General features: G+C 43.1%; 2 protein-coding genes across 2 annotated transcripts; both read left to right on the top strand.

Annotated features, from left to right (window-relative positions):
- The first annotated feature begins 2,439 nt into the window (after positions 1–2,439).
- On the top strand, positions 2,440–8,945 carry rdh8a (retinol dehydrogenase 8a). Its single transcript, XM_069715599.1, has 6 exons — positions 2,440–2,775; positions 4,953–5,114; positions 6,032–6,211; positions 7,075–7,168; positions 7,267–7,450; positions 8,155–8,945. The coding sequence occupies exons 1-6, from the start codon at positions 2,670–2,672 to the stop codon at positions 8,380–8,382; spliced, it is 954 nt and encodes a 317-aa protein (XP_069571700.1). The 5' UTR covers positions 2,440–2,669; the 3' UTR covers positions 8,383–8,945.
- A 32,311-nt stretch (positions 8,946–41,256) lies between these two features.
- Positions 41,257–70,776, top strand: notch3 (notch receptor 3). The gene is made up of 33 exons (XM_069715607.1): positions 41,257–41,513; positions 42,458–42,530; positions 53,499–53,641; positions 53,736–54,071; positions 54,986–55,108; positions 55,196–55,429; positions 55,535–55,690; positions 55,783–55,968; positions 57,384–57,497; positions 58,624–58,737; positions 59,781–60,014; positions 60,231–60,341; positions 60,446–60,638; positions 60,831–60,976; positions 61,300–61,533; positions 61,645–61,797; positions 61,923–62,151; positions 62,287–62,488; positions 62,605–62,761; positions 62,853–63,037; positions 63,139–63,271; positions 63,383–63,640; positions 63,735–63,847; positions 63,948–64,477; positions 64,569–64,895; positions 64,989–65,137; positions 65,225–65,447; positions 65,569–65,659; positions 65,793–65,961; positions 66,119–66,423; positions 66,540–66,687; positions 66,797–66,894; positions 67,025–70,776. The coding sequence occupies exons 1-33, from the start codon at positions 41,453–41,455 to the stop codon at positions 68,510–68,512; spliced, it is 7,416 nt and encodes a 2,471-aa protein (XP_069571708.1). The 5' UTR covers positions 41,257–41,452; the 3' UTR covers positions 68,513–70,776.
- Positions 70,777–72,089: the final 1,313 nt, after the last annotated feature.

Genomic DNA, 72,089 nt, shown 5'->3' with positions numbered 1-72,089 from the left:
AAGACAAAAAAAAACATATTTTCATCCATTAAAAAGCAAAAACTGAAGTTTTCATTTCATTTTCTGTCAGGGCTAAAAACAAATTATGACTTCCAAAGAACTCTCTGTGATAAAACTATTGCAATGCATAAATGAGGGCAAGGGTAAAAAAAAACATTTCTAAAGCTTTAAGTGGTCCCAAGAACACAATGAGCTCAATAATTGTGAAATGAAAATAGTTTAAAACCACCATAACTCTTGTAAGAGTTGGCTGTGTGGGTGAAATGAATAACTATGCCAGTAAGTCCACATTCAGGGATGTTAACAAGGACCCAACAGTCACTATAACAGCTTCAGGATTCCTCTGCAGAGATGGGAGAACATGCCAAAAGGGCAACCATCTCACCAGCTCTTCCTCAATCAGGCGTTTATTGTTAAGCAACTATTCGGAAGCCAGTCTGAGTAAAAGGCGCGTGAAAGCTCGGTGTTTGTCGAACAGCGTCTGACGAAGCTTGACAGGATCTGCCAGGAAGGGTGGGATAAACTGCCAATATCCAGGTGTGCAGAGCTTGTAGAGACTTTACACAAGAAGACTGAAAGCTGCAAGTGCTGCCAATAGGGCTTCTGCCAAGTACTAAATTAAGGGTCTGAATACTTTTGTAAATGACAGATTTCAGTTTTTGATTTTTAATAAATTTGCACAAATTTATTGAGTCTCTTGATGGGGGAAATTCTAATTTCATTCATTTAAAACTAAATTTTCAACAGTTTAAAGTGTGCAAAAAGTAAAAGGGTTGGAATACTTTCTGCAGCTACTATACATATCACATGCTTTAGGGGAATTTTGTTTCACAGCAGAGCTGAACTTCTGTTACAAGTTGAACTTTGATTGGCCAAGTCAGGACTCCACTCTGTTAAAATGTTGCCCCCCTACAGGACAATTCTCTACAAATTTATGGAAAAAATGAATTCCTTCTCTTGATGATGGAAACTATCCGTAGCCCCGCTTTACCCTGAGATTAAACAAATAGCAGTGGGGTTGAATGTTGTAACCGGGGGACCTCTATTCATTTTTGTATGCTTTAAAGGCAGAAATATTTGTGTCATAAAATATAGTTTAAAATTCGAAACAATGCAGCAATCAGGTTTCAAAAGCTGGTGAGAAATTCAGGAGAGAATCAACACAAACTCATATAAATGGTGTTGAGCCACTTTAATGTCTGGACTCTCTCCAAATAAGAAACAAAAGGCAACTGAAAAGAGGGTCAACCATTGTCATCCCAGTGTCAATCAAAAATATTAAACAAATGAGTTAATTATTTAAATTTTGAGTGAAAGATACAATAATTATTGTCAAACATCAATAAGTTATACCGGGTTTTTTTTTTTTTTTAAGGTAAAGGGAACCATCAGAACAAACAGAAAACATCTTCAATTAGAGAAACGTGAAGTTGTGGTTGAGATGTCTACCATGCAAAGCTGAGATGGCATTTAAGATACAAAACCCTTACAGTGAGTTTAAAGAGAAGGACACGAAACATTTCAACAAATTTAAAGTAGGAAACATAAAGTTACAGTCCTCTCCTCTGAGAAATAGTGTTGTGCGAAAGCCCTGTTTTTCTGGACAGGAGTTTGCATGTGGTTGCATCACGTTTAGCAACAGGCCCAAACATGACCATGACTCTTTGCACCGCAGCCTTTCATCAGAGAAAAAGAAACAAGTCTTATCTGAGAAAAACGTTGACCCCTTCATCTGTCAAGAGCAGAGTCCACTTGTCAACAATAACAAACCGCTGCTAATTGCACTGACAAACCAAACTGAGACATAGATGACAAACTCAAACTTAGAACATACATTCTTAAAATTGTATTATTTTGATTACAGTGATGCAGGATTATTGATTTGCGTGTGTATATGCATTCAGAAAGCCTGAGTGCTACTTAAGTGTGCTGCACCTTACGCTCCCACTAGATGGCAGTGTAATGCAGCGTATTAAGTTAACTATAAACACTACACTCCAAACTTGGTGTCACCCAAGGAGAAGTTTTATAAATAAATCAGCTAGAGGCGAAGAACTTCATTTTTATTTATACTTGGGACAACAGCAGAGGGAATAATAAAAATAACAACTACAATGATAATAATAAATGTAATTTTTCTGAGATCTGACGTCCATTCAGATATTTTAAAAGACAGTAAATGGTGTAGTTTAATGGAATATTTGAACGTAAGCAAATTATAAAATGTGAAATAAAAGTTTTGAAAAGTTGGATAGTCTATTAGTTGTATTGTGAATGACTGTAATTTCGTAATAAATCACCACTGGAGTAGGTGTCAATATTATTATACTGCGGGGGTCACCAGCTCAGAAATCAAAAAGGCCTAAGCACTGCCCCCTCTGCAACACGCACGTGCGCGCATGCACGTCCACAAATTTACAAGGAATTAACTACATTTTCTGGGCAGGCGGCACCTATCAAGTTTAAAAACTGCAAGGGGTGTTTGCCGTGTCACGTCGTTTTTGGTTACTGATTTTTATTGAACATGTGACTGAATTAGGCGCTCACATGGCTGCTGTGTCTGCATGATCCGCTTTAGTTTTTTAAAGTCCGGTGATCGGTAGCTCCCTCGGCAGCGACCATACGGAGCAGAGGACCGCTGAAAAACACAGCGCCTACCCGGACAAATCATGGCGAACAGCGGGCAGAAAGTTGTGCTGATCACCGGCTGCTCCTCCGGCATCGGGTTACGAATTGCCGTCACGCTGGCCAGAGATGAAAAGAAGCGTTACCATGGTAAATGCGCTTTCTTCTACATTGTTTCTTTGATCGGGACCTATTAGTAGAAAGCCTATAATGCTGTGGTTCGCCTGAAAAACTATTCCGTGTTTACCTCCCCGACAAAACTCAGCAATCGTACCAAACCTCCTTTACGCATAAAGTTCGATTGAGCTTCATGCGCAACGCTCCGTCTTAACGCTCAAACGAGATTTAGTGTAGTGTCCATAGAAATAGCTAACCCCAGTAATATCGTATCCATATCCTTTTGTAAGGACTGGGTTTCAGTCGCCCCTTTGGTGCAACTATTATCATCTGAAAGCGCAGTTTCCAGGGTAGGGCTCTGCAAGGATGCCGCTTTCCAGGCAGGATTCATAAAAGGAGTCTTGTCAGTTCTCTTTCAAGTGACTTCTCCAGCACAAAGCCCCCTTTTATTGCAGTGAATTGTAGACCGCCTGCTCCGGTTTAGTGCCGTGTCTAATGTGCCTATAGTCCCCTCACTGGAGCGAGTGTTGAAAGGGGGACAAAGTTTGAGACCTGTACAAGCGAGGGTTCACTCTAAAGCAAGGGCCTTGTTTGAAGTCTTCATTGGTACACAGTGGAGTTAGGGTGTCCCACTTTGACATAGTCGGTCTGTGTGTCTGGTCTGCTGCTTCCCAGCCATCATTAATTTAATTCTAGGAATGGAAATTTAATCCACAAGCTTTCCATGTCATGGAGCCTCAGACAGAATTATGTTGGATCATCTTACCAACCTCAACCCTGTTGGTAGGAGTTGGCCTCCAGACCGCTGTGACAAGATTGTGTTGTTTGCTGTGACTATACAGAATTGCATAATTGGCTGTAGGCCTATGGTCAGAGTTAACATTGAAACTCTTGATTGTTGTCATCTTATGTGTGCTATAATTAAACAAGAGCAGGGATTCTCATTTTGCCAGTTTAAGGGTTAGTTAAAGTTCTCTTTTTCTTTGGGGTCACGGGGATGTGATGGGATTTATTACCGTGAAATAGATGAGCAAAACAAAAGCGATTAACTGCTCCCTCCCTCCCAACACTGGCTTGAGCATATTTTTTTCCACAGTGTGACCTGCTTTAAATAAGGCCACATCTGAGAAATGTTGCTGATCTGTTCTGTTCCTTAGGAAATCCAACAGAGATTAAATATTGCATGGTGCATAAAGAAATGATTAGTTGCAGTAACATGCACAGAACTCAGAGAAAGCCTCAATATACCTCTGTGTATTTTTTTTTTTTTTTTTTAATGCAATGTGTGTTCAAGAATGTTTAAGCTGCCCAGGAGTAATTCCTCCAGGAGCCAGAGGAACAATGGATCTCTTGTTCGCGTCTCTACCAATACGTAAATCTTTCTGTTGCTTCATGGTTCTCAAATCAGAAGAGTAGACTTAATGAGACTTCATGAGATGTTGTTAATGCGTAGTGTGTATCTGACTGCTTGTATAGAAGTTGTATGACACTTAAACAGCAACATTCTCAAAAAAAAAAAAAAAAAAAAAAAAATTCATTGCTATAAATCATAAAATGTTACATTAGCAACACCGTAGTGCAATCCAGAACCTGCACAGCTTAGAAATCCCTCTCTAATCTTGCTTGTCCAACCCAGCCTGACTTCAGACAAGAATCATGTGCAGGCTTTCCTTTATCTGCCAAGGGCAACAGGTAGTTTTAGATGGATGTGGGGATAAGTTGTTTACTTGTGCTTATTGCCATTGTGTAACACAACTGCCTCCCTTTTCTCTATTAGATAACGTCAGTCAGCAAAGTGTAAGCAGAACACACAGCGTGGAAGACGCCAGGTCAACACTGTGCTGATAGCTGCTGTCGTCGGTCATGATAGATTCCTGCGCCATATGTAGGTTAATGTTCCCCAGCGAGTAAAGTTCAGAGGAAATCAATTGTCTGCACTGTAAACTGTCAGGCGTGGTCTTTTCTATGAACTCTGGAATTTTACAGTCCTGTGTGTCACTTAATCAGTGTCACAATGGGTCAAGGGTTTGTTTAATTACAGGTAAAGATTCAATGTGACGATTTCCTCCAAAATGATGAATAGTGAAAGTGTGAAATTAATTAAAATATAGAAAATTCCTAAATATGTCTTTGCAGTTGCAGGTTGTGTTAAAGAACAATTATCTGCTGTCATAGAGGTCCTTTTTGTACACTCTGTCTCCTCCCATCAGTCATCGCTACCATGCGGGACCTGAAGAAGAAGGACAAGCTGGTGGAGGCAGCGGGAGATGCATATGGGAAGACCTTGATGTTGCTTCCATTAGACGTGTGCAGCGACGAGTCCGTCAGGCAGTGCATCAACAATGTTAAGGACCGCCATATTGATATTCTGAGTGAGTGGGACACACCTGAAATTAGACCTGCAAGTCCTTTTTGAACTATTCCCTGCTTGTGAATACATCTGTGCATAGGAATGATAACCAAACGACTGGCACAATAAACCTCACATTCCCATGATGGTATCTATTTAACACAAACTGTATGCAACTTTTATCTGGGAGAGTTACTCTTCAATTTAAGTTGAAAAACAAAATATCAAAGTACGGTGTTATTACTGTAATAAAAATACAGCTAGCTTTCAAAGGTTTTGAAAATTCATTACAGAAATGTTGGGAATCAGAGGTTACACTGGTTTTGCAGTTGAGTTGAGTAAGTGGAGGGAGAAGTTTGGGAGAGTTTTGAAATCCCAGTTGGCAGATAGATTATGCACCCAAACAGATAGAGCCATCATAGTAATATGTGAGTGAGTGAAAATATAGCTGAAACCAAGCGTGCAGATCAATAACACCTTTTTCTGAACGAGGGTTGTCACAACAAAGCACTAGATCTATTTTGAAACCCAAAAGTCTCAGCAGATGTCACCAACCACCTTATTAGGTCACTCTGAAGTGATATAACAGTGCAGTAAAGTGTGCGTTACCAGAATAATAACTTCTAAATAGGTGGCTCTTTTCAGTTCTTGGATTTAAGCCTTAAGTCTGGATAAATCATCTATTTATAAACCTGCGTCTGTCTTACTCTAAGTCCAACATGACATCCCCCTTCACCTAATTACCCAAGACCCAGGGGCCCTTGGACATGGCCATGTGTTACATCACACCTCTCTGTTGTTGTCACACACTGACATCTGGTGGCAATATCAAGTAATGTCAAACTTAATCATTGACGAGCTCAAAAATATCTTAACTGTTTCAAAGTTTTGATTATTTCAATGTTTGTACATACATGTCGTCTGTGTGTTTCCTGTCAGTCAACAACGCCGGTGTGGGCTTGCTCGGACCCGTGGAGAGCATCAGCATCGACGAGATGAAAAAAGTGTTTGAGACCAACTTCTTTGGCGTGGTGCGCATGATCAAAGAAGTGATGCCCGACATGAAGAAGAGGCGTTCAGGACACATCGTGGTCATGAGCAGCGTTATGGGTCTTCAGGGTATGATCTGTAAAAATGCATAAGAAAATCTGCAGGCCATTATAATGTGTTTAGATGTTTAACTGACTTGCTTTAAGAGTGACTTTGTAGCAGAGAAGCATACTGCACGAAGATATCGTTGACCATTTCGGTCAGTTATAGCATCACATTTACAAATATGTAGTCATAAAAATACTGTTGATCCAACTTCTTTGGCATCTTTGTTTGGTCTATGACTCAGGAAGAAAGCATGAAAATTGAATTCTACAATTCTTCACACTCGTAGCATACAGAGTACTGATCATCTGTGGTGAAGAGTCAAAAATATTCCAAATCGTTCTCAATAACCTGTAAATCATGCTATGTTTAAGGGTAGATGAAATACAGTAAGTGAAACCGAAAATTTCACCTCTTTATAATTTGCCATTTTATATCTCAAAAGGAGAGCTGACAATGTTTGTTTTTGGTTAAAGATTCAATTTGAATGTTTGACGGATGAATACTTTTGATATTTAAAGGCTGAGCTGTTTTTATTTATTGTCTGTTGGTCTACGTCTTGCCTTTCCAGTAAAGATCTGCTGACTTGGGTCAAATAGCAAGCACTTGCAAATAATTTGTTTGTTTTAACTTGTTTGAAGTAACACGGTGGTGGGGTTTACCAGAACAAGTTGAAGAGTGTCTGACGAGGTTTTAAATGAATTTTCATGATTTGTCTGGCACTTAAATTGTCCTCTTTCACATTTTGTTACTTGGTTGATTTGATTAGCTTCATCCTTTATGTGTAAATGAAGTTTGATGGATGTCTTCTGTTAATAGATTACTTTGAAATTTGACGATACAATGCACTGATGACCTTTATCTCCCTGTTTTTGTTCTTGCATCAGGAGTGGTGTTCAACGATGTTTACACTGCCTCTAAGTTTGCAATGGAAGGCTTTTGTGAGAGTATGGCTGTGCAACTGATGAAGTTCAATATCCGGTAGATTACCCTCTTTCCTTCGACCTTCGCTCACATCTGTCTTTACTTTGTACTGTACATGCTCCCTCACAGACCTTTCTGTATTTGACTCGCCTCAGGTTGTCCATGATTGAACCCGGCCCAGTCCACACTGAGTTTGAGAGGAAGATGATGGACGATGTGGCTAAAATGGAGTATCCAGGAGCAGACGCCGACACCGTTCGTTATTTTAAAGACGTTTACCTGCCCTCATCCATAGATATATTTGAGGCCATGGGCCAGACACCAGAAGACATAGCTAAAGTAAGGGAATGGGTTTTGTACTCACATTTGACCAGTATTCAATAATTATTGTTGTGTTTCTCAGGTCAGGTGCCGCAACCTGGTATAATGCCAAAGAGTGTAATTCACCCGACAGTGCACGAGAGGATACCATGTCAGTGTCATGTTTTCTTCCTCGCCCAGATGTGAAATGTAAAATGCCTTTGTTTTGGCCACCAAAAAGCGCATAGTTAGGATCAGGAAAGGGAAAAGGTCATGGTTTGGGTTTAATGTGAGACGGTCGTAATAAGGTTAGGTTTAGACACCAACAGTTATTGGTTAGGGTTAGAAAAAGATCATGGTTTGAGTTTACAAAAGAAATTTTACATAAATAACGTCCTTTAAATTACTTAATGTAATTTATATAAGTAATTTATATTACCTAAAAGTAACTCTACGTTGACTTTTGTTTTCTCACTGACTCGAACACCACTCTCCCCGGAGTTTTATGTTTGTCCCATCCTCATTATGTGGACTGTGATCATCATACGTGTGCGTTCTTTTCTCCCCAAGGAGAAGCAGATCATGACACTGACACGGTATCCTCTAGTGGACTGATGGGTGTATTACACGCTTTGGTTTGACATTGGGTTGCAGCACCAGTTATTGATCAGGCTGAGTACAAACAATCAGCCTACATATAAATGAAATCAGTCCTAACTTTGTTTTGTTTCCCATCTCTCCAGTGCACTAAAAAGGTTATTGAGTCAAGCAGCCCTCGCTTCAGGAATCTGACCAACAGCCTCTACACACCCATTGTGGCTTTAAAATACGCAGATGAGACTGACGGCCTGTCTGTGAACACCTTCTACAACCTCCTCTTCAACTTCGGCCCCCTAATGCACATCACTATGAGCATCCTCAAGTGCCTGACGTGCAGCTGTCTCCGTCGACGCACCATCTCACCCAACTGAGGAGGGGGTTCCATCTTGCCCTCCACCATTAACTTCCCAGTGTTTTGACCCCACCTTTTTCCTGAGGTTTTGGGCTGAGCAGGTAGACTAGAAGCAGTAACCAGGTGAGAAGAGGAGGCACCTTCTTAGTTCAGAGACACTACCATGATAAGCTTTGCCAGACATCATGCACAGTTGCTCAACTTTGTCACAGAGATGTCATATGCAGGGTGATCTCATGTGCTGACACAGAAACATGCATACACCACAACACAGAAATACAAACAACACACTTTGGATTATTATACATATATGAAGAGAAGGCCATGCTTTAGTTATTTCCCTATGGGGGGAACTGAATGGCTATAGTGTTAAGTGGTTAGATATTGTTTAAAGAGAAGATGAGATACAGGTGTCATGGTCAGACATCAAAGCACAAAAATGAACTCAGTTAATAATAAAAAATAAAAAAAATAGTATAAAAAAATAAATAAAAAAAACAAAACCTGATTAACTTGTAGCGTAGATAACTTTACACTCAGGCTTACCAGAGTTATGACGTACATGACAGTCAGTATATATATATATATGCTTTTATTGTGTTGTGCCCTTAATTCTGCCTTAATGTAGTGTTCTCATGGTCATAACTGCTGTTGAATGATATTTTTAATCTTTTGATAAACTGAATATTTTGGGATTTTAAAGGTTTTTGAACTTCTGGATCAGATATTTTTAATCTTGTAATTTGATTTAAAAATAAACCGAATTCTGATTTACCCCCAAATGTATAATTTTTTTTTTTTTTTTTTTTTTGTGAATAACAACAACAAAATGTGACCATTCTGACTTGGAGAGTATTCTCTGCAAGGTTTTTCACTCTGTCTGCAAGACCCTTTGGACACCAAGAGGGGGCAGTATTTCACTGTTTTCCCCTGGTAGCCAACCTGTGGATTTCACAAAACAAGACTTTTTCACAGCAGACATTTTGGCACGTCATAGCAGAAAAAGCACAGGTGTAAATTCTGCACTTCTTCCACTGTCCTGGTATTGTGCATTGTGGCTCACTAGCATGGTTTACGGGGACTCTGTGTCTCTCCACTACTGTTAACAAAATATGTGTCTCCCGTGCATATCCTACTATCATATTTCAAAATGTCTGCTGTGAAACAGAGTGGCAGCTGTATAGTAATTTGTCCTCTGCCTGAGCTAGACAATGCAATAAATCTGAATTATAATCTTTATATTATGTTGCAGACACTGGCCATCATATTTAATAAGCAGGTTTCCCTCTATTGTTGCATATGAAACAATCTTTTAATAATTCAAGCGTCAATATCAATTTAAACTGATAATACTGAATATTGATTTTAGAGAACATTATTAAGTAGCAGACATTATAGAAACGTTTTCATGCAACAACATCTTGCAGAGCACATACTAGTTTTTTTGAATATGCATTTTTTTGAGTGTGCCTGGCCTGTGCACATGCGCACGCATTAGCATGTGTTTGCATGCATGTGAATGTGTGTGTGAATGTGTTATAGGAGCACGTCTATGGGCCAAGTTAGTGATCTGTTGATGGATATAAAGAGGTCATGGCCTGCTCCCCATCAAAACCCCTCCCTTGAACCCCCAACCCTCTCACACACACACCCGGCTTTGTGCCGTGTGAGAGAATGTGACCTGGTTCCCATCCCTGAGGAGGGGTGAAAACTAATGACAACCTCAGACACATTGCGCAGCCCTGAGCCTCCCTCTCCAGCTGGCCCCCTCAGCCCATCAGGCCTGGACCCCCTGGTCCTGGTCCACACTGGGAGAGTGGGTCTGCGGTCTGGCCTGTGTAGCCCGTAGCCTCAGTTTGTTCTACTCACCATGCCCATCATCCCCTCTTGCTATGCCCTTCATGTGCCCGGGCTGGTTACACTCAGCCAGTCTGAATGCGTGGAGCTCATCATAAGAAGACAGTGCAACTGGTTGCAGACCTGTAGTTTCTGTGCAGTGTACAATGAGTGCAGTGCCGTGCCTCAGCTCTGTGTATGTGTCTTCATCAGAGGCGACAGCTCCGCACAATGGAACAAAGACACTGTCAATCACAATCAAATGGGTGTGTGTGCGGGGACTGGAGGGGAAGGGGGATAGGGGATCCGAGGGAGGGTGGGGGGGAGGAGTCTGTATGTCCCGAATGTTCAGGGGGATGCCAAGATCCAATGTGGGACACTGAAGGCTAATGGCAGGGGGTGGGTAGAGGGTTTGGGGCAGCAAGGGGTGGGGTGTGTCGCACTTGGGAAAATGAGAATTGGGGTGCAGAGACCTGAATGGAAGACCTATTTACTAATTGAATGAACACAGGAGTTACAGCAAAGTCTCATTAAACAAGAGGTCTTATCAAACCATTGTTGTGTACCTTTGTTTCAAAATCAAGAATGTAATTGCAGTATAATGAGGTCAGGTCTTCCCTTAATTGTAACCCTGTCACAATGTCTGAGCCAATAAACATACAGTGGCTCTGCCTGCATGCAGGCCTTGCTGTGTATTTACTAATCAGCCACTTGCATCCTTGGATAGTAAAAACAGAAGAAACAAAGAAGGAGAACCTCGATAGTTGTCTGTGACGTGCTAGCAGGACATTCTTTGCGATCTGTCTGCCTTCTCTGTTGCCAGGACATTTGACCGCATCCTCCTTTCACTGTCATCACCAGAGAACCACACCTAAGCCTTACTCAGACAGTAATGAGATAGACTGGGGAGTCAGAGATCAAAAACAAAAGGGAGCTACGGATGTCAGAAAAATGTGAGAACTAAGTTGTGAAAACTGGAGACAGACAACGGCAGAAGGAAAGTATGAAAGAGAGAGGAAGCGAAAGAAAGAGAGAGAGATTTGGGATGCTACTAATAAATGGAGCTGATGTCTAGACAGGGTTCTTCAGTTTGATCCCAGGTCAGAATGGGTCTAAAACAGGCTCCACTTATCTGTTTCTGTTATTACTTCTTTTGCTTACAAGGATCCATTTTGAATAATTCTGAATAATGTCACAGAATATTAAGCAGATTTGTCATATTACTGGATCCAGGAACCAAAATATATATAAGATGAGACAAAACAGATGGGAGCTGATAAACAAGTTGGATGTCAGTTACCATTTAAAACCGCTGCATGATGACTGGATATGTAGCCACATGGGACATATTACTGTCCAAAGAGCTAAACTGAGGTCTGAGGGGAGCTATCAATCTTTATTTAGTGAAAACAGGGAGAAGCCCGGGATGCCCTGTGGCTGGCCTGTGGCAGCAGAGTCCACAGGGAGAAACAAACACACAACCTCTTCTCTCCCTCTCTGTCCATTCCTTTTCTCTCTCTGAGGGCCACTGTCTGTCTGCCCTCTCCACTGTCCTTCTCCATAACTCCACTGTGCAATGACCTCTCGCAGACCCAACGTGGGTCACTTGTTTATTCACTCATGGAGAGCAGGGTCATCATCTCTCCTTGTGAGTAGGGCTTCTTGTTTGTAAGGGCATTCAGGATCGTTTGGAGCATATAAATCAAAAGAATCTTGGCTTTCGCTGGCCGCTCGCACGCATTGTTTTACAGGCACAGAAGTGCTATTGTCAGAATCATTACAACATTAGCGTTGTCCCCTTTCCCCACTGCTCTCCCAGAACAAACAATCCATCAGGAATTTCCAGACTGGGACTCAGTTTGCCCACTACCGTATTGTTTTGTTCCGCTCTGTTCACTCTCTCAAAACTACCAGTTTCAGTGACTGTGAAAATCTGTGATTAGAGGGTTCAATCTGTGTACAAGTAAGGAGATGATGGTTTATTGTGCCGGCCTTAAAGATGATGTTATCTGAGTTGGAGTAACTCGATCACCATTTCTTTTCTTTTTTTCTTTTCGTGCGCATTGAGGTTAGACTGGTGTAATATTCCACAAGCTGAGTCTGATAGCAGAGCCGCTGGTGTCAATGGACAGATCTGACTCAAAACCTGAAACTCCAGTTTGTGGGCAGGACGAGGCAAGAAGCATGACAGACTGAATTTTTTTTTTTTAAATTAATCCAGATAAAGAGTTCAGGAACAAACAACACAAACACTAAAGTGGGCATGCACACAAACAAATAACTCTTTTCTCACCATTCTGGGCAGTCACATTTCTCTCTAACATATCATCTCCTCTGGTTTTCAACCTCTTCCACCACAAATCAGTTGTCTCTCTCTATCAATGTTGTAATTAGACGTCTGGGAATCTGATGCAGAGAAGCATTTATATTTTTAATTTAGGGAAAAATAACAACATACTTTGCTTTCTGGTTCGACCAACACAGGGGAGGGAATATTTCCAACCAGGGGATGGTTTTCCTTTTAATTTGCTTCCTAAAGAAGGCTGTGTTTTTTTCTCTTACGTCTTTGGCACCATGAGAGTGACTTTCATGGGTGTTTATGTGCATGTGTGTGCAAGTCAGATGGAGTGAGAACTTCAAAAGAGGTCAGATAGATAGATAGATAGATAGATAGATAGATAGATAGATAGATAGATAGATAGATAGATAGATAGATAGATAGATAGATAGATAGATAGATAGATAGATAGATAGATAGATAGATAGATAGATAGATAGATAGATAGATAGATAGATAGATAGATAGATAGATAGATAGATCGATCGATCGATACAGACAGACACACAGATACAGACAGACAGAGACAGACAGATGGTATACAAAGAGGCAGAGACAGTTAGTCTCTGTGTGATACACGGTGACCTCACCCGAGGGTCTATCGGTATTGAAGTTTATCCTTGCCTGGCAACCCTGGCAGTATCCCAGCCTCATTTCCCTGCCAGAGAGAAAACCTCGCTCAGGACCTGATCAGCCCTGCCATGGATATGATCTATTCACTGTTGCCAACCATAAAGATGAGAAACCAAACGGGGTGTAGGCACACCCATGCCAGGAAGCCTGTCTTAGCCCAAAGAGACCACATCATTGTTTATTCAGCTTGAGTGCATCCCATCTTGGCAGCCTGGGTGAGAATGAAAAGACATTCAAAATGTCAGTTTATAAGGACATAATGATAACGTAGCTTCAAGAAGTGTCTCACATAAGCATATGGAGTAAAAAATGGCTCTCATGCACACTCCCATGTTCCCAGATTGCAAAACCAGCAGGGATTTTGTTCATCGGCTTCACTGAAGAATAGATAAACAGTAATCTTTTTGCTGTATTCACGGACTAAGGCTGATTTTTTTTTTTCCCCCTAATTTTTTTCCATCAAAACAAAAGAATGCCTCCATCTATTGACCATGAAAAGATGTTCGTAGATTTGTCCCCAGTGAAGAGATGTCTTTGTTGGTTATCTCTATTGGTGAGCAGCCTCCATTTGGCTCAGCCTAATCAGAACACAAACACGCCTCTGTCATTTGGCCGCTCTCCCTCTCACCCTCCATGTCTCCCTCTATCACTCAGTCTGTGTCTTATTAACTATTAACTCGAGAGAAATTTTCATTTCACTTCTGCTTTTCTTTTCTATTGCCTCTATTCCTTACACGAGTTTATAGCTGTGTGTGCATGGGCAATAAACAATCAGACCACGCTGTTCCTCTCAGGCCCTCGCCCTCCCACCTTGGCCTCTGATTTGTTTTCTCTCTTTCATCTTTCTTCTATCTAATCAACTGATCTAGATGGTGTGTGTCTGAGGCACACACACTGTGGCCTGACACACATTAACTTTGCTTGTCTGTGCACAGCTTGGTTTCGGTTGCCGGAGGGGAAACGTTGCGATGTAACGAAGAATCCCTGAGGGAGAAGACTTGTGCTGTATTCCTGATGAAAACAAGGTGGTCACATCCTCAATATGTTCAAGCTCACAGTTTCGTTCCACAGAAAAATACATTCACACTACACCGCTCACCATCTAAACATTTGTTATGTGCAGCCAAACATGGATACACAAAGTGATTAGGTGAAGAAAAGCTAATCCAGAAAAAGAACTGGATAAAAAAATCACTTCAGTAAAGATATTCACCAGAACTTATTGTGCACAGACATTTTAAAGTTTAACTGTTTATACTGAGACTAAATCACTGAAATCTGAAACTTAAAATAATAAACATTCTGCAAAACTAGCACTGCATGTTCTGCCAGTTGCTGCTCTCTTTGGATCTGTGGAGATTTTCTTTCCTGCACTCAATGCAAAAGCGACAGATTGCTTGTTATGAAATATACTTTATATTTGTGCTTTTGTTTTTTAGATTATGTTTCAGTTGTACGGTTTGCATCGTGTCCGTCTGTTACATGTGGACGCCCAGCAGGCCTTGCATCCTTTTTCAACAGACTGCATCCTGTGTTGGGTGATGTCACTCTGCAAAAGTAAAGTGAGATTTAAAGTTGAAAAAACAAAAGCCAAATAAATCACATCTTAACATTAAATATTGCTTGTAAAATGAATAATACATTTCAATTCATCTTTGTGTTTTTGTAATGACATTTATTTGAATATAGGCTAATCTTTTATATTGTGAGAGCTGCATTAGTGCCCATTTCTTGTTATGTTTTATTGTTATTTCATGAGTTTGGAGAGGATTTGAAATGTATGCTAGCAACCGTTCAAATGTTCCTTTTACATAATGACACAGGTATTTCTCAATACTGAGTTCCTGTTTTCAAAACACTTTACAGTCAAACAAGTGTGTGCACTTCTTTTGAAATTCATGAATAATTGACTTAGTCAGCACAACCACCTCCAAAACTCCACTCACACACCACTCTTATGAGAGTGTTTTCACTCCAGATTCAAAAAGTATATTTAAACATCAATAAATTAAAACTGGACCAGTCACAGTTTACTTGTATTTTAGAAGAAGGCCAACTCAGGTGTTCTTTCGTTTGTAAGCTTAATAATTATTTAGAGGTCATTTTTATGTTTTTGAATAAATATGGGTCTATCCAGATATATTAGGTAGGTAGGTAGGTATATACTTTATTAATCCCCGAGGGGAAATTTTAGAGTGGCTAAACCAAGAAGAAGAGATTTAGGCTCAGCATACAGATTAGATAGTGCCTCTGTCCCTGAGTCATCGCCCCTCAGTCAGGAAATAACTCTAAAATAACAGAATGCTGAATGCCTGAAAATAGTTGCCTAACAGGGGAGGGATTAGTGATACAAAGAGGGAGAGTAACTGGATGTTGTGTAGAGGGGCTTGAGTGTAATGTGAAAGAGAACGTATCTCCAAATGTAGAAGCATTAGCCTTGCCATATATCTACAGTCTGTTGTAGTTAGGTATATTTGTATCTACGTATATTGTGTGTAGGACCTGAGTCAAGACCCACTGGGAGCAACTGGGGTCTCTCTGTGTGGATTATTCATCTTTCTGTGGCATTCTCCTCTGATTGCTCTGAGGGCTCCAGTTTCCAACCACCCAAAAAAACATGCACACTAGGTAACATGAACACCACTGCAACTGGCCACAGAACTTGAATTGGTCCCTGGACACTTTACAGTAGCTGCCCTCTGGCCCTAAAACAGGATGGATCCAATGCACATATGTATTCACAGGGATCAATAAAGCTTAACTTTACATATGTGATGGGTTTTTTTGTGTGCAATATTTACATAATTTATTATGTTTTGGAATTACTCTATACAAAAATAGAGTGAAAGAACACAACATGTGTTTGTTTTGTTTTGTAAGGACTGATAGTTTAAGCCAAAAAGCAAGGATCCTTCACATCCAACAGGATTATTTCCGCAATGCTTTACGTTGATAGTGTAGTTAAGACATCTTGAGAAGATAAGAAACTATTCCTGAGAACCAGACATTTTAATGATAAAACCACAAGGTTAAACTAATCATACCTCTGTCATTATTCAGAAGGACTCTCACACTCTTGTTCTCATCAAAAATACAACATTTATCAGCAAATGAAATTAGCAGTAAAAAAACATATTACACATCTTTAATTTAAGTGTTAAAGTATGCATATTGAGTGTCAAGGGATTTGGACATGAAAATAGTTATGAAAATTGAAAATATTCTTGATAAATAATGACCAAACGTTTCTCTGTCATATTAGAGGGACTAGACCTTTCACCCAGATCGAGGCCCTCTCCATATTTCCCCTGACCTGTGGAAAATGGCCTAACTGTGGTATTTTATGAAGGTCAGGTCTGCCATGAGTGCTGGGCAGGACCCCACTCATGGGATCGCCCACAACATTGGCTTTTTGCCAGGAAAGAACAAAATGATGTGTTTGGTTCATGGTGGGAAAAGCATCCCTTGGAATGTGACTTTGAGAGGACTGTGTGGGACCAAGCAAGAGGGTCTTCCTCTCCTCAGTAAAAAGGCCTCTCCTCCTGAGGCTGTGGGAAGGTCAGAGGTCAGACGTACCCAGTGCCCACTCGCTGCAGCACACAAAACCCACAGCTGATGATGCAACTGCATCCAGAAAGTCCTCAGGGCAGCAATGGAAACAACCGACCGCCCAGCTAGCCACAGAATTGCATTCGGCCTACAAAAATACAAATGCATGATATTCATACAGGGAATACTAATGGGGGTTTACACATTCATCTTAACTGTGAGTGTAATACCGCAACAAATTACTAATGTCAGTCAGTCATGTGAAACTAGGTGCTCAAGCCTGCAGTCAAAATATGCCAGTGTTCAAAGAGGACATGACGTAAACTATGACGTTCTTGAGTGTCTATTATTCAAAGTGTGTATGTGTTTTTTTCTTTACAGCACTTCTCTTTTACAGCTTTGTTTTCAGTGTCTTGGTGCCTCAGGTTCGTGCTCTCCTTTGTTTTGCTCACAACCAGCCCATGTAACGCCTCACAAAAACATTTGCCTGCAGATCCAAACCTTGCAAAAATAAAGGGCTCACTAACAAAAATCTGTTATCTGTTATGTCTCCCAGTTCCCAACTGATATATTTATGACTTGTTCATATTTGAAAACCCATCATCCCACTCTCGAGAGGTATTGTCAATGAAACATGGGAGAACATTCCCTCCAACTTGACCTCCACCACCCCACCCCCCTTTTCTTTCTCCTCTTACAACACAAGCCCTCACAGGAAAATAATAAACAGATGAGTAGGATGGGAACAGCTCCCAGTGAGAGCAGCCAGGCACTTAGGCAAGCAGGCATTACTGCTCTGGTTCCCAGGCTGGAAGGAAGAGGGCAGGCCTCAGCTTGACTGTCCCAGTCACTGAGTAGAACCAGAAAAACCTGAAAGAAATTACCGTTATCTGTCACTTTCATCCCCAATTTACCAGATTTACACTCCCTCTCGCACAAGTCTGGACACACAAATCGAGAAACTGAGCGTAAAACTATTTTCGACATAGAAACCTTCCGTGCGGATTAGTTGTTCTGTCTTGTGCATCATGTGCGGTTTCGAGACAAGCGTCTCTGTATGATCGGGTACGATGGCTGTTTGTAGTGGGTTGTGCTCACAGTTGGGTAATCTTGGAGAGCAGTGGATTCTCCCAGGCTTGTGGGCCCAGACCCGTGCCAGTGCAATCTGCAGGCAAACACAGGCTATTAACTACTCAGTTTCGCAGTAACGCCCCCTTCTTTCCATCACCCTTACACACACCCAGTGAAACATACAACCACTTGCACAACTTTTCCAACAAGAGATGCACGGAAACACTGAAAGGCTCAAAGTGGCAGTGTCTGTCACATACACGTATCCCAGATATGTTCACAGCTTCAGCCTTATCAGCATTCAGAAACGCGTTCAGAAATGCAGAAACGTTCTCTCAACACTCAAATACACAGACAAAAGTACTGGCTTCATTTCCCCCCCACTCCTTCTGTCGCCCTCATTCTCTCTCTGTATTCTGGCAAGGCCCGCTTTTGCAAATTAAACACAGATCTCCCATAGATGCTGGGCTGACAGCTCCAGCTACGTGCCAACACTACTAAACGTCTGAAGGTCGAAGGGTCTAGGAACACAGGATTATCCCTACTGACTCTCTTGAGCCAGACAAGTATTTCAGTTGGCTCCAACTGTATACCTTTGTGTCACTTGGATCCATCTTTTGGCCATTGACAGATAAACATGGCAATCGTAGAGGGTTGATGATGTTTACAAAAGCCTTGACAACATAGAAATATTGTATGACTGACTGACGCATAATGCTGTATTGACATGCACGCACATGCACAGAAATACACACTGTATGCACACAAATGCAACTAGAAATAAATAGAGGGGATGCAATGACACCACAGCAAGACTTAAGTGATGAAAGAGAGTGTTTGAACTTGATCAGTGTGTGTGCTTGTTTGTGTGTATCTATGAGTCATGCTACTACTTGTTTGTGTCCATGAGTCATTCTACTGTCTAAAAGGTCTGGCTTGAGGAAGTCTCTAGCCACTGATGTAAAGTGCTCTTTCACTTCTGCTTCTGCAGGGTCAAATGTCTCCTCAGATTACTTATTGAATACTTTCCCCTGTTATCAAGAAACTGATGCCATGTGCAACCTGCTGCTGTTTGTCATTTCACCTGTCTTCTGTCTGTTTCTGTGTGAGTGTGAATGTGTGTGTGTGTGTGTGTACTTGTCCATCTATTGTTATGAGGACTAGTTTTAGTTTTGACACAGTGAGGACATTTTAGTTGTGATGGTTTAGGTTTGGGTAAATGACAAGGGAAAGGATGATGTCGATGAATGTCCTCACAAACATGTGTGTCTGGATGTGTGTGTATGTGTGCACGTTTGTTCTACAGCATATGTGTGCACAGGGACACCCTTCACCACAGCCAGGCTATCATGAACCACTTCATTCAATGGAACCCGGGAACATGTGCATTGGATGCAGATTCACGCTCTAAGAGACCCAACAAATGTGGCTGCGTGTGTGTGTTTGCACACACAAAAGACAATGATACAGAACAAAAGCACAAAGAAACTGTGTGGAAACTGTAGCAGTCTGTGGCAGCAGCCTGGTCCCGGTGGTGAGTGTGGTGGAGGGTATCGGCAGGGAATTGGCTACAGGGAACAAGCCCATGTATGGTGAAAAGTTACAGACCCTCATTCCTCTGGCCTTACGAAAGACTATTTTGGGGCATTTTGAAGTCTCCCACGCAAGCACAACAATTTTGGGGTTAGTTCATTTATTTATCTTTTTTTGTTTTTTCATCTAATGAAGCCCAAGAGAGGGACATGTATAGTTGTTTTTGGCCTTTAAGTCAGGGAGAAGAGGAGGAGGAGGGGTGTGAGTGTGTCTGCATGCCTGAGTGTGTGACTGTTGCCTGAACAATCATTGCATTCGGCACTTTTCAGCCGTATCCCAAAGCTTCGCTGTGGCTATGACTCAACCTTTGTATCTGCAACGCATTGCAAAATGTGCATCTACTCTGTAACACCTCTGAGACTAACCGTAGTCTTACAGGGTGAGTCTCCAGCTCTGTGCTGGTTAAAGCTGGATGTGGCTGTGATTTATGGTTATTCTCGTATACAGAGGAGTGAGAAGGGGAATGGGGGAAATAGCGTGGGAGAGACCCTGGGGACAGAAATTTCTCTCTCACAACCCCATTTCAGAGGGCCAATTGCAGGGTTATAACCTGAATATCTGTTCAGATTTTCTTTGTCTCAATGCGGGTGTGACACAAAAACAGCATGAAGGGATAAAGTCCAAGAACAGTGCCAAGTCAAAGCAAAAGCTCTACTATTTTTGTAAATCAGTAGCATTTGACTCAGTAACTTTATAACTTTGTTACCATGTGGCGCTACATTTTGATGATGATCTTTTAATTTCAACAACTTTTGTAGTTAAACCTGTAAAGAATACTCTATTAATAGCCTATTTAAAGATAGTTGCATAGCCTACCTCTTCATACCATATTTTTTTTTTTTTTTGCTGATCTCAAATTGTTTGGCATATATATGACTATATATATGAATATAGTTCATATATCAAAAATATAAAACGTAACAAACATGAGTGAAAATACTTTATACTTCATCAGTTCTTTTGCTTTTATAAACTCGTCATCACGAGTAGCAATGTAGCAGTGCATTTATGTGTTAAGGTTGAAAGATGAAAGGGTCACTAAGGGCCATTTGTATTGTGAGTTATGGGCCATGACAGACTTTATTAAATATTTCTGTTTGACTAAGACCCTCGTAGAGTTGTGTGTTTTTATAAACAGTCAGCGAGATGAAACAGGGGCTTTCAGCAGCAGTGGTGTGTGACATACTGCTTTAGGGGCTGGTGACAGTTGTGCTGTAGCTACAAACTCTGCACTCTCAAAATATTTTCAGTGGGACCGGTAAACTTAAATGTCCTGTAGAGTGCTCACTTTCTCACCTTGGATGTGGCTTACGATTCCCAGAGGATACAATCTAGTGACTGAGGACTATTTGATTACTTATCCCAAGGGGAAGTAGGCCTTTACCACTGGTAACTCCTGATATTGATTTTAGATCACTTTTGCACTCATTTCATTATTACTGTAGGCTTTGAAGTTGTAAAACCATCTGCAAGATGTTTAATTTAAAACGTGAAAAATAATTGCCAAACCTGTTCACAGTATGTGCAGAAATAGCTGTGTTGATGTTTTGCCAGTAGAAAGTGTGTTGGAGAGATATCTACTGACGTAAGCATGCTAACCGGCCCTGTAATGATAACTGTAAACACAATGATAGCTGAAACGTTTGGCAAAACGTAGCTTACAAAGGCACTGGTCCAGCTGATGAGTTCAGATTTGAATGTCTTTCCACAGTACACCTCTGTATAACTTTACAGACAATGTTAATATGTTTAGTTTGCTGTTTGTTGATATGCAATTCAGACCAATTACCACAGCTGAATGTGTGTATTATTATTCGTGGAATATACTTACTGATGTTTTAATGAGCAAGTAGCATTTTACGGTTGCAGTTGTTCAAGGTGGAGCTCATGTTAACAATATTATGTGCTGCAGCCATTTTAACTACTAACTATTTTACTCCAAACTACCGGTACAGTACTTAGTTGAATACCATTTTAAATCTGTTAAACTATTGCAAATTATCCAGGTGCACAATTACCTTGCTGTTCACTATTAAATCTTCCTCCACTGCTGCTCTGTAGTGTCTACTAGGGATATTCCTGTCCTGTCTCTTTTCGCATGAAAGCTTATACACACTTCCATGAACCCTGATGTGGGCCTAGTGCATGGTACGCATGATAAGACTTCGGTTGTAGTAAAGTCTCTGATGCCAGCTTTATCAGCGAGGCCCCATGAATGAGCCAGCATAGTTTGGCTGAAAGTGCAACAATAACATACCTATCCCACTCCATTCCCCCTCTTTCTCTGCTGGGATGAGTGTGAAGGATAAACTGTCAGACTATCTCACAGAGATCTAGTTCCATACCGCCACATCAAGCCTAAAAAAACTCTCAGAGCAAGATAAAGCTTGCACTGTAGATACATTTGCAAAAGTCGAGAAAACGAATCCACAATATCTGTACAAAGTACATTTTTGCAGCAAGATTAATTGCTTACACAATGACACCCAAACTTTGCAAAATGTTTATTCAATCTCTGTATCACAAGACACATACACAAAGTTAAGTTTCTTCTCCCCTGCTGTTTCTGAAGTTCGTACCACCATGTAAACACTGACAGGAAGCGATTTCACTAAGAGGATCTAGCGCGTTTTGTGGAGGAGTCAAATTCATATATCCTCAAGGAACAGACCTCTGCCACCTTTGTGCAATCAGCTAGCTGGTTCCCGGTCAATGCTTTCTTTTACTTCCTCCCTCCATAGTCCACTTAGTTTTCTCACTGGAAGCTCCTGCTTAATGTATCCCACGGAACTTTTCTCAGAGTTACCGTGTTGCTAATGAAGAGAATCGCAGGGGAGATTGGGGAATACAACAATTTTTTTCACTGGAGAGTTGAAGTTCCCCAGTGTTTAAGACCCCCATCAGGATTGTAAGAACATGTGTGTGGGAGGAGGAGGAAAAGAGAGACAGCTTATGGTTGCAATTTGAAGATGCTTTTTTTAGTCGCTCTTAAATGTGGGAAGTCAAAGTCATTGAGCCTGGGGCGTCTGTGGGAAGGCAGGCTTGAGATCTGGGGGAGAAGGAAGTTTAGATCCCCTGGTGGAATTCCCTCACTTTCAACCATGAGGGGCTTTTGGTTTTCGGGGGCCATAGGTTTGTTGAAAGTAAGAAATGCTTATTTACATTAGATTGATTCAGTCTGTCACAGTAAAGAGGGAGGCATACAAAGTTAATCTGCAGGAAACGGAACATGTAGCCCACACCACATGCAGTTCTCTGTAATGTGGCAATCTTAAACCACATGACGCTGTAAATGCTGGAAGAAGGCCTGGAACAAGAACCACAGATTATAGTTTAACCAGGGGGTAAAAGTCAAAAACTTTGGTGCGATCTTGCTGTGATTTTGTGTGTGTGTGAAAGAAAAGATGGAAAAAAAGAAAAATGAAAGAGAGAGAGACAGAGAGAGAGAGAGAGAGAGAGAGAGAAGACCATGCAGGCTTGTAATGGTGTAAAGTGCATCTTAGCCTTGCTCACTGGTTCCCAGAGTCTGAGCCAGCTGGATTGTAACTGTCAAGCCTTTGCTCCACAGCTGCCCTCCAAACTGATTAGAGAGTGCTGGCTCACTTCACCAGCAGCCATTGTGCTCTTTTATCCAATCTGAACTCGAAGAAAATGTGAAAACACATGAAAGAATACTTTGCTGCTGTTTTTCTCTGTCTATAGTTGATTGACAATATCAAACGTGGCCTGAAAATCTGCCCCTGACATATTAGAGAATCCGTAACGTCTGTGAAGTTAGAACACCACGAGTTTGTAATCAAAGAGGTTTAATGTGAACATTTCTATTCTTAGAATGCAACTTCAAAAGATTATAGATGTGACAGCTGACCAATTACATCGCTGAAATATATCCATTGCAGGCATGGCTTTTTAAAAAGTGGCTGAAATGCAAGCTGCCCATCTGTACGGGGGCCAGAGGAGTCTGTTGTCGTCGGAACACGGCACAATGAAAAAGAGCATCAAATGAGCGTGCTGATTCACAGTAAATCCACTTAAAAGACTCCGTTACCTTCCTGTCGCTGACACACATACAGAGGTCACAACCTCCAGGGTGTATGCCTACAGAAGTTTTAAAAACCAGAATGAAAACGTCACAGTCCAGCCACAGGCCCAAAGCTGCAGCTTAAGAAATAGGACACCCACAAAACGGACTTGCTGCAGAAAAAGAGGCATAAAAACGGCTTCAAAGACACAAGCGTGCAGATGAGGAGTCTAAGAGGAGTCATGTTGAGTAGGGAACACCAAGACGTACTGATGTGAAGGTCACACAGGCTTTGTCTTAGAGAGCAAGCGTCCGCACAACTGGGATGTAGCAGGTGGCCAGGAGATTTTGTTACCTGGGCCAGAAAGTGGTCATGATTTCAAAGTGCAGCTGGGTGAAATTGTTATTGCCTCACTGACCAATAAAAAGAGACTGGACTCCGTGTAGGCTTCCAATATTTTCCCTTGCAAATAAACTATTAAATTTGTAATGCTCTAATGATCTAGGATTTTCAGTCCTGAGAAAAAAAGGAAAAATATACTTGGAAAAACAGATTTAAAATGCAAGTCATATGCACGACAAAGACCACATGATAATGTTGGAAAATCAAATAAAGCAGAATTTTTACATTGCCCCCAAAAAAACCTTCTTATGCGGCAACAGTTTAAACACTTCATCATTTGTGTGGTGGGAATCAAATTCTAAGGCTGATGCACTGACTCTGTCCCGCTGCTATCAGCGTGCATGGTTGGTTTCAAGGTGGCTAATCAGATTCAGTGTTGGTCAAGTTGTGTTATCTGGGCTGCTACGGTCTACCAGTCCGCCCATTCTGTGAGCGCTTAGTGGGAGTTCAGTTTCCATGCAGTCATGAACTATAAAGGACAAGTCGTGTTGTCCCCCTGCAGTACTGTGGGAAAGTGCAGCTCTTGCTTCCTCTGCTTATTTGGACCAATCTGGTTATAAATGGACATTCACAAGCAGGCGGCCCTAGAAGGACAGCCCAGAGCCCTTCAGTCACATTAGCCTCTTTAATATTCCCTATCTCAAGAGACCAGAGGCCTGACAGAGAGGTGCTGGGGGCCACGTATTTTTCCATTCAAGAGAGCATAAAAAAAGATCCACAATTTGAGTGATGTTTAACTTGACATGTTTCCAGTAGTAATTTAGACAGACTGTCTGACGCATTTAGTCCCCAGAGACCTTGTTAGAGTTGTGATTTGCTGTCTTCTTTTCTTTTATGTCCATTAAAGAAAGAAAGGAAGGCCCTGATAGAAAATTAACAAATAAGACAATCAGATACAGCTTGCAACATGTGGATGATTTGACACATATTCTGCCTGTTGCACACTTGGACAATCTCAAACTGCAACTCCATAAGGCTGTTTTGAAAGCAAGCAGTCTTGTACAAGTTACATTACCGGGCTTACTACATCACCACAGACATATTCCATAGCATTAGATCACAGGCCCGCTGAGGTCAAAGCACTCACAGAGGAGCTTCATTGTTATGTACGGTGTCAGATCAGAACCCAGTGGGAGGGGACAGGGCTGGTCCGGGCCTATGTTCCTGGCTGATGTTCAGACTGGACCCACAGCTGCACAGGCAGGGTCCTGCAGAATCCTGGGCCTGAACTGAGCCCCGACAGGTGCTGCATTAAAACTGCCCTGGAACCCCAAACTTAACGCTGATCCCTCTTGCAGTCGCCCGTGGAATGGCACATTCTTTGGCATGCTGTTAAACCCAACGCCAATCTGTGACCAAAGCAAAGGCCAGAACAAGATCAGACTTCCAGAGGGCCAATAAAGGAGAGAAGATTAGTATTGAGGGGATGAAGTGAAAATTTAAGAAAAAACCTGATGGTAGAGCAAAGATCTGAAGAACATACTCAGGCTATTGTGCTGTCTTATCTATTCCTATTTTTTTTCTCTGTTCTCTTACATTTCTTTCAGTCAAATTGAGATTGAACATAGAAGCACTTCAGCTTTGAAATAATAATAATAAGAAAGTACAATTGCCCAGTTTTCTGCAGATGTGTTTTCTGTGTTCCGAGAGTCCCTCGGTTGGACGTAGTAGCAGCAGCTGCCAGTGTCGCTCTATCAAGCCTGGCGCAGAACAGAATTATACTTTTAATGGGTGATTAGTGTCAGATATCTGGCTGTTGCCGCCTGGGCCTCAACTGTGGGAAATGGGCATGCTGGTTGCACCTGATCCGGGACTCAGTTTAGAGTTTCGTCCTGTCTGAAAAGGAACACGAGGACCTACCACACACAAAAACACAGTTTAGAAGACCAACTCCACAAAATATTTCATTAAGATGACTTCTGCCACTCAGCTGGAGCCTTTCCAAGGTGCATGAGACACATGTTTAACTGAATAATGTACAGCTTGGCCAGTGCTTTCTGTGGGGTCAGGTGAGATGAATTATTTGGCCTGTTTGTGCAAATTCATAGCTCATGTTCATGAAAACTAGAAGCTTAAAACATAAGATTAGAAATGTATATCTGGAAAGAAACAATGGCGCACAGTTTTATTTTGTTACATTAACAGTATTGTTAACATTTGTCTGTTTCCTTCCAAATTGGAATCTCACTGCAGATAATACAATGGGATCCTTTAGTTTTTTTTTTAAATCTATTCTGGCCACAGTCACAATGACTCAAATATTCTGGTTCCACTTATCTTCTCCCGTATCAAATTTACTGGACTTGGCTTTTTCCCTTTTTGTATTTTGCAAGGGTTTGAAAACTCAGTCCCCCAGCATCTCCCCTACAGCAGTGAGTCAATCACATGAGTGATGAGGACCATGTGCAACAGCTCTAAGAAAATCTTTGCCACCTAATCACCTGCATGTTGCACAACAGCCTCATGCAGCTGTTGAGAGAGCACTGGGTGATGAAAAAAACAAGAAGACAGACATGAACATTTGGTTGTACAGTGAAGCAATACACATGCAGATCGTTTTCTGCACTTCTTCATTTCTCTTCTTTTGTTTCCTTCTGGCACGGCAGCCTGTGAATGATGCCCCTTACCGCAGCTAAGAGCAGTGGGTAGACAGCAGTCTGTGTGACGGCTGTGGTGTCCTCTCTAAGACAAAGGGAACTTGGCAGGCTGCTGGGCTGCGGCTGCATCAAACAGGCCTTGTTTATTGGACCTCTCCCTCTTTGCGCTCATCAGTGGCTGTGTGTGAGACTGCAGTCTGAAGTGTCTGAGAGATCGGTTCACTCCTCGAAGACTGGAACTATTCAGACCACACACAGGGCCTCTTCAACTGCCACAAAGGAGGACCAGAACAGAGGCTGACACGCTCACTGTGCATATGCTCTGTGGTGACTTCTTCAAGTCGCTGGGTTTGTGTCTTTGGTAATTTAAATCAGCCTTTAAAAAAAAAAAGTTATTTCTCTCACTTTTGATGTGTTCATTAGTTTTATCCTGTGGTGTCTCTCATTTTCTTCTCTCTTTTACTCAGCTCTCTTCACCAACTCCCAGCCTCTCTTTCTCTCTGTTAATATGTTCACTGGGAGAACAATGTCCTACTCCTGCTCTGTGATTTCCCATGGTGCCTGCACTGGAATGTGTGCCTGTTAAAGGTGATATATATTTGCTTTTGGGCAGAGAGAGAGGGCCTTCATTACTGTGTGATACAGATAGAAGGCAAAAGCCAAGGTTGAAGACCAGTTCCCAGAAGCATTATTCAACAACCTCTACTCTGGGTGCAGGAATGATATCGGAGATTCACACCGCTAAGACACCCGGTGCTAAATCTTATAACAACATGACAGCAGCAGGCAGTGGGTAGTGTGCAAGATAGTGCGTTGGTTGCTTTAGGAAAGTGAGTGTAAGAGATAAGTGAGAGATAATGATCATCTTGATAAGTTTGAGTGGTGGGATATGGATGGAAGCTCACGTATAGACAGGTTGCTATCTTATCCTTACATCGACTGTTGGGTTCCCAGAGCCTCGCTGTCATTCAGTGCTGACACATGTGCAGCACCGAAGATTTTCAGTTTAAGTTATAAATTAGGGGAAGATGAAAAAAAAAAAAAAAAAGTGGGGCTAGTGTGCATATCGGAGCCCCTTTCCTCTAAATGTTATGTGTTTATGTTTTTGACTACCAGAGAGCTCTTATCCCCCCACATCTTCCTATCTCTGCCTTTGATTCCCACGCTGAGCACCAGCGGTGATGGGAAAGATCCAAAAACACAGGGACACTCTAAAATTCCAGGATTTTTGTGGCATGTACCAATCTCTCACAGTTTGGAAAGAAAAAAATTACAAGCTGCAAATACTAATTGTCAGTCTTAAAATGTTTTATTACTTCATTCACAGAGAGAAAACTGATGTGGCTCGTCTACAGTTTCCCTCATATTGATATATGTAAAGTACAATAAAATTGTAAATTTGAAAATGTCCTTTAAAGGATAAAAAGTTGTGTCATTAATAATCGTGACTTTACCCCAAATTTAACTGACTTAGATAGTCAGCAAAACATACCACCATCAAATTGGTATCCACATTGTTATTTTTGAGTTGTTCATTCATCCATAGACTTCCATCCTATCGTCCCTCCATGTCATTCTTGCAAATGTGATATCTCAAGAATGCCCTGAAGGAATATCTTCAAACTTGGCGCAAACATTAACTAGGAATGAAGATGAAGTGATTAGATTTTGGGGGTCAAAGGTCGGATGTCAAGATCACTGTAACGTCAACGTCCATCCCTTATTTCGAATGTAATATCTCCAAAACAGCTGCAGGGAATTTCTTCAAATGTGGCAAAATCTATTTTGGTGGCCAAAGGCCACTGTGACACACTGCAACAAAACACCTTTTGTTACCATTATTCAATAATTCATTCACACAAGAAAAGGATTTTAATGCAAGTTCACTCAAGGCCACTGAGCACTCTTATCTCCCCCTCATTGATCCAACCGTGTAGTTTTTCCCACACGGAGTCCCTTCATCCAGCAGTCTAAACAAACACACACAGCCTGCCATCTGCATGTGGAAGAGCAGGTCTAAGATGAGGCACGCTGAGAGGTCATTCCCTGACACATCACAGCTACTGAAACCTCTTCATAGTGGGCTGGTATGTCTGGTAAGGAAAGGAGAGGAGTAGTCAAAGTAGGATGTGGCTAGTTGGACTTGGCCGAATGGTGGAAAATATTAGAATGCGCAGGGTGCCAGGCTGAGTCAGTTGGCCATTAAGCCAGTCTTTGGTCCAAACAGAGCATGTGTTTCTGTCATCAGGAGGATTGTGTGTCCTGAGTGCCAGTCACTTTCGGAGTTCTTGTTGTTTGAACATAGGCCATAGCCCTCATCAGGACCGAGCTTTAACAGGTCTTAGCCTTATTAAAGCAGGAGTATAGATCTTGCTTGAGCCACACATGTGCAGAGAAGACCAAACATCCAAATAACTCAAACACCAGAGTATGTAACAGTGAAACCCCCCCACCTGTCCAAAGGTCTCAGTCAACTCAGTCAGGGTCCAACCTATTCCTTCAGAGAACTGTACTTAGCTACAGTTGTAGAAGTGCAAACGCCAGACTGGGTATTTCCAACCCTGCACAGTCATTCACTATCACTCACTAAATTCAGCTGTCCACTCAACGCTGCTCTGTCTAAGACATGACATGATGGAAAATGTTTTTTTGCGAGGGTTGTGCTGAAAAGGAAATCCATGCATTAGTCACCCGGGCCCCTTCAGCGTTGTCACAGGAAGGACTTTCAGGCTTCAAGTAAATGAAAGGATTCCTAAGGACTTGCCACATTTTGCTCTCCTTTGATGTCTCCTTACTGAGTGTCAGATGTGATCATTATTTAAACAGTGGTTTGCATTCATTCATTTAGCCTTGATTTCAGCAACCGCAGTGGTGGTGGTACCTAATTGTGGTTTATGAAAAGTGGTTTGTTTTATTAGGAAATTGTACTAGATCTAGAAATGTATTCAGTTCCTCACTACATTTTTCTTTATCATGTTACTGTGTTTGACAATTAGCTCTCGCTGCTTTATCCAGATCACTCCTACACACTCACTGTGATCAATATTACACATGGAAACTTTAAAATTGGGGGTAGATCCAGCACACTCTGAATAATGAGATCTTAAGGACTCGGGTTTCAGAAGAACTTCAAACAGTCTGGGACCGGAGGCCAGTTTGTGTAAAACCACAAAAAGTGTGGACCCCATGTGAAGGAGAGAAATTCCCTGTATGAGAGTGTGGGCTGCAAACTTCCCTTATTTGCAACCCCCTCACTCCTGTGCCTCAAGCCCCACTGTGCTTCCATTGACCCTCTTCCTCCTTGTGCCCCTGAGGCTGCTCTTATTGTAGCAATGCGGGGCTTCAGTGCTTCCTCCACTCTGTTTGTGCTGCAGGAGACAGGGGAATTAGAACAAGCTGTCGAAACAGCACTTCCATGAGAGCGCAGGTCAAGAAGACCCCCAAGATGGCCCTTCTCATATATGTGGGAAATCCACCTCCAAAGCCCACTGCTAAGCAGGAAGAAGCCTGTGTCCCATATATTCCCCCAAAAAGATATGTCAGGAGAGCAGTTCAAAGTATCTGACAACAGGAAATGCAACATTTATAAATGATGTATTGATGGTGTTGCCAAATTACAAAATGAATTACAATATTTGTCAACTGTGCTGTTTAATGTATAACGCTTATGTTGTTGCACTAGCATGTCTGAATGCATATGTATACAGTAAAGATGAGAGTGCATGCATACTGGATGAGGAAGATAAATCAATTGGCATCAACTCGTTTGAATCACAGACATATTCCTAGTAATTATGTCCCATAAGGGAACCAATAGTGTAATTATCGGTTAGAGCATGGACCACATCTGGGATCCCCGCGGGACTTCGTGTCTCAGCATGTTCACCAGTGTGAGAACCTCAACCCGTAAGCACACCTAAACACACAGAGCTGCTCCAAACACAGGACCACATCACGGTCTTACAGAAAAAGGTTTTTTTAGCAAATGATAGAGTTTGATTTTAAAGTTGGTTAAATGTTTATTCCGATTTTCTCTCAAATGTATACAATTTCACTGACACACCGTCATTTTTCTTTCAAGTTTGTTCATGCCAGGAGGATGTCATGGCACGGTGAGAAGCCTCCAAGATGTGGAATCTCATGATACACGGTGAAATCATCACTCTGCTTTGATTGAGGGAATGATGAATCAAGCAGCAGGTGATACCAGACCTGGTTTTCTCTGCAGAGCAGCAGATGCCTGCTTCAGTCCAAACAACCCAGTAGGAGCCTTTACTTTGCAATCGGTGAGCCCCACAGAAAGCCAAAGTATACATGAGAACACAACCGCCTGAGGTATCAGACACTCTCTGAGCCTTTTCTTTTAGTTTAGTCATGCCCATAAAAATGCAGAGAATCAAATGTTTCAAATACAAATAGCAAACTAAATACAAACCGCCTCTCTACATGTTATTTCAACTAATCACCGTCCCATCGTTTCTATAGGATGGTGTTGTTTCCAACACTAATGTGAAGAACTGACCATCAGCACAAGATCCTGAATTATTAGAAAAGAGGTCATTTTTAAATACAATTTTCTTTCATGATAATACATTTTGAGAAATACTGTTTGATAACAGAGTGAAAAGAAAAAAAAGATGATGCCCAAAGGCTGTAGGTGCATTCCCATTATACGTACTATCAGTTAAATGACCTCTGTTTTCATTGGTGGGGCTTGCAGTGACTATCCCCTATCCTGTAATCTAGTATACATCCTAGCTGCCACAGTTGTTTTGTTGAGTCAGTGCCACAGCCTAGGAAAGTGTAGTGGGGGGCATCATTGCACTGCACACACCCCACCCCCTCCTCCTCACCCAGCTTTGATGGAGGAGGGTTTGCAGGGCTCGACAGCTGCTCCGAAATTAGGGAGTATGAGAGAACACAACAGGACCGTGGAATGTCTGGATTGCCTGGATTGCCTTTCTCTTCCGCAGAGTCCTGGGAAGATGGCTGCAGCTAAATCAAAGTTTTGTCAGGATGCTGGATAATCCAGGAGTTCATATCTATGCATAATGCTCTCCTGACCTCATAACATTCCTTTAAAAATGCTAGCTGGCTTAGAAACATCAGGGGGGGGGCACATATGCAAGCATTGAATATTGAAAGATTAATATAACTGAACAACAGGGACAGGAGAATTGAACATGTCAGTTATCTGTGACGAGCTGATGGTGTCTGCCCCGGGCCCAACGTCAGGCCATCCGGAGGTGAAACCTCCTCTCGCATGCATTATCACACTTCCTTCATTAGTTGCTGGGGAGACAGTGACCAGGTCACTGGGGTTAGTGCGGCCAGGGGCATAGTTGTAAAATTGCCCAGACAATAAAGTCAGCCTTAATAATGGTGTAGTGGCCATTCAGGGAAGATTAGCACTACACAGCCTGAGATCCACCCAGGAACACAAGCTTTACCTAAAAGAAAAAGAAAAAAACTTGTTGGAGGAGGTTTACGGGGTTTTCAGTCGGCAAAATGTGTGTCATGGAGTCGTGAGGGGCTCACATGAAGTGATTGAGCAGAGATACTCGGGCCATGAGAGAGGAAATCGAGATGGTGGAACAGGAGATTGACAGTGGGCGCGAGAGGATGGGTGGGTTAGGACAGACGAAGGAAGAAAGATTAAAGGAGCGGGCTGATTACTGATGGCTGGACAGCTGTTTGAGCAACAGTAGATGGAGGTGGAGAAGGAAGATCAGACGAATGGAAGAAAAACAGGAATGACAGCACAGAGAGGAAAAAGATGAAACGTTGTTCATGGAAGCTTAGAAGCACGAGCTTCCAGATAGTGAGAGCCGGGGCGGCTGGATCCAGCGGTCATGCTGATTTTCTCTTCCTCCTGCCATACACCAGCATGTTGTTTTTCTTCAGTATGTTTTAATAAAAGTGGAATTACTGCAAGCTCTCCTCTCTCCGCTGCCCCTGGGTGATGTGGTGTGGAATGTCCGCTGCTATCAGGCGCTCCTTCCACCCACTCTGAACCACAAGCAGGCATTTCTGAAAAGTGCTACCTCTTGCCTCATACACTTGACCCTAATGACCCATACCTAAAGAGCAAAACATGAACAGAAACAGGATAACAGTGTCGCTGCATGTAAAATTCCTCAGGCCTGTGTTTCATTTCAACAATTGAAAACAAAGCAGTGACATTTTAATCCACATACAAACTTTCTCTCAACGAGAAAGCCTTAGAAGTACCTGTCACAGCAATGTCCTGATAGGCAATCTAATAGGGCAGTTTCTGCCTGAGTGTGAATTGGATTATGTGTTTGGATGAAACGACAAACAGAGTGGGCAACAATCCTCTAAGATTTTCCTTCTTAAAGCGGGATAGTTTGCCCTCGGGCACATAGCACTTAAGCCATATCGACCCCAAACACTTCACTCGAGTCCCACCCTGTCTTATTTCAGTACTGCCTTCCTTATCATTCAAGTGTGCCCTCAGGCCAGTCACAGAGTGAGGAAGGAATGTGCCTTCACCTTTCAATCTGTGTCTACTCAACCTGCCATTTTCCAAATTCACCCCTTTTTCCTGACTTGATCCTTTGCTTTCACTCCCCGAGATGACCACAGAGCATCATCTGCCTCTTTTAATGAAGCCCAACAGCTGCTCTGGCGTGTGCGTGTGTGTGTGTGTGTGTACAATAACATCTTTGAGAGGATCTGGTTCTGCTCCAATCCAGTGTGATGGAGATGAGGATAGTGGAGGTAATAAGCACGCATGTAATCTCACACCGCTTCAGTGAGTTTGGACAAAAGGGGCCAGGGAGTTAAGTGATGGACTTTTGCGATCAGAGACTGCTAGGCCGACAAAGCAAAACGGGCTGTTGATTTTGGCAAGAAGTCAGTTTCACACTCAGCAGCATTAGCAAGATTCATGTCAGACATGAACAAATATCTGCTGTCCATCTACAAAGCTACAATTTCATAGAAGCATACATTTATAAAAAACAGATGGGTCAAATTGGTAAAAACACAGACGAAAAATGTTTTCAAATTGCTTGGCTTCTTGCTGTAAAATCTTGGCAATAACATCTCTGATGTAAGTAACAAGGAGGTTTGTGTGTTTGTGGTTAAAAAAAAAAAAACTTGTTTCAAACTATGTGCAGTTGTGTGTGTATGGTAGCGGGGAGGGGGGTTTGGCAGGTACAGGGTAATTATCCCATTCTTGGTCGCTTTGGTAGTAATTATACCTTAGTCGTAAACTAGCATTGTTACTCGGTGGCCGTTGTTTTGATTGCACACTAGCCAGGTTTAGTGTTTTCTCCCTGTTCTTTTCTTAAGGGAGATCCTGGCTCAGCGAGGCCCTGCTGCAACATGAAGAGGCACAGGTGGGGCTGTGGGTGCAGTCTGTCTCACCTCAGTGTGTAAGTGTGGGAACCACTCGGCCGCCAGTAGTGCATGAGTAACAAGTATCCTGAGGGAGTGTGTCGTAATCTCCTCTAACGCTCCAGTCTCTTCTCTTTCTCTCACTTACTGGAACACACACGTTCACTCAGAGGACCGGGTACACTCATGCATTTATCCCAATCAACACGCACTTGCAAACAGCAATCTTCAAATGAAAGCTCTTTCTGAAATCACTTACACACAGACATATTTGTAGTGTAAACACAGTCTCAACCAGGTAAATATTACCTTGAATTGATTCCATTGTTGGAAAAAAATTACTGAACCTTGCTGAGGAAGCTTGGATGATAAATCACCTCATCAGAATGAACCAGTTGGACAAACATATGACATAAATTTGATGCTTTGTTTGGTTTTAGTAGCTGCATCCTTTATCTCCAATGGATGCAAACCCATTCAAGAATGAACCTGCCGACGCCAAGCAGAGTTAAAATGCATTCCAGCAGCTGATAATATAGCACAAGTTTTCAGTAATGTCACTGCCTCTCGCTCATTGTTAGCTTCGTCAGCCTCCACCCCCACGTGCCCGCTGCCTGCAACCCTGTGCAGGATAAACAGGTATAGATAATAGATAGATAGATTAAGACAAGATGACTGTCATAAATAAATTGCCAACATTGTCCAATAATGTCTCCTTACTATTATAGCAGGGATTTTTTTTTTTTTTTTTTACTTTCCAGAAGGGAGGAAGTGTTGTACTATTGTAATTATTATAAATCAGTAGATCATTAAGCTTTGGTTTCATCCTATCAGATTACTCTATTATCTTCAGCTCTGGGAAGAGTACTGAAATATGACATCAGAACTGCTAAAACCCAGCCACCCACTTAGAACAAAATTGCATAATTGGTAGTTAAGGGCCCAGCCAAAAATGGCAGATGCTTCCCTAAATGAATAACATTTGCAAAACCATGCGCCGCAGAAAATATACACAATATACAACCATTTTCACAAATTCACCAGTGCAAGTGAAAAGAATTGATTATGACGTATAATGTGACCATCCTTGTGAAGGAATGTAAAGGAATGACAATAAATTGCTGTTCTAATACAGATTTTATAGAGCTGTGTTGGTGGGGTGGTTGGGGGCAGTGGGCTGGCAGCTGTTGCTGCTGTGCGGGGGCCCTCGGGTCTCGGCCTACCCCTAATGGCCAGACCAGCTGTCGGAGTTCTGTCTGTAGGGGCGCGGGGCTTCAGGAGGCGGGGAGGGCATGAGAACTTCCACCCCCCTGTCCTGGGGGGCGGGTCCCCGCCTTGTCTGCCCTCCTCTGAAAAGGGGTGATTGATGGCGCAGGGTTGACACCATGCTTCCCCAACAATTGACTCAGGAGGGATAGAGGATGAACAGAGAGCAGGGGACCCCTCCACGTCTTTCTCCTCCGGTTTTCAGAGGCAAATGTGGGATCAGTCGCAGTTATAATTCAGTCATTTTTCTCAATATGTCTTTTATTTGACATTTTTAGTGGAACATATGCCACTCTAAACACTTTTCAAGGCTGTCACTGCCATAATTTTGCAGACAAACTTCAGTTATTTTCTGCTTTATTGGTCAGATTACATGGATTTGAACAGGGTTTTGTAAAATGGCCCAAATGACCCTCTGCCTTTCCTATGAGATAAGCCCTCTTGTTGCAGCAGGCCTTTAGTGCCCTCTTCGCTACACCAGTTCAATTAATCCTGACAACAGAGTGCAGATCTATGATGCGTCCAGGGTGCACATCGCCCTGGTTTCAAGCGTGTGTGTCAGGTCATCAGTTGGTTTCAACCCAGAGTCTCGGCACCAAGGCCTGCTAACACAGACCTGACCTTTTGCACTAAACCCCAGGATCCTCCGTGGATCCCTTTCAGCAAGTCGCCAACACCTCCGTTCTCCTTTAAGATTTACAGCCTCGTGGAGGGAGAGAGGAGCTGGGAGAGGGGGGCGAAGACAGGGGGAAGAGGGGGCACTGTCCAGCAGCTGTTCACAGTGGACTTAAGTAGCTATTTCACACGGAAACGGAGTCATAGCCCTCTGAATTCCTCCAGCTGGCCAGTCTCCAGCTCTGTCTCAAATACATTCCAGCACACAGATATATGTTGCACTCTCACTGCTGTGGGGATGCAAATGCCTCCAGACCTTCCACCAAGTCTCCGTCCACTGTCCACCCCTGTGTAGATTTATATCTCGGAGGGACGAGACAAAACCTCTCCCATCTTGATTGGAGACAGAGGACTCAGATCATGGAGGGACAGATATTACTCCGACAAATCCCATAAGATCTCTGTGTCTTGTCCCACTGCCTTCTGGGACAACAATTTAACAAGAAACACAGGGTTCAGAGAACAAAACACTTAAGCAAAAATGTTATTTTCTTCCTACCGTGTGTCCCAGTTCTCTGCAGAAACAAGACGTGTGTACACATACAGGATTTAACAGCCATTTAGAGAGCTTGTGTGAAAGTCAAACATTTTTTCCCACAATCCAAAGAAAGATCCATCATTCACGTATGTTTGCTTTAGGCAAAAAGCTCCAGTCTCTAAGTCACTGTGTGTGTGTGTGTGTGTGTGTGTGTGTGTGTGTGTGTGTGTGTGTGTGTGTGTGTGTGTGTGTGTGTGTGTGTGTGTGTGTGTGTGTGTGTGTGTGTGTGTGTGTGTGTGTGTGTGTGTGTGTGTGTGTGTGTGTGTGTGTGTGTGTGTGTGTGTGTGTGTCAGAAAGTGGGTGGAAGGAGAAAGAAGAAAAGAATCATAGTGAATGAGGATACAGAATGTACGAATACAAACTTGCACCAGAAACGTGTTTTTTTTTCTTCCCTTTCTTTTTTTAGAGTCCGTGATGACAAATGATTTAATCATGGACTGGGGGGAATATAGTGTAAGCAACCGAGATGTTCTGTACATGACGTAGACTGGGATAACAAAAGCACATTGATGAAAAAATTGTTTATTCAAAATATTTTGACACAATGACAACCGGCACAAAACAATTGAAGGGAAATGTCAGATGATTGTTATGACATAAATACAACATAGACTTTTCACAATAATAACCCCAAAGGGCATACATCCAAATACTTTACATCCTGGCTGCATTCAATTCAGACATGTAGAAGGTAAAAAACTATATTTTCTTGCATTTTCTTGGAAAACGAATACAGAGGTTAAACAACCAAAATGTACGATCCTGGGAAAAGCAGACTGGTTTCTTTCCTAATTCAAAATCCCTACTTCCCCCCTCTGAGAAGAGCAGAAACAAAGAGCAGTTATCTTATCACTATGGGATACAGTTCTGTGTTTGTGTTCATGGGGGCTGCTTGTGCCTTTGTCACACACAGAGATCAGGAGTGTGCCTACCATCTCTCCAAACCTCAGAAACCCAATAAACTTAAAGTTGAAGCGCCACAAACCCTGAATGATAAAGAGATCATACAATTATGAAGAAGTGATCAAATCCAGATCAACAACCTGAATCCTGCACTACAATTGGCCCCGACGTCCGCCTGTAGGGGGTCTCAGCCGCTGATTGGCCGTGACCGGTTTTGTAGAGGGGCTTCTAATCCTCTCCACACTCTCTGTGGGTGCTCCTCGGGCTTTTCCCACATAAATCAGTCTGGCCTGGGTGGTAAAGTCATCACGTCCACTGTGTCCACACACACTGCCTGTTAGCACCCCTATCACATGGAGCGTGCTAGCACTGAAAGGCCACCGAGCATGAAAGGAGGGTTGCTGGCTAACCACACTACTCAGTGTCATGAAAAAGTCACAAGTATAGACAAACACATAAAATTGTCATCAACAGTGTTTTTTATTGAATACACCCACTAAACATTCACAGTGCGAGCAACAGCCTTAAAACCAGCATGTCTGGTAGCTGATAGGGTTCAGGCCTGAGCAATTTTTACAATAAATATTTGGACTATTTTTTTTCCAAGAGAATTGTTTCAGCTGAGGATGTCTGAGATCATTCCACAACATCTCTGTTGTTGTTGTTTTTTCTTGGCTCTGATTGCCCCCTTAAGTTTTTTGCCACTATCTACATGTACAGTATATACAGTCTTTGTGGCACCTTCGCTTGACATTGTACTGTTGTTAAGAAAAAAAACAGCTACCATGAGCTTTACGTGTCTTGAGAAAAGGATTGAATGTTACGTTTTGTTGGTCTAAGCGAACCGTATGGCTGCGTGCACAGCGCGGCTGGGTTGAGAAGGGCAGCGATACCATGAGTGTAACGTTTTGCTTTTCAACCACGGGTGGTCTTCATTTGACAGGCTTTGGTCAGCTTTCACTCTTGACTCTGGCAAACACACAGTATCATTCACATGCAATCCTAAATGAAAGCGTCTCTGTTAGCCATGTGTGTCACAATAGTGCACGGTATCCCAAGGTATTACATTGTTCAAAGGGAGGAATTACAGAGTGCTTTGTACAGCTGGGTATACAAAAGCAGAAAGGTGCCGCTAAATGCAGGTTCTACAACGAATGTGCTTACCAATATATCCTATTTAAATGTTCAACTGCTACTTCTTCAATTCTATCTCTATTAACTACAAGGGATTCCAACACTGTTCAAAGGGTTGAGCCGCTCTCTTTCCAGCAGAGAACAGTTATAAATCCTGAGCTGTCACATCTTTGTTTGTGTGATTGGAGATTCCCCCTGAGCCCTGCGCGAGAACTTTGTCACCAGGGCTTCCACTCTCACAGTTTCTCTCCAACACAAACAAAACACTGACTTGTTCTCTGTGTGTGTGTGTGTGTGTGTGTGTGTGTGTGTGTGTGTGTGTGTGTGTGTGTGTGTGTGTGTGTGTGTGTGTGTGTGTGTGTGTGTGTGTGTGTGTGTGTGTGTGTGCGCGCGCATGTGCGTGTGTGTGTGTGTGTGTGTAGTGAGAGAGGGATGAGACAGAAGAGATAACGAGACAAAGATGTAACGTGATTAAAGATTCATTCAAATTTCCGTTTTCAACTTGTAGTACAAAATATGTCCAACAAAGAAACCAGAAGCTGTCCTGTTGTTCAGACATGATTTCATTCACGGTTCTCTTTCTTTTCTGAGACAACCAAGAAGAGATCATATTTCCAGAAGGAAGGACTGGGGCATCCACTTCCACTGATGAGATCAGAGAGAGAGAGAGACGACGTGGTGGAATTTTCTCATTGGCTCTGTACTCTCTGGAGTCAAGTGGAGTGCATGGTAATCTTCTCAAACAAACCATTTTACCTTTTGATGGGGGAAATTTGGAAGTCTTGTGGACCTTTCAACAGCACTCTTTCAAAGCTTGCCGCAACCATGTCTGATTACCCAGAGAGGCTTGAGAATCCAATAATGGGAAAATGAAGCATGAAGTACCTGAAATCATTAAAAGAATGAAAGCTGAAGAACATGAATCCATACAAAGATGTTTTTTTGTTGTTTTGTTTTTTTATCTTTGTTAATTTATACTGTTATTTCTTTTGTTCATGTTAATTTGAACAAATTAATTCCATGTATTGTGTGTTGTTTAACAAAAACAGAAAAACACATTTGCAGTCCTGATCGTCTTACAGTAGTTTTGTTAAATTTTAAGTTAATTGATACCAATATCTACTTGTTTCTGTCTTTTTTTTTCTTTTCTTTTTGACAGCATTGAAGAAACCCACAGCTATTTTGCAGGGAATGATCGAGGTCTTCAGTTTTTTTTTTTTTTTTTTTTTTTTTCATTTTTGTTGTTGTTTTTTAGAGGAATGAAGCACAAGAGGCATTTGTAGACTTTGAGTGCACAGACAACAACAAACTGTAAATGCAACTGTCTGACCCTGAGCACAATGAGAAATGACTCCCTGGGATCTCTTCCAACTGGAAACCAGTCAAAATGTTGCCAACACCTGCCAGGCTGAGTTGGAAGTATGTCTACTGAAACCATAAGGGAGAAAGACATATTTCACAGCCAGATGAAAAAAAAAAAAAAAAAAAAGAAGCTTATTACACCTACTTGTAACACACACAAACTCAATTACACTCTGCCGTGTCGCTATCTGGTTTGCACTTGCTGCTGGAGATGCAATCGGGAACACATCATCCGCGTTAAGGTTGCACGACCGGGTGATACTTTCAAGAGGATTTTCAGTCAGTTGCAGCAATATCAAAGTGCTCACGAAGAATGCAGGGCTAAGCAATCGTGCCATCGTGAACAAAAAGCTGAATCCTGCTATTGAAAACTTTGCACTGCCCAACTTTCATCACACGGTGGGTGCCAAATAAGAGCAGGTGTCTGTGAAGCCTAACAAGCTCTTTTCACTGACCCCTATAGATGACGTCACACGCACTAACGAACCTCACTCCAGACCAGCCTGCTGCATTCATGGCCCGCATGCTTGTAATTTATTCAAGGCCCGGACCAGGAATAGTGTGATGGAGTGGAGAGGGGGAGACGTTGGTGTAGGGGCAGTGTGCTTGAATATTAGTGTGCTGCCCTCCCCTGCAGAGAGAAACTGTGTCATAATGCTGGACTGCTTTTATGATTCAAATCAAGGCTATTGTCTCTGTAAGCGACCGGCTCCGCTCTGTGCCACAGAACAACTGAGGTACTATACGCCGGCTGTAGAAAATGAGTCCAAGTCCATAGGCTGAGGAGATGCCGGCTGAATTGAGGGAGCTGAGCTGAGAGAGCAGGACTCCAATTCAGCACACGGGCCATGAGGGATAACAGGAATGCCTACTGTCTGCCTCCCTGCTACCATGTAAACACAATTCACTCTCTTATCTTCAATTTATCGACTGTAAACACACAAACAAACAAGTAAGCTTGGACACATTCCAGTCTGCCACCACAATACAGAAGGCACTTCTTTACAGACGTGATCTAGTTTTTAGTTTTTGTTGTTTCTGATTTAGTGGTGGAGTGGGAAGTCTTTTTGTCGAGGCATTAAACATAATTTCACTGTGCATCACTTCACATTGGGACATTTTAAACCCGTATTTTGATAGCATACAAAATAACAAGTGACTGCGTACTTTGAATATAACCCCCAATTTCCACCTGAGTCCATGTGTTTATATCAAAACTGATCTTTAGGAGTTTGCAGAAAAGAAGTACAAATTACCCTTCTTTTTTTTTTTTTCTATAATAATTTGTGAAATTTCTGGGGTTTCTCAATTGCAGGTGTGCAAAGTCTGCAAAGTTTAAGAGGTTAATTTAGCTATGGAAGCTATGTTTGTGGACGTTTTTTATATGATAAAAGCAGCTTTTCAATTGGTGTCTCAGTCAAAGTTGGAGTTCTGATCAACATTTCCCATAGTCAGATATATATTATTTACTTTGTGTGTGCGTGCGTGCGTGCGTGCGCGTGAGTGAGTGAGTGAGAGAGAGAGAGAGAGAGAGAGAGAGAGAGAGAGAGAGGCGGAGTAACAGCAGACGCTGGGACAGATCGGGAAGGAAAAGTTTTTCAGAAGTTTTAGGAGGAGGTGAGAGGAGAATCGCAGCAGCCGTGGCCGAGCTGCAGAGGATAATACGGGATTGGGAGCTAACGGCACGCTTTCCGGCTGACTTTATGAAAAAATCACCAGCGATTTTGGAGACTTTTTCAAGTGAATTTAACAAAGGATGTATTTCTACTAAAAGGCCGACTTGAAACGCTGGAAACTTTTCCACCGAAATGGAAGGGAATATTCCATGGATAATTTTGTCATTTTTATTGTTCATGCATATTTGTGAAGGTAAGTTGAATTGTACAATTAACACTTGTTGCATGCAAACTGCCTTTGTATCAACAGGTAGACTCTGGACATGTCCGGACAACGGATCCGTGTCCAAATATAATTGAGGCTATCTAGGTTACAATTGAGTACTATATTGTGCAAAGCTTTTTCGCAAGGCTACTTTTTTTTTGTTTTGTTTCCCCCACTTGTTCCCTTTGCTTCATATGTAGTTTATTTTTTAGTTGAATTATAGACATGGACGAAGTTTGCCAAAATAATTGCACTGCTACGAATATTTAATTTCGCCTATCACTTGTCAAAATAGCACAAAACAACTGTTTTTGTGCACAAATCTCCCACTTCTCTAAAGGGAAACTAGATATTTTACAAATTACACCCGAACCCTCAGCAAACTTTTATTCTGTGAGAAAAGTCTCAGCACTGAGCCTTACTGCGCCTCCAGTCAACTGAACCCGAAATGAAGAGGAGGAATTTAATAGGCCATTTAACTAACTACATAGCTAATTTGAACTCTTCAAAAAATTTAGTGTTTCAAGGTCTAGATAGGTCAGCAATGACAGTCAGAAATGTCTAATTATTGTCTCCAAGACAACATCTTCTGCAAGCACAAACAATTGCATTATGTCAGCATGCACCTTTATCAAGGAAACACAAAAGTTTATCTGCTTTCGACAAAGTAAACACCAAACATGCGGGTGTGTCTGTAAGATGCCACAAGTGGCAAAGGCCTCCTATCTAGACATCACTATCAGTGAGTGCAAGTTTCTACCACCATGCATTTTGCGTGTTTTTTTGTGTTTTTTTTTTCAAAGATCTGTAACACCTTTGCTTTATTATTTACAGTTTTGCTGTGATTTATTGCATGATGTATGTTAAGGTGAAAGTGGCATGTAGTTTTATCAGTTTGGTGGTTCTCTAACAAATTTCTTTAATTTCCACAGGGTTCCGTTGCTTGGATAAATACAGACCTTGTGAAAATGGAGGGACATGCTTAGATTCACCCTCTCGATGCATGTAAGTGCAACATTTGTATAGATGTACCAGGATAAGGCCTATGTGCCTGGGTTTCCTCTCAGCAAAGCCTCCAGGTTTTCTCCTACTTCAACTCTTTCTTTGCTCAACTTTTGAGAAGCATTCAAACCGAAAGTGTGAGTGTTGTGTGTAAATTGATTGACACAGACTGTTATTTGTCAGTTAGTTCTTCAAAGGTTCAGAGGAAAGATTTATTTCCAGTGTGATATAAAGGATGAGGTGAATATAGCCTTGATATATCATGTTGGCTGTTAATTTATGGCATCCACATGAAAGTGGTGATAGATGGGACAAATTGATTGGGCCTACAAAGATAAGTATTAAAATGCCTCAAAATGTTTGGCTGCCAATACTCATCTGTCCTGTTAAAGAGCTTTGTCAAACAGCCTAAATCACTGCTGCACATTGCATTGTGCAATACTAAGTTTCTACTGTTTTTTTTGTTGTAATTTTACCTCTCATTATCAATAATTATTTCAGTTCTTTAAAAACTTTTTGATTAATTGTTTTCGTTTCCCGCCTGTGCCTGCATTTTTGAGCTCTTGCATCTTTTGACAATGATAAAGCTTTTGTTTTTCAAATTGGTGAGGGGGGGGGCTTGTGTGGGAACCCATTACAATAGTCGAGTTAAATAGCCTACAGTGTCTTGCCCAGGGGTCATTTGCCCTTTTTTAAAAGCCCTTTGGTTTGGGAAACATGCCTGAGTGTTTGAGATGGAGGATCTACAGTCACTGATGGAACAAAACTACCTGGTAGCCAGCTGCTTCCTTCCAAAACATGAAATTTATTATTTTATTGGCGAGGGCGAGCAGTTTTCCCAACTGCAGGGGTCAAAGTTGAGCAACCACCAGGAATGCACTTGTCACAGGCAAACACACATATATGTGTGTGTGTTGATTTGCATTCCCTTACAGTTCTTTAAAGTCATTATACTGCAAATAGTAGCCATTACACACGAGCCAATGTGTAACTTGACCGCATCTTTTCAAGCCTTAACTTTTGCGAAGATGATTCAGTGTCATTAACTGAGTAAATGTATAATTTTATCCCGCCACATCTTTTTACCAACATATCATATAACGTCACATGCATGAGCAAATCATTTATTTCCATCATCACACAGAAAAAGACCTACGAGTGAAAAATGTTGAATATAAATCTCCAGATTTATTGTAATCTTATCAAAGGGAATGTGTTTTCTTTCCATTTGTTCACTCTTTTTGTTTACCTTGTTCTTTGTGCTGTGTACTGTATGTGTACATATGTTAGGGAGGGAGGCATGTGTAATCGCTATGCTGGCTCAGAGTCAAGAAAAAGAAGCAGTCAAGAGTGTAAAGGAAAAGGATTTCTAATGGAAGGGGACATCAAATGTCATAGCACACAGTGCAGACAGAGTCCCATAGCAGGGCAGCGCTGTGGAGCAGAGCGTGGCCACATGAGAGTGGTCAGACCAGTCCTATGAGTGGTGGAGCCACCCCACCCCTTCCCCTGGGAGCAGACAGAAACGGGAAATCCAAAACAGCAGAAAAGATCCTTTCTTCCACCAGATACCTGGCTGTAACCTGGCACCACAGAACAGGGTGCAGGGAGGGAGAGAAGAAAGGCTGCAGCGAAGTGAGGGCAATATGGATGAGACAGAAATGAAATGCAGATACAAATTCATGCTTTGGTATTTGGAAGGAATTTGAAAAACCTTGGACAACCTTGCTAGAAAGTACAGCTATTCCACAGAACCACAGACATTGTTTTGTGTAGAGCACATTCATCTGTTCCTGTTTGTTGTCCAGCTACTGTGTTATTTATTTTTTTCTTACAGGAAGTAGCTACTCAAGAGACAGTAATGCTGCGATAGCAGGTGCCTTTGTTACTGTCCCAGATACCAATGTATCTTCTCTCTTGTTGGCAAAAAAACTGCACACTATAGCTTCAACACGCAAGAAATCCTGTTTGTTTCTTTATATGACTGTGAATTTGTTGGCTACCCTCTCGGGTAACTTAGGTTGCTCAGTTAATGCTTTTAGTTGTAACACCTCAGTTTGGCTTTATGACCCTGCTCCCAATTTAAGTTCTATCTTCCAATAGATATTGGCTGCCACTGCTGATTTCCTTTCTTTATGAATGCAAAGATGGTTGAACATGATGTAAAATGAGTGGTTGCCTTCACTAAAGTAATTTCCAAAAAAGTTACATCCGCGTGTGCCACTTTGAAACTCAGGGGTACAAACACGACAGTGACCAATGTATCAGCACCAGGGTGTGGCCATTGATTATTGACCAGTGATTATTTTTAGTGACAAAATTGAAACTTCAGTTGTAAACCAAATTTATTTTAGGAAATAACTATGCATTTGAGTGTTGTGCTGGATGTTAGATGAACCTCATGGCTGTTGAATAGCCTCTGCTGTTCAACCACCTGGCTTTGTTTGAGGGTCACAAGTAACCACAACATTTGAGGGAGATTTTTGTAGTTTTGTCTGCTCCAGAACTAAAGTTGTGTAACACCAGTTCTGCAAACCCGCAGTTTATAAGTAGGTTCTTAAAAACACTGCTTAAAGTGGCACAGAATTACAATAAAAAAAAAACCCATATATATTTTTTCTCTATTTTCTAAAACCCTCTTCTCCTTGATACACAATACATCTATTTTGAAGTATTCTTTCTATGATCCTGCTTTGAGACTTGACAGTGAAGGGTTGATGGCGTCACTGGGAGTGCTGCCTTCAAGGTGAGCAGTCAGGAAGTCCAGTTGAAGGGCCTCTGGCCCCTCGGCTCCGCCCTGCGAACAGAATGTGCTGCGTGGAGAGGGCCACGGCGGCATTGCCAGAGGAGAGATAATTAGGCAGATTGAGAGGGTGTCATTCAGAGAGGATCCAGCTGGAGGGATTGGCCTGGGGGGTAGGGAACGGGTAGAGGGAGGCTGGCTAGTAGGGACGGAGGGAGGGGAGCGAGTGGGCGGGGGTTTGTGGGGTGGGGGGCTGAGTATAGGACAGCTGGTGGATGTTGTGATGGTAATCCCGTGAAGTCAGATCTTGACAAAGAGAAAGCATAGGGCCAGGTGCTGCCATTGAGCAGTCCGTCGCCCCCATACTGAGAGAGACAAGCTTGTGGAGGAATGAAGCCGGTAGCCCACAGTCCCTCTAGCACATGTTGCCTCTCTCACAGAGCAAGCAGGTCCACTCCGTCCCTCACTGCGTGTTGTCCTATAGCTCACGGCTCATCCTCTTTCTTTCAGCACAGTGGCAGATCGCAGATTACAACCAGTTCTTTCCTCACAGCCCTGCTAAAATGAATGGAAATAAATGCGGGCCTTTTCCCGCTCTCCGAGATCCAAAGATGGATACAGTGGTCTTCTTTATGTTATAAATGCTTTACCCTTGGCCTCAGTAGCAGAGTTGGCATAAATTGTGAGTGTTTTGTTTTGACCCTGCAACTCCCAACCTCTTAAAACATGATGAAGGGGACATCTCTGACTTTGATAGCGAGCAGGCTGTCCAGTGCAGGCTGTGGAGTGCTGTTTCTCTAGTAAAAACTCTGTATCTGCTTACTTTGTTTCACTTTTGGAAAAATAAAATAAAGCAAGAGCTGACGAGTAAGAACATCTTTATTTCCTTTTCTTTATGAGGGAAGTATTACATTTTCTCAGTGTAGGCTACAACTTCTCCAACTGGGACATACAGGATTTAATCTTTCATCTAAAACGGGTTAAAAAAAAAAAATGCACTTTTGAGAAACACAATTCACCAATAAGTGGAAAGATACACACAAGCCAGAGCACATATTTACTGACAGACCGTAGCAAAGAGACAGATTATATTGTTGGCTTAGTTCAGGGCACCTCAGGGCCAGTGTTTTCTTTGGCATCTTTATAGTGGATTAGAAAGGAATGCTTAGTAAGATTCCTCCTCTCCCTCTGGTGTTTTCAGGTTATTGTCTCTACCTCCCATCCATTCACCCTGTTAGCCCCTTCAGGAATGCCTTTGACAATACTGTCAGCCTAGTCGCATTGAACACTGGATGTTTGGAATGACTTGTTTGATTTACAATTAGTTACTTTGCAATTTTGTGAGGCAACACATTGCTCGTATCACTCATGCTGTCCTGACAGGCAGATGGAGCCATTGTAATTTCATTATCAAGGAAATTTGACACATTTCAGAAGCAGAAAGTCAAATGACTTCAGAGGATAGTTTTCATAACTATGAGGAAATGAGTGCTCTCTGACAACGAGGTTACACCATCACAGGGAGGAAGATTTGGGTTTGTTGTCCCTTCTCTCTGGGTCATGACTGGAGACTGGGAGCTGGGTCATGACTGGAGACTGGGAGCTGTGGTTCTCAGGCCCCGTCAAAGGAAGTCGTGCCTTCTGACCTCTGTGCTACGCACATCCTGTCATATCGAAGAAGCTTAAGCAGCTTACTCAGTGCATCAAGGCGTCCGCACTCCTCAGTTTTCTCATCTTTTACCTTTTTTTTTTTTTTTTTTTCAAATTTCATCCGGCCTTCTCACCACATGGATACATTGCACTAAAACTGCTTCATCCTTTGTTACTTGGAACTTTCATCTGAGAAAACGGAAATGAAACTTGTGCACGGCCTCACTGTTTTTGTTGAACCGTTATTGTGAGTTGGCACAGGAACATCCTGTTGGAATTTGTGCGTTATTCCCCTTGGAGCTGATGTATGTATGAACCGCATGCTTACGTAGGGATAAGCCTTCCTCTGAAGTCTCATCCCCTGGCTGTTTGTGCTTATCTGAGAGACAATGACTTCTGTGGAGACATTCAGGCAAGTCTGATTGAAATAGCTGAAGTCCGCCAGCAAAATTTCCCCAGACTTTCCTTCCCTTTTAGAAGGAGGAAGGGATAGGTCCATCATTAAATGATTCAGGAAAAGGCATACACTTTTCCACTAAGCACATTTTCCACAAACAATTTGATTTTAACCAGGCAGCATTTTACTCATGTTTACCTTTTCCCCTTTAAAAAAAAAAAAAAAAAAAAAAAAAATCAGTTTTTGGGGCTTAAATACTTGCCGCATGGAAATAATACAGAATTTCTACATCATAATCTGTTTTTGTTTTATAAAATGTTCAAACAGGCCCACACTGTTCTTTAGCATGTCTGGTGCTTCTTTGGGTGACAGAAGTTGAGATAATAAACATTCTCTGGCTCCTTTCCACGCGTTCTCCTTAGCTTATCACCCAAGACACTCTGCCTGGAGCCCCACATCTCACTCTTTCAAGACTAGAAGCATGTAAGAGTCTGAGCTGGTCTCAGTCAATCTGTGTGACAGCTTCTGTCAACAATTTAAAGTGTGGGGTGTGAATAATCAGATGTTTGTTTAGTTCTATTTAATCCACATTCATCGTGCCGAAAATGTTTACGGTGGAATGAATAGCAATTCAAACCATTAGGTGGTCTGGAATATCTTTTGTCACGTTATGTTGTTTTTTTCTGTCATGGCTTGAAGACAAAACACTGAACAAGTCATTTCAGTGGATCCTTTGTGCTAGGTTGGAGATGGGTCCTCTTTTAAATTTTAAAGTTTTATAAAAATCTGGTTCAGTTTAGGTGGTTGGGTGGGGTTTTGTGGTCAAGTTCAGTAGAGAATGCTTTGAAAGACCTCGACCCTTGGATTCATGCAATGTGGTTATGGGCACAAGAATTGCTATTTGAAAAATGTGAGTGAGGGTGTATTCTTCCAGATTGACACACTGGAAGCACATTTCTTCAGATAGTGTGCGAACTACAAGTGAAATAGTAAAAATTGCGAGCATGTGTCTGGCCCTTTTCATTGAAGTGTTAGTGGGCTACAAGAGAACATTTTTATCCTCTTGGTGCGGTAGATCTGTGCAGTCCTCACTGCCAAAGAAATGTCTGGCATTTTCTAGGAATCCTTGATTTATATTTGTGTAGGGCTGACCATCCAGAGGTTATCAGAGGTGGGAAGGATTCACTAACAGCTGTCCCAGCTTCTTAGTCTGATGCATTACTTCTACTTACAAGAGTACGTTAAATGTCTTTAAATGTCACTTCTTTAATATTCATGTTGAAGGGGTGCTCTGGAAAGTTTCTGGAGATTTCAATACCTCCATTGTTTATCAAACCACAATTGTTGAAACAACCTTGTCCTTTAAACTGTTAAACACCCATCCTTTTGGATATAATTGTACTTAATTACCAGACTGACTTGGTGCAGCACCGCTCCTAGCTACCTGCGTCTGAAGGTGGATCAGTCGTGAGTGCTCCAACTGTCCTTATGAAACCCTGTCTCTCATCAGTCCCCTTTTTTCTCACTCTGGCTCCGTCTCACCATGGGTTACTGTTGCCAGGCTACAGTCCAGGCCTGAAAGACTAGCTGTTTGGGTCACTGCTCCCCCCCCACCCCACCCCACCCCCCAACACTTTCATACAAAGGAGTTCTGACTACTTTAGCTCTTTTATTTGGGCCACAAAACATTCCCCCAACCCCCAATCTGGCTCTTTGCTGAAAAAGGGAGAGCCAAGCTGAGGAGAGCAGAGCAGAAGAGGCTGCTAGGAGGAGGAGGAGGAGGAGGAGGAGGAGGAGGAGGAGTGTGTGTGTGTGTGTGTGTGTGTGTGTGTGTGTGTGTGTGTGTGTGTGTGTGTGTGTGTGTGTGTGTGTGTGTGTGTGTGTGTGTGTGTGTGTGTGTGTGTGTGGATGGATGGGCTCCTGTTGGCAGTGTGGTGTCAGTGGCAGAGCTGGTTCCTGCTTACTTGTGGAAAGAAGGGGGAGGGAAGGGAGGCTTGTGTTGAGAAATCAGACACTGTTGCAAGAGTTTTCCAGAAGATTTTAACATTTATTTTAGCAACTTCAGGTATGAAGGGTTTGTTGAACTTGCATTACCTTATCACCTACCACAATAAAGATGATGAAACGTTGCCTTAAGTCAAGAGACAGCAGTTTTGATATTGCTCTTCCTCTCCATTTGTCTTAGGAAATGCCCTTTGAGATAGGGACAGTCCTTTATACTTGTTGCTTTGTGGAGCATGACTGTGTATGAACCGTGTCAGAGATTACAGCCTCTTTGTTCACAGGTGAGCCACCCTCTGACCTCTGGCAGAGTAGCTGCTATTGTATAGAGGAGGATGAGCTCAGGTTACGCTGCTTCATTGACCCAGAAAGCAGGAAAACTGGCATTGTATTACACAAGTATAGATGACAGAACCCACCTACCAAAATCAAACACTTTTAATCAGAAGATTCTCAAATGTGATGCAGAACAACGGTTAAAATGTCAAATTTTAAACCTCACCTAATCATCTGTACTCTAAACTCTTCCTCATTAAATCTTTTCTCCCTCTTTTAATTTCCTCAGTGGATCTTCTCTTTTATGCGCTCATGATACGAGTGTTCCTCAGAGGCTGAGGCTGGTTGTAAGTTTCTACTCTTTGTGTTTGGGCGTGAAGTGATTGTTGCATGCGTTTGCTTTGTTGCAGTGGACGTAACAGTCTTTAAAAAGTGTGTTAATGCATGTGTTTGTGAAGGATGACTAGATCTCTTGAGTGATGTGTGTGTGTGTGTGTGTGTGTGTGTGTGTGTGTGTGTGTGTGTGTGTGTGTGTGTGTGTGTGTGTGTGTGTGTGTGTGTGTGTGTGTGTGTGTGTGTGTGTGTGTGTGTGTGTGTGTGTGTGTGTGTGTTGGCTACTGGGCCAGCTTAGTCTCATGGGCAAAACAGCGCAGTTGTTTTGACTTAAAGTCTGGCAGGAGAGGTAAATGCCAGACACCCAGAGGGTGCACTGACAGATGTGGACAGATGCATGGTGTCAGGACTGCAGCTGGCAGAAGCCCTCACACGTGTTGACATGGAGAGATTACCCACTCTGGCCATCCTGCCACTGCACTCAAAGACCTCCTCCTCATCTGCTGTACTCTCTTCCTCAAAGGTCAGAAGTCGACACTCACTAAGTATGACTCAGGGACCCATTGCACAATGGCAGCCCGCACCTGCCTCTCACATCCGCCACTAATAAAGTTGGGCTCAGGCAAAGGCAACGATCCTGTCCTGCCGTTCCCATAGGCAGTGTGGAATCCTCAAGGTTATAAACTGCCTGATAAGGAGACGTTCAGCCCAAGCAGGACAAAGTTGAATGTCTCTCGCAGTGTCTGCGCTGATAGCACTCTGAATGGTGTGTTATGGGAGTAGCATGTTGGCAATGTGTCAGGTCCAATCAAATGAATGTGTTTTGACTGCCGAGTTCACTCTGCATTTGTAAGGGAGTACAAATAATTTATCAGGCATTATTGTGGTTATTACAGACCCGCCCACACGCGTATGTGCACACATGTCCACTAATGCACACAAATAAACACCAGTGGACTTCATTGTCATAGCAAGCTGAACTCACCTTTGTTCCAAATACCTAATATTTCTAAATATCTCTATTACAACATGCACTTGAACCCATAGTACTTCCTGGAGTGAATTGTTGAGTTACTTTCTCTCCACAGAGAGTCATGATGGCCTTTGGAAAACAACAGACTGCTAAAATCCTAGCTTCTTGGTTTTTATCAACAAATCCCCACAGTACCCAGAGGCTCCAGACAGATTCCACCTTTTAGTCTGTTGTATTTATAGCAGCTCCACTTTCCTCATCAGTCGTATCAAAGCCCTCTTTGTGCCTCATTTATGTTTAATTTTTAGTGACACTCTAGATTCCAGACATAGTTAATTTGCCTCTAAATAAACCCAGCCAAGCCATGACAAATAGCCATGGGGACCAAGGGTGGGGTTGGGGGGTGATTGGTTGTGTGTCAGGCTTGCTTGTTCGTCTGTGTGGTTGCCAGGACAACAGGAGTTATGCATTAGGAGTGAGTGCTGTGTGTTTTTTTTCCTCTTTTTTTTTTTTTTAGCAAGGGTCCAGGGAAGGAAATATGACATGACATTCTTGCTGGACCAGACCTCTCTCCTCTCAACTTAGTATCCCTCTCTCAAACCAACTGGACCTTCTAGAGATATTCTGTCCTGCAGAGCAGCCCCACCCTGCACTCTGCAGCCTGAGTGACATTATCATCACAATCAGACACAGGACCTCTGACATCTGACCTCTCAGCGCGTGAGAGGAGGGAGTTGTTAGGGGAAAGCCAAGCTGGCGTTCGGGAGGGGGGGGCTTTAGGATCTGGAAGGGTAGCTGTAGCAACTGGGCAGACTCTCTCTCAGCATCAACACTCGAGTGCAGCTTCACTTTAACATCCCAAGTTTCAGTGCTGACCTTGTACTGTTTGTTATGGGAACATCTTTGTTGCCTATGGCATTTATAGTTCTTACACAATTCATTTTTATATGCCAACAAGGGACTTTATCTGCACTGCATCTGTGTAAATGTGCATTCTTGTGGATAATCTTGTCTCCATGCTTGGCTCTGTAGCTCCTCCATTTCACTATTGTGTTTGTAAAGCGGGGGAAAAAAGCCAAAAACAATTGAGAAACCTTCAGTCTTTCTCAACCAGAGCAGAACAGTCAGAAAGGAAAGCCGCTTATTTCAGCAAAAGTATAAATCCGTCTTCTCCAGCATACCTTGGAGCAGCTTCAAGTGCACTTTAGTGACCGTTTTATTTTTTAGAGGGGTAATGAATATCTAAAAGTAAAAGATGAACTAATACCAGTGTAGTGACGATGCTGCTGTAAAAGAGAACAGATGAAACCCCATTGTTAATCCGGCCCAGGGGTTCCTCTCCAATGAAAGAGAAGACAGAGCCCAAGGGCGGGCCAGAACCCAGCTGTCACTGCCCTGCCATCAGCATCAAACAGTCTGTTTGAAGAGGGGGCTTGTCCCCAGCCAAGAGCTCCACTGTGGGTGTAGAGTTACCAGCTCTCCAAGTCTTGTTTGAACTCTCCGAGGACCTCTGCAGAGAGCTATAGGAAGCCCTGTTTATGTATTTACCTCAGCTTCTTAGTGCAGCGTGTTTAGGTCAGGCTTACACGAGTTCTACTCAGCCCTCGTAGCAGAAGCAGCACTTCAGGAGAGCAGGAGCAGTTATGGTCCTCCGTCTGTGCCTACACAGGATGTGTTCAGGCACAGTATAGGTCACCCATGTTTTGGAAGCCTAATAGTAGCCCAAGACTGTAGTTGTGTGCCTAAAACAGAAAAAAAATACTCTAAAGCATAGAAATACACTTTGGGAATAATTAAATACATATAGGGAGTTGTTACACAGCCTGTTTAGACCACTGTATTAATGCAAAGAGAAACATATCTCCTATATTAGACCCATTTAAGAGGGGCATCTGAAAAACAAGGCTGAAACATCTTGTGTGTAGACCAGCTGTTTGATCAGATAACGCACTGTTGCGTCAGAATCCAGTCACTGGGAGAAAGATGTTATTTCATTAAAATGCCGCAGCTGTTTCTCCTATTCAGTGCTTGAGTGCTGTGTGAAGTCCTTGTTTTCTCCTCATTTCAGCATTTGTTGGCAATTGTTAAGTTTCCAGACTTCTGTCTCTGGGTGTGTTCTCTTTTATACATGGGAATAGAAACAAGAACTGAGGTGCGGAAAAAAACGTAACGGTGGAGGAATGTTAGCCGACATGGAGAAAATGAAGTTTTCCAGCTGGGAATAACAATATGTGTCTGATGAAAACACGAAGAGATGGCCTCTCTCATCTTTATATTTATGTCTGTTTGTGGGTGTGTGTGTGTGTCATTCCCTGAACAATGTATTGCATGATGTGTTCCTATGAGGTGGACTATCTTAAAACCAATTTATTCCAGCACAGAAGCATTACTCAAGGTTTGAGTCAGGCAGCAAGCCTTGCCAAGGTATCATTCGACTCTGATTGCTAAACCTGGAGCTTGATGGAAATTGGACTACAATTCCCATGTTTTAGTTGCTCTGTCTGAAATACTTTAGCATGTCAGTCTGTGACCTGTTTTGACCTGTAGGACACATCCTAATATGTGTGTATCTGTGTCCGTGTGTATTTGTTTGTCCAGATGTCGTCCCGGATTCATCGGTCCTCTCTGTCAGCACCTGGATCCCTGTCATCGATCACCATGTCTGAATGGAGCAGCTTGCAAGAGCCAGGTGGTCAACCGTATCCCACAATACACCTGTGTGTGCCAGAGAGGGTTCAGAGGTATGTTTAGAAGGATGTGTCTTCATTAAAAAGATCAGATCTGAGAAGGTGGGTTGAAAGTATTTTAATTGGATGTAATTTATTTAATCGGCAGGCCAAGACTGCTCCCTCATTGATGCCTGTGCCACAAGTCCCTGTGCCAATGGGGCCCGCTGTGTCAATTGGAATAACCACTACAACTGTTCATGCCCACCTGGCTTCCAGGGAAAGAACTGCCGCAATGACATTGACGAGTGCCGCAAGCCTGGCGTGTGCCTCAACGGTGGCCTCTGCCTTAACAGCCATGGGTCCTTCCGCTGCCAGTGCCAGCCTGGCTACAGCGGACGCACATGTGAGGTGTCCACCCTGCCCTGTGCCCCATCTCAGTGCCTTAACGGTGGCACCTGTCGACAGACCAGTGACCATTCCTATGAGTGTGCTTGCCTACCAGGTAGAATAGCTATCAGCATAGTATAACACACACACACACACACACACACACACACACACACACACACACACACACACACACACACACACACACACACACACACACACACATAAATTGAGTCAGTATGCACACCCTACTGTCAGTATGCACACCCCACTGTGTTATAGTATAACACACACACACACACACACACACACACACACACACACACACACACACACACACACACACACACACACACACACACACACACACACACACACACACACACACACACACACACACAAATTGAGTCAGTATGCACACCCCACTGTTTTCCCAGGCTCTCAGTACAGTGCTAGAGACAAACAGATTTTCCCAGCCTGATGACGTAGCTCTTAGTGCTGTTGCTCAGATTTTGTACTGTGTCTTAGGTCAGCTTCACGTCTGCTATTAATAGCTACTGATGGGAGACGGGATGGTGGGAGCATTGAAGAGGCAGCCTGCCTCCACTCTTCCTCCCACTCTGCTTCCTTCACAACAGAGTGAATTTACTTTATGGGCCTTCTGGTTTCCCACTGGGGAGCTGACAGGAAATGTCTCTTGCCAGAGAGGAAGTCATTGAAACTGTGAGAGATTATAAAACAAGCAAACATTGAGGGGAGCCAGACCTCTGAAGCAGGCAGGAGTTATGGCTGTTTGCTGGCATCGTGTGGGAACCATCATATGAAGATGTAAACAATCAGACACCCTCTGAACCTTTTTATTGCCCACACCTTCCTTACTGTGGGAAATACGACTTCAGGTTATGAGTAGAAATGTTTCGGGGCTGGAAGAGGGGCCACTGAATGTTTAATATACTCACAGATTGTGTGTGCTACTGTGTCAGTGTGTCATAGCTCTTTTTTTTTTTTTTCTCTCTCAACTTGTCTCAGGGTTTGAGGGACACAACTGTGAGAATAATGTGGATGACTGTCCGGGTCACAAGTGTATGAATGGAGGAATATGTGTGGATGGAGTCAATACATACAACTGCCAGTGCCCACCAGAATGGACAGGTACAGCTCTTTAAAATAATCTCCAAATACATACTGTGTATATCATGGTCAGTATTCGTGAACCAATATGTGATCTATCTACATTAGGTCAATACTGTGCCGAGGATGTCAACGAGTGTCTCATGCAACCCAACGCCTGCCATAATGGGGGTACTTGCTTCAACACCATCGGTGGCCACACCTGTGTCTGTGTCAATGGTTGGACTGGAGACGACTGCAGTGAAAATATTGATGACTGTGCAATAGCTGTTTGCTTCAATGGTGCCACCTGCCATGACCGTGTAGCATCCTTCTTCTGCGAGTGCCCAGTTGGAAAGACGGGTAAGAATTTTTGTCAAACAGCCTTTGTGCTTTTAATCCCAGCTGATACATTTTTTGATAAATTGCATTATGTGTTTATTCTGTGATTTTTTTTTTTCCCCCTAGGTTTGCTGTGCCACCTTGATGACGCATGCGTGAGTAACCCCTGCAACGAGGGGGCAGTGTGTGACACCAACCCCCTCAATGGCCGTGCCATTTGCACCTGTCCTGCTGGCTTTGTAGGCGGTGCCTGCAACCAGGACATGGATGAATGTTCGATTGGTAAGCCTGCGATATTTTTAAACAGTATATTATCCTCTCTAATTTTCTTTTGTGTCCTTAATTTGTCTGATCCTCTTCCCATCTACCGACAGGTGCAAACCCATGCGAGCATTTTGGGAAATGTGTGAATACAGAAGGCTCCTTCCAGTGTCAGTGCGGTCGGGGATACGCCGGCCCACGTTGTGAAATTGATATCAATGAATGTCTGTCAATGCCCTGCCAGAATGATGCCACTTGCCTAGACCGCATTGGAGAATTTACCTGCATCTGCATGCCAGGTATTCAGACTTGTTAGAACCCTTTCATTAACATATAGAAGAAATGTTTTTTGTCATAAATGAATTCTTTAAATGACATCTACGCCTCCACCCTCCCTAAAAAAAAAAAAAAAAATAAAAAATGTATATATATATATTTATAAAAATTGAAGGAATATGGCAATATTATTCTTTTCAAATGTTTAACTTCTGGATACAAGATGTCTCCTACATTGCTGAAATATAATTATATGTGCAATGCAGTCTTCAAGTTTTAGGTGCCCAAGTTGCTTTTTAGTCTCTGTACAGTGAAGTTTAAACATCCAACAGACTCTGTACTGACCAAACTTTTGAGAGGAAGGGGACGTTTCATTTTACTTAAAAAATAACTATACAGAACACCTCAATTCAGCCTGAAGTCATTCATATGAGACAGCCCAAAACCAACAGACTGAAACAAGTGATTATTTAAACTTGGCCTTCTAAAGAAACATTATCTATCGTGCTGCCATACCGACTGCCTGTGTAGACTGTTATGTAATACATTCCCACTGACACTGGGGGCATGAAGGCACCACTCCACTCTCAGCGCACTGTACAGCCAGTCGGGGTATTAGTTTGGACTAAGTGATAGTTTGAACACTGAGTGACAAAAACACAGTGAAACTCTCACGCACAGTCCTACATGCATCCTGGGGTTTTGGGAGCTATACAAATTAGAGCTGGGAGTTGGGTCTATAGGACTGGATGTGAGAGAGGGCGAGCAGTTAGGGGGAGGAGTGTGCTGTGAATACTAATGAGTGGTAGAGTGGTGGGAATGAAGCGGGACAATAGGGCCCCTCTGTGCTCCATTTTGCACCCCTCATACACACAGAGAGGGAAAGAGGCTTTTTCCCAGAGCCTCTCCCCCTCCCCCTTCATTTCCAGAGACAGGCCCTTCCTCTTCACCCTCCTCATCATCAGTCAGCCTGGCAAAGCTCATGTGGAGCTGCTGATTATTTCTGATTCCACGCTAGCCTCTCCCCAGGGGCAACACTCTGATTCACATTCTGTTTCACCTCAATGAAGGGAGCCCTCCATAGTTTGCTAAGGCAGAATGTATAACATGCATCTGGTGAATGGGACACTGACCCAGGAAGGGGCAATGCTCCAGAGGGACAGTAGGGTGTGGTGATTTCAGGTCAGTAGAGTGGGAACACTGGTGATGCTCTAGGAATCTTTTATTCCATCTTGTGGTTCAGCAGAGACCACTGACAAAAACTCACAAGAGTGAAACGTTTCCCACAGATTCTCCTCCCATTGCAAAGAGTGCACATAATTACACGCAGTCCATGCTGGCTTGAACTGACATACCATATGTACAAAGTGAGCCTAGTCAATCATCATTTAACTGAGAAAATAAATGTGTGATTTCAGTTTAAACTTCTGTCTTCTAGGTTACATGGGAATTTACTGCGAGATTGACGTAGATGACTGTGAGAGCAACCCATGTGTGAATGATGGCATCTGTCGGGACATGGTCAATGGCTTCACATGCACCTGCCAGCCAGGTATGGCTTTTCCTGAGTTACCTTTTGTTTCACTTTCCCAAGTTCCTGTTTGTTTGTGTTGCCTGTTAACAACTCTGACTCAGTAACAGCAGCAGCAGTAAAAAACAGAAAGCCAAAGTTTAAATGTCCCCAGAACCAGAGGAGGGAGTGTCAGCCTGCTGGTGTTTAGAGCCACCACTCATAAAAAGCCAGGCCCGAAAGGCTGCCTATCCTCTTGCCTGAACAAAGGCACTATTGTGACCCCCGCTTCCCTCCTCTGTGGAATGTGGAAGGGACAGCAGTCTCCCTCATCCTGCCCTGGTGGTGGTGGTGGTGGTGGTGGTGGGGGGGGGGGTATAGCAGTCCTCTGCTAATGAGATTCTTTTCCAGGTCCGCAATTTACATCTGGGACAGACGACGTCCCCCCTCCACCCCCCATCTAGCTATTGAGCCAGTGGAGCTGATGCAGGCAGTGGAGGGAGGGGGAGGGGGGAGAAAACAATCCCACTGTCTCCTCCAACCCCCCTCCTACCCCCTTTAAGCAGCCCAAGCACCAACACACAGACTATCCTGACACTGTTAATCAACTGAGCAGTGTGTTACCAATGCACCAATTCACCAGTCTGGGCAGAGTGCCCAGAGATTTCAAGCCTGCTCAGTTTCTCAAGCTTCTTCTTCTTATTATTGCTGCTGCTGTTGTTGTTGCTTTTAAAAGTGAGTTTTTATTCCTAACACTTCAAATGATCATGTATACCTCAGAGTCCATAGTTTTCCAGTGTAAGATGGGCATTGTGCAGTAACGAAATGTGTCATAACCTGTCCAGATATTCTGTATCAGCCTATAAAAGTATTCATTTAAATTGTTTTCAAATCCATCTGGATTGAAAGTCCCACCTCTAAAATATTATCAAGGTCAAAGGCTTTCCATTGCATTTTGTAGTGGTCATTTCAGCGCTGGTCCAAGTGCACAGATGACATGTCCTTAACCAGGCAAGACCGCTCTTAAACCCTACCTTAGCCAGACACCACTAACCTAGCCAGAGACCTCTGCCCTTCTAAGAAGAGCAGAACTGCCCTCTGACCTGAGCAAGGACCCTTCCACTGGACCTTCTTTCTGACCCCTAACCTCTATGTTTGCGTGTCCCAGGGTTTACTGGCACCATGTGTCAAATTGACATAGATGAGTGCGCCAGCACGCCCTGCCAGAATGGAGCAAAATGCTACGACAGGCCCAATGGATTTGAGTGCCGCTGTGCTGAAGGTAAGCGTTTCTGTACCTAAGAGTTGTCAGTGGATAGTTGATCAACAGCAGCTCAGTCTGTCCCCAGACAGAAGAGCAGATGAGCCTTAACCACTTGTTTTAGTCTTTGTTAAGCATTCAGTGTTTTTGGGGGCGAGTTATTTCTCTGGATGTCTGCTGGCCAAGCAGACTGACTTGAGGCCCCTAATCCCCCTCTTTCCCTCATCGGCTCTTGGGATCATGGGGTCACTGAGGACCAGCAGTTGCCAAGAAAAGAGCCTTGGTCATCACCCTGACATCTGTTCATCTGTTAAACCCCCCTACAACACCTTATGCTGCATCTTAACTTTCATTCCTCCAGATTCAGTCATGTCCATGTTCAAAAATAAAACCTATTACAGTGAGCGGTAAAGTTTGTCATTAAGGGTGTATATACATGTGTATATATATATATATTTTTTTTATAATTTATTTATATATAAACAATAGGTTTTGTTTTATATATATATTTGAATATATATATAAGCTTGCTGCTTGCATACACTGATATTTAACATGTTTGTTTGGACGGATGCCTATGAAGGAGCTCTCTTCATTGTTTCAGTGGCCAGCTGCTTGGTATTCCCTGTGTTTGTGGGCCCCTTCTGTTGAGTGAAGTGGCCCTGTTTGACGTGGTGCAGTCTATTGTTCCCTCCACCACTGAGAACAAAAGCAAGACTGGGAGGCCTGTGTAGGGCCCTTCTTTACTGCTTTGCCCAACTCAGCATTGCACTACACACATACCACACAAACCAACAGTTACTTGCCTGACACAGGGACACAGTCAACATGGAAACCACAGTGGTCAGAACCCAAAAGTTTTATGATGAAAATGTATGAAACAAGACAAAGGAAGTTCACAAACGTAACAGATACAATTAGAAATTCAAGGAAAAGTTAAAAACGTGGGGACTAGAATGAAAACAATGAAAAACTGGGTTTTATGATCGGAAATTGAAAACCAATGAAATATTCTTTGTGACCAGATTGTCATCACTCTCCATTCATGCTTTTTTCCTCCTCAGGTTACGAAGGGACACTCTGTGAGAGCAATATAAACAACTGCCAGCCCGACCCGTGCCACCATGGTACTTGCATTGATGGCATTGCCAGCTACACCTGTAACTGTGACGCTGGCTACACAGGCTATCGCTGTGAGAATCAGCTCAATGAGTGCCACAGCAACCCTTGTCAGAACGGGGGCAAATGTGTGGACCTGGTCAACAAGTACATCTGCCAGTGCCAACATGGAACCTCAGGTAAGAGGAAAAACTCCACACACAACACATACTTTGATTTTGTTTATTCAAGCCTGTGACTTAGTAATTTAAAACAAATGTTGTTGCTGTTTAGGGTGATGACAACAATATATTTACATTTTCTGCCCCAAAATGTTGTGAAACATATGTTTTGTCAATGTTAAAATGTTAAGAATATTTCTACAAGCCTAATGTAAAACCCCTATGTCGTCCCAGGCACAAACTGTGAGAAAAACTTTGATGACTGTGCCAGTAACCCATGTGACTATGGCATCTGCAAAGATGGCATCAACCGCTATGACTGTGTTTGCAAACCTGGCTTCACTGGTAAGGCTCTGTGAAATGAAAGCACAATTTTTAGATGAAAAATCAATTCTCACTGGGACTGTTGACAAAGGCACTTTGATTATGTCTAACATCTCTCCTGCCAGGTCCCAAATGTAACGTGGAAATAGATGAGTGTGCATCTAGCCCCTGTAGAAATGGAGGGACATGTGTGGATGAAGAGAATGGATTTCACTGCCAGTGTCCCGAGGGCTTTAAGCCCCCTTACTGCTACTCTCAGGTGGACGAGTGTGGCAGCAGCCCGTGTGTTCATGGCTCATGCAGGGATGACATCAATGGGTATGAACAGTTACAGCTTTTGTGACAGTTTAAAGTGAGTCAAATGGCCACATACCAAGGAGAAACTTGGCTTTGCCACCTTGTGAGCTTATGACTACTCCTACAGGTTTCAACTTGTGCATCAGGTCATTGTTATTTGATTTTCACGAACTGGGATCTTTTGGGTTATTGACTGTTCTCCTGTATTTCCAGTTACCGCTGTGACTGTGAGCCCGGATGGGTGGGGAAGAACTGTGACCTGGATAGGAATGACTGTTTGCCAAGTCCCTGCCAGAATGCTGGCACATGCATCGACCAGCTCAATGGCTTCACCTGCAAGTGTCGCCAAGGCTTCAGAGGTGAGAGAACACATCAAACTAGTAAACACAAAATAAGTGCTTAGGCCATCAACATTATAAATTACAACAGAAAGACAGGAATACACATGTAAAAGATATGCATTAGTTAAAGTCATATTTGAGTGTCTTTAGTCAACAAATCTTCTAAAAAGAACCCTCCCATGGCTCCGTCATTTTCCTTCTCCCAAATGACAATTGTCTGCCTCCCCCTAGTGGTGTGTTAAAAACATGCAGATGCAGTCACCACTTACATTTATGTTAGACTCATTAATTAATATTCAGTTCTGTTCTATGTCTTAATGTTTCTTTTGCCGTTTTGACAGGTAATCTCTGCCAGGTGAACATTAACGAATGTGCATCCAGCCCCTGCCTGAACAAGGGCACATGTGTGGACGGAGTGGCCAGTTTCACCTGTCTGTGCGAGCTACCTTACAGTGGACCCACTTGTGCTGAGGTCCTCACCCCCTGCTCCCCGAACCCGTGTGCCAACCACGCCATCTGCACCCACACACCAGACTACCTAAGCTATCAATGTAACTGCCATCCAGGGTGGCAAGGTTAGCAACTTTTATAATCAATTATCCCAGCGCCTGCCCATCTTCTGAGAGATAATCTGCCTGGAAGCTTGTAAATAATTTCTCATTGTACCATTCTTGTGCATTCTTCAGGTCAGTTGTGTAACATAGACGTGAATGAGTGTATCTCAAACCCTTGCAAGAACCGTGGGACCTGCACCAACACGCTGGGAGGCTTTGTGTGCTCTTGCAGAGCAGGATTTACTGGGCTGACCTGCGAAACGGACATCAATGACTGTTCTCCGAGTGAGTGGCCACATATACTTAGTGTGCTGAATTATTATAATTGTCTTTTTCTGTCAAACACAATACCAAATCCATGTACGTTTACTGTATTTGACCGACGTTATCTTCTCCCGTTGTGCTGTCAGATCCCTGCCTAAGTGGAGGTTCCTGCACAGACAGTGTGAACTCCTTCCACTGCAGCTGCCTGCCAGGATTCACAGGGCCCCGCTGTGCTTTAGAGATCAATGAGTGCCAGAGTTCCCCTTGCAAGAATGGAGGCACATGCACAGATTATGTAAACTCCTACACCTGCACCTGTAGGCCTGGCTTTACTGGCATCTACTGTGAAACCAACATCCCTGATTGCACCGAGAGGTAAGTGTATGTTTGTGTAATAAAGATATCTCTATGTTGTACTTATTTAACCTGCTTAAATATGCATGTCAATAACGACTTAATATGGTGGAAAAAAGTCTAAATTTAAAACCCTATTTTCACTCATGTCCACAGCTCTTGCTTCAATGGAGGGACGTGCACAGACAAAATCAATGGTTATTCATGTACCTGCCGCTCAGGCTTCACCGGCTCCCACTGCCAATATGAAGTCAATGAGTGTGACTCCCAGCCGTGCCTCAACGGAGGAATCTGTCAAGATGCCCTGGAGTCCTTCCGTTGCTCCTGTCCCAAGGGCTATACTGGCAACCGCTGCCAGGTACACACACTGATAGACACTCTTGAAATGTCTTGTTAGGGCCTTTAGTCTCCATACCTATATGGTTATAGGCGAATAAATTCGGAACATTTTCCATCTGCGTCTTGCCTTCCCAGACACCAGTGGATTGGTGCAGGCGCTCCTCTCCTTGCCAAAATGGAGGACGCTGTCGGCAAAAGGATGCTTCTTTCATCTGTGATTGTACTAACGGCTGGTCCGGACGCTACTGTGACATCCCAAGAGTCTCCTGCGAGACAGCTGCTCGCCAGAGAGGTACATGATTACATTTAAACCTCACAGTCTGAGTTTGTGCTGTAACAGAGTAATTGAAGTCAAATTTTTCCCCCCAAATCTTTCTTATCAGGGCTCCAGACAGATGAACTTTGCCACCATGGTGGTCACTGCGTCAACACCGGCAATACCCACTATTGTAAATGTCCTGCTGACTACACTGGAAGCTATTGCGAAAGCCAAGTGGACCACTGTGAGGACAAACCTTGTCGCAACGGTGCCACCTGCAGGGGATATGTGGGAGGGTACCAGTGTGACGTGAGTCTATTGCTATCTATTACTGCATGCTTCAGTTGTGCGTCTTCATGCTTTTTCACAGTTGTGATGTTAATGTACTTGTCATCTGCTTGTCTTTACAGTGTATGCCAGGCTATACTGGGCAGAATTGCGAGATTGAAATCAATGAGTGCCAGTCTCATCCGTGCCAAAACGGAGGAACTTGCATTGATCTGGTGGGACATTATATCTGCTCCTGTCCGCCCGGCACACTGGGTATGAAATCACAAATACTACAGAAACCTGTGCTTATTACTAAAGAGACTTTAACATGTGCAACTAAAAAAAACAATACTTAATAGTTTATAATGATCTTCTCTATTCAAGGTGTTCTCTGTGAGATCAATGAAGATGACTGTGCTCCACCCCTGAGGCTGCGCAGTGCTGGCCCTAAGTGCCTGAACAACGGCACCTGCGTGGACAGAGTGGGAGGATACCGCTGCAATTGTCCCCCTGGGTTCACAGGAGAACGATGTGAGGGAGACATAAATGAGTGTCTGTCCAACCCCTGCAGTCCCTCCAACAGTCTGGACTGCATCCAGCTGCCCAATGACTACCAATGTGTCTGCAAGCCTGGCTTCACAGGTTAGACAGCTACCACCAAGTCACCTTCCACTTGATCTGTCACTCTGAATTATCTTCCATTTGTTGAGCCTTACCAGCAATATGTTGTTTTTAGGTCGAAGGTGTCAGAGCAGGTTCAGTGTGTGCGAGTCTCAGCCTTGTCAGAATGGAGGAGCCTGTTCTATAACCAGCAGCTCCGCCCTAGGATACACCTGCACCTGTCAGCTTGTGAGTGTACATTCACGTTAAGAGTCTCGACACTTAGTTTGACTTTGTAGTTTGTGAATTACAGCATGCTTGATTGCGTCTTGATGATGTCTATCTTTAGGGTTATACTGGGCCCAATTGCGAGAGAAGCATGTCCTGTCGGGAGCTGTCCTGCTACAATGGAGGTAGCTGTGCACTTACCACAAGAGGGGCGCGTTGCACCTGCCCGCCAGGTTATGGCGGGCCTCAATGTCAGCATCGCAGTAATGAAGGCTGCTCCTCCCAACCTTGCCGGAATGGAGGATTGTGCACTGAAGAGACCAGCTTCCCGTACTTCCACTGCCAGTGTCCCAGTGGCTGGATAGGTAAACGCTGCGAGCAGAACATCGTATCAGTCGAGACCCCGACACCCTCGTGCCCTCTGGCAGACTGTCACGGCAAAGCCAATGATGGCGTTTGTGACAAGGAATGCAACACATTCCACTGTCGTTGGGACGGCGGCGACTGTTCTCTAGCAGTGAACCCCTGGGCTCGTTGCACAGATGCTCGCTGCTGGCGTGTCTTCAACAATAGTCAGTGTGATGAGTCCTGTAACAACGCTGAATGTCTGTATGACAACTTTGACTGCAGAAACAAGGAGAAGGTTTGCAAGTGAGTATACTTTTACTGATTTAAAGGATTCCCCGTTTTCACTCACCTGAGAAAACCTGAGATGATCCTTCTGTTTGTCTCGTTCAATCAGTCCAATATATGAAACCTACTGCATCGACCACTATGCTGATGACCAGTGTGACCAGGGCTGCAACACCGAAGAGTGTGGCTGGGACGGCTTGGACTGTGCAAAGAAAGTTCCAGAAGTTCTTGCTGATGGTCTCTTGGTTTTGGTAGTCCTGCTGCCTCCAGAGGAGCTTCTCCGCACCAGCACTGCTTTTCTGCAGAAATTAAGCGCTATCCTACACACTTCACTGCGCTTCAGGCTAGACCAGAATGGAGAAGCCATGATCCGCCCCTACACCCGCCAAGAGGCGCGCTTCAAGCGGGAGCTGCAGCCTCACCAGGAGGTCATCGGGTAAGTCAGGCATACAGTAAGCATAAAAACTGAAGCCTTGTACTGTAGACTGTGCATTAGCACTAAACACCTGCTTCTCTTCTTCTTCTGTAGCTCCGTGGTCTACCTGGAAATAGACAACCGTTTGTGCTCTCCGGGTTCTGAGGGCTGTTTCCCCACAGCTGACAGTGCTGCGGAGTACCTGGGAGCCTTGTCAGCGGTAGAAATGCTCCGCTTTCCGTACCCCATCATACAAGCCCGTGGTGAGTAGGGTTACCGAAAGAACTCAGAAAGGTCTAGTAAGACTAATGAGGCACAAAATGTAATGAGCATTTTTCTTCTTACCACAGGTGAAAAGAGGCCACCAGACCCTGACACGCAGTGGGACAAGCTGATGCTGGTGGGGTTAGTTTCTCTTTTCCTTTTGGTCATCCTGGTGATCGGCATGTTGATTGCTCGAAGAAAGAGAGAACACAGCACCCTTTGGTTCCCTGAGGGCTTCTTCCTCAAAAAGGAACCCAGCAGCAACAAGAACCGCAGGGAGCCTGTGGGCCAGGACGCTTTGGGAATGAAGTAAGTTATTCTGCTGTAAACGTTAACCCTATATTTTTTTAAAGTACTAGTTTGATTCATTTGTTTTGAAATTGAATGAGCTTCTTTGGGCTTATATTGATACACATTCACCTGTAAACAGACACATGCCAAAAACTGTGGAAGAATCTCTCCTCGGAGATCACGGTGAGCAGTGGATGGACTCAGATTGCCCAGAAGCAAAAAGGCTGAAGGTCAGTTATAAAACTTTTTTTTTTACAATAAAGTGCCCTCATCTATTTACATACACACAAAAGCAGAAGAGTATGTACTGTATATACATTGAGAATTTCAGCATGCATTTAAAAGTTCTTTCCGCGAATTCAGGTTGAGGAGCCGAGTATGCTCTCAGACAGTGAAGATGCAGTGGACTGCAGACAGTGGACACAGCATCACCTTGCAGCTGCAGACATCCGCGTACCACCCACAATGGCCCTCACTCCACCTCAAGGAGAGTTTGAAAGCGACTGCATGGATGTCAACGTCCGAGGACCAGGTTGGTAGCGATATAATCCTAGTTTTAAGATTGAAGCTGCGATTTGCGCATTCATTTTTTTTTTTTTTTATTTTTTATTTTTTTAAACAATCCTATGTGTTAGAATATGCCTGAATCCACATAAACTCACCTTAACCCTGTTTTCATCTCCTCTCAGATGGCTTTACACCTCTGATGCTGGCATCATTCTGTGGAGGCGGCTTAGAGCCTGAAATAGCAGAGGAGGAGGAGAGTGAGGAGTGTTCTGCCAACATAATCTCTGACCTGATCTATCAGGGCGCATCCCTCGCCGCCCAAACAGACCGCACTGGCGAGACAGCACTCCACCTGGCTGCTCGCTACGCCCGTGCTGATGCTGCTAAGAGGCTGTTGGATGCCGGGGCAGATGCCAATGCTCAGGACAACACCGGACGCACCCCGCTACATGCTGCAGTAGCCGCAGATGCACAGGGTGTCTTCCAGGTAATCACTGCATACTGTTTATGGCTATCTGGTAGAAATGACAAAATACTGTGAATGTGTTTAAAAAAAACAACAACACATTATCCACTTAAGTTAAGTCTTTTTATTCCTTCTAGATTCTGATCCGAAATCGAGCCACTGATCTTGACTCCCGTATGTATGATGGCTCCACTGCACTGATCCTGGCTGCCCGGCTGGCAGTAGAGGGCATGGTAGAGGAGCTCATCACTTGTCATGCTGACGTCAACGCAGTGGATGAATTAGGTAAGTGTGTAATTTTTCACTCAGGATCGTGTCCTGATGCAGATGTTCCATGTAGTAATATTGATGCTTGGAAACAGTTGATGTGTATTTTCATTGTTGTTTCTTTTAGGTAAATCTGCTTTGCACTGGGCTGCTGCTGTCAACAATGTGGAGGCCACTGTTGCCCTGCTGAAGAATGGTGCAAACAAAGATATGCAAGATCTCAAGGTATGTAATCCATTTATACTTTTTTTTTTTTTTTTTAAGTGTATCAAAGCATGGTGTTAATATAAATACATCTGGTTGTATCTATTACAGCCTAATTATTTTGTCTTTTTTTATTTTTTTTTATTTTCAGGAGGAAACCCCTTTGTTCCTTGCAGCCCGTGAGGGCAGCTGTGAGGCCGTGAAGGTGCTGCTGGCTCACTTTGCCAACAGAGAAATCACAGACCATATGGACAGGTTGCCAAGAGACATTGCTCAGGAGCGTATGCACCACGACATTGTGCAGCTACTTGATGAGTACAACACGGTAAGGAGTCCCCAAGGCCACGGAGGGGCTGGACACCACCTCAGTGGGGCACACACTCTGTCTCCTCTCATGTGCCCTCCCAGTGCCTTCCTACCAAGTCTGAAGAACACCCCGCAGGGCAAGAAGAACCGTCGGCCTGGGGCCAAGGGTTCAAGCCTGGGAGGCCAACATGCCGCCAGTTTGAAGGAGTCAGTGAAGGCCCGCAATAAGAAGCTGACCCTGGACATGCAGAGTGCCTTACTGGAGAGCTCGGTTACTTTGTCCCCAGTCGACTCACTGGACTCACCCCACGGGGGAGCTAGCAACGCTGGCTACATCACCAACCCCACTTCCCCTGTGGCCATGCAATCACCAGGGCTTTACCACTCCTCCATGTCTGTCCCAAACACCCCAATGGTACACAGTAGCATGTTGGAGGGAGGTGGCCCCTTTGCTGTGTCTCTAGCCCAACTCAATGACCTGGGAGCTGGGGGAATGTCCTTGCAGGGGCGAGTCTCTATGGCTTCAGATGTCAACCATGGCTATGTGCTGAGTTCGGGCCAGATGGGACTCAACATGGGCCTGGTCAGTCCAGTCAGTGTGCCCTTTGACTGGCACAACCGCATGCCCCCCTCCTCCCAGTGTGGTCAGCAGGTAGTGAATATTGTTCAGAGTCCCCAGGCAGGCATGCATCCCCAGAGTCCAGCCATGCAGCAGCAGAGCATGCTGATGCACCAACAGCAGATCTACCGTAATACCATGCTGCAGCCCACACCCGTTACCTCCACACCCACCATCAGCCCAGTGAAGTTGCCTTCCATTGCTGAACAGCAGCAGCAGCAGCAGCAGCTCATTAACCACAGCATCTCCAGCCAGCAAAGCATGGCCCGCATGGGCACCTCCACCCCACCGACACCCCAGACCTCGCAGCCCCCGCCGCCCTTCTTCCAGCAGCAGCAGATGCCTCAGCAACCCTCTCAGCCCCAGCCGGCTGCTCAGCCTCCACAGGCAGCCACGCCAGCGGCTCAGCCCCCTCAGGCTCTGCCCTCCCAGCCCAGTGGCAGCACTGCTGGAAAGGAGGATTACCCAACCCCTCCTTCCCAGCACAGCTATTCCTCCGCACTAGATGCCACGCCTAAGCATTACCTCCATTTGCCCAGTGAGCACCCCTACTTGACCCCCTCTCCGGAGTCTCCTGACCACTGGTCTAGTCCCTCTCCTCACTGCGTCTCTGATTGGTCAGATTCCACACCCAGCCCAGCAGTCGCTGCCCCTGCCCAAACCCAAATTACTCAAATCCCAGAGGCCAATGGCAAGATGCAGGTGTTTGCGTGAAGATCCTATGGCCTCTGCCTGAAAAGGGACCCGGGGTGAAAGAATTAGTGGACTGGCTCTTGGGCCTGTCTGTGCTTTTATGTGTCAACCTGTTTCCAAGATTTTCATTGGATTTGGATTGACTATGTATATCACGAGGACCGTCTGCTAGTGAATTTTGCAGAGGAAAAAAAAAGTAAAGGGAAATGTGTGTTGTCTGACAAAAACAGCAGACAATTTAATGAAGTAATTCTGTCACAGATGGACTTGTTTTTTATTATAAAAAAAAAAAAAAAAGTATATGAAGAAAACCAAGTCTTTCATTTCAAAGACTTAGGGATGTTCTCCTGAAAACTAACAAACATGTAAAAGTAGATAAGAGAAAAAGTGAAATGTTGAAGGGAATTCATTTATTTTTATTTATTGTTTTTATCTATCTGAACTGTTTTTTTGTTTTGTTTTGTTTTTTTTAGGTGTTTCTCTTTCTTTTCTCACTTAAAAGTGCCAACCCCAAAATGAAAAAAAAAATGGTTCCGGCAAATACATTTCAAGAGTTCCTCTGCAGTCGTGTTATGTTTGATTTAATTGTGGTAAATAATTACTTTCCATATGAGTATTAAGAAGAAGAATGTACCGGTAGATGAGTGTCTCTGAAGCACTTCAAGTGACCAGCCTCACGAAACCAATGTGGGTCAAACAACGATTGACTCCAATGGATATTTATAATATATGGGTGGCATTTAATTTGGCGATTTTCTTCATAATCTTTCAAAAATGAATCAGCAGAGAAAACTTTTTGGTTAAAAGCTTTTCATTTGTAGTTTCTCAATGAACACTAAAGAACTCTTACTGCCAGTTTTACTGATACCTTCTGTTGTTTACCGTGTTTTCATTCACTTTAAGAAAATGTTTCAAACAACTGTTTTGCCCTTAAAATCAGCCTCTCACTGCCCTTATGTTAAATTTGTTTTCGTTTGTTTTATACTTTTTTTTTTTGTATATTTGTGGAAAACCATGAATACCTTCTTTTAAACATCACTTCAGATGTACTAAGCTATGCTTATATCAGCTGCTATTTTATATCACTCTTCCCTGCAAACATTCCTCCATTTTGCCCGTCTTGTCCAGTCCGGACGCTGTGACTTTTTAAAGCGGCATTTAACGCAGAGTAGAACCTCATGACATACTTGTAGAATCTGTTACGCTTCCCGGTCCCTGCTCGTGTCTAGTGCAGTCGTGGTCGGTGTGAGGGTGTGGCTGCCGGGCTGCAACTGCTTTATGCCCGGTCACTCCTCAAGGGGGGAGGTGTTTGACGGCATGCCGCGGGGGGCAGTTCCTCCTGCGTCTACAGTAGCTTCCGGTCCAGGAGCCATGGAGTTGACTCTCGAGATGATTATTAAATGAGACGGAAGGAAAAAAAAACAAAAAAACACACTACTATGTAGTGCTGCACCCTTCGACCTTTTACAAAACTCTGAGCTGACGCTTCCAGACATTTAAGCTGACACCTTGTGTAATGTCTGTCCAACTCGTTTATTTCCACGTGTCCCGAGTGTGCCGGATAGAGGTTGTCCTCTCCATAACGTTCTGTGGACATTTCAACATGAAGTCAACTGATAATAGTAGAATTTTGAGAAAGTAACCTTTGCATTTTCATCTTGTTACAACATGAACAGAAATGAGTAGGCCACCACTTCTAGCTACTATTTTTGTGGTGACTTAAACACTGCCCCTAGTTGTGTCATAGACTTGAGTTTCTCTTTAATTAATTGTTTTATCCTGTTCACTATAGGGTCAGAACTCGTAAACATATTGTTCACAATCCAGTTCATGTCTTACTTACAAGGAAAACGGTTTTGTTTGTTTGTTTGTTTTTTATATATATATATTTTTTTTTATATATATAACTGGTCTTACAATTTCGCTACCAGGTCGCACTAAGTGTTTTGTAAATTTCAACCTCCCAATTTCTGTATGTAAATATGTTTGTTCTGGGTAGATTATTGCTTGAGAAATCTTATGTTTCTAAAATGATTGTTGTGTACTAAAAAGGACAAAAATAAAATGTACTTCATTTAGCATTATTTGAAGCTGAGGCTGTGACTGATATTTTATTGGTCTTGTGTTATTAGAACATCATAGATATTTTCTATCATTATTAATTTCTATACTTGTTTAAAAGTAGTTCAAAAATTATTGTACATAAAACATTTCTACAGTTTTTTTTGGTTTACAGTCAAAAGTTGTAAAATAAGTTACTTATAATAAAACTGTAGGGAAATACATTTATGTGTCCTCGTGTTTAGTAATGGTGTTGTTTTATTTCATGCATAAACTCAAGGAGAGGGTAGAAAGGTAGCGTACATCCGATGCTCTTTTTAAATGAGGACAGACCCGAGAGCTCTCATTTCTATTTTCAGCTGTGACTAATTGGTATTAGTTACACAATTGCAGGAAAATCTACCAGGCTTTAACATCCACGTGTATTAGCATGCCAATTTAACCCCCGACTTCTTTTCTGAAGTTTAGCTGGCTATCTAAATTTACTGCACGGAAGATTGAACCCAGACTCGTAAGGATTACAATAAAGCTGTGCAACTTGGACTTGGACAAGCAACTGGAGAATGCTATTCAGGTAAGAACCGAGATTGGTTGTTGGTATTATTCCACAAATCCACTGGCATGAAGCATCTTGTTACTAACATTTGTTTTAATTTTTTGCTTCAAGGAAAAGAACTTCATTCCAGACACCGTAGTTTTCTCTGGACCCCCCTCCCCCCGCCTCGTCGGACCAGTGGTGGCATATTCAGCCGTGTGTCGTCACTTCGCCGCTGGCTGTCCAGGTGGTGTCCGGCCAATATGGGCTTCACAGACAATTGGAACACTTTTCTGGGGAAAACCTGGTCTGATCCGGTTCGATTCGGAGCTTCTCGCTATGAAACCACAAATGGCTGTAAATCTTGCGTGCATGGACTGACCTTCTCCAAACTTTACATGTATGATAACTGTTCGGTCCTGAAGTCTTCTGCGTGGTAATGCTCACTCATAGTCACAGCACCACCTGCTGGTAACAGGAAATGACGCTTTTCATACTTTTACGAGCTGTACGTCAAGCTGGTTGATCAAGTGAACCTCAATTTGGGTCAGAATATCATTAACATGTGGCTGATGATATATTCAGAAGTTTGTGCGATGAAGGGAATTGCCATGGCGATGCGGCACACTTTTGCCGATTTGCCGTGAAACATGTTAAGATCAAAGGATGTCTGAGACCTCATTTCGTCCAAAAAAAAAATCACAAAAAAGTCATACTATAGCATGACTTTTTTTTTGGCCAAAAAAATTAAAAATACTTAAGACTACATTATGTCGTATAAAATATGAAGAGAAAGTCATACCATAGTATGTCGTTCAAAATGTCATGCTATAGTATGACATTTCTTTCGTCCAAAAAAAAAAATCACAAAAAAGTCATACTATAGCATGACTTTTTTTTCCGCCAAAAAAATTAAAAATACTTAAGACTACAGTATGTCGTATAAAATATGACAAGAAAGTCATACCATAGTATGTCGTTCAAAATGTCATGCTATAGTAT

The sequence above is a fragment of the Brachyistius frenatus genome, unplaced genomic scaffold (assembly GCF_029030835.1).
Source record: "Brachyistius frenatus isolate BFR_SWC_R1_liver_20210118 unplaced genomic scaffold, ASM2903083v1 Contig_144, whole genome shotgun sequence".
Taxonomy (NCBI): Eukaryota; Metazoa; Chordata; class Actinopteri; family Embiotocidae; genus Brachyistius; species Brachyistius frenatus.
The sequence above is the reverse complement of the archived record's forward strand: the minus strand, read 5'-3'. Positions and strand labels throughout refer to the sequence as shown.

Excerpts from the sequence above, each read along its gene's own strand:
- rdh8a (XM_069715599.1), top strand. The coding sequence starts at position 2,670 with ATGGCGAACAGCGGGCAGAAAGTTGTGCTGATCACCGGCTGCTCCTCC. Across the intron at positions 2,776-4,952 it reads TGAAAAGAAGCGTTACCATG|TCATCGCTACCATGCGGGAC; the intron begins GTAAATGCGCTT and ends TCCTCCCATCAG. Across the intron at positions 5,115-6,031 it reads CCGCCATATTGATATTCTGA|TCAACAACGCCGGTGTGGGC; the intron begins GTGAGTGGGACA and ends GTTTCCTGTCAG.
- notch3 (XM_069715607.1), top strand. The coding sequence starts at position 41,453 with ATGGAAGGGAATATTCCATGGATAATTTTGTCATTTTTATTGTTCATG. Across the intron at positions 60,015-60,230 it reads GTGCCAACATGGAACCTCAG|GCACAAACTGTGAGAAAAAC; the intron begins GTAAGAGGAAAA and ends ATGTCGTCCCAG. Across the intron at positions 62,152-62,286 it reads ATCCCTGATTGCACCGAGAG|CTCTTGCTTCAATGGAGGGA; the intron begins GTAAGTGTATGT and ends TCATGTCCACAG.